A 72,089-nucleotide genomic window follows, 5' to 3' on the forward strand; every position below is an offset into this window, starting at 1 on the left:
GGAATAGAGCTAAGCACAGGCAAAATCATAGAGGAAAACCTGGTTCAGTCTGTTTTCCAACAGACACTGGGAGACAAATTCACCATTCAGCAGGACAGTAACCTGAAACACAAGACAAATATACACTGGAGTTGCTTACCAAGAAGACATTGAATGTTCCTGAGTGTCCTAGTTACAGTTTTGACATAAATCAGCTTGAAAATCTATGGCAAGACATGAAAATGGCTGTCTAGCAATGATCAACAACCAACTTGACAAAGCTTGAAGAATTGTTAAAAGAATCATGTGCAAATATTGTACAATCCATGTGTGCAAAGCTCTTAGAGACTCACCCAGAAAGACTCACAGCTGTAATTGCTGGCAAAGGTGATTTTAACATGTGTTGACTCAGGGATGTGAATTTTTATGTAAATTAGATATTTCGGGGTTTCATTTTCAATACATTTGCTAAAATGTCTAAAAACATGTTTTCACTTAGTCAATATGGGGTAATGTGTGTAGATGGGTGAGAATTGTTTTTATTTCATCCATTTTGAATTCAGGCTGTAACACAACAAATTGTGTAATAAGTCAAGGGGTATGAATACTTTCTGAGGTGCTGCATATTCTGATCATTACCCATTTCATTACACAGCACAAAATGAAACAGATTCAAATGATTCTCTTTAATGTAGACTATTTTGTCAAAGAATGCATCTTGTCCGCTGCACCCCACGCTGCACCCCACGCTGCACCCCACGGTCAGTAAGTGGGAATACAGAGCGCAGCTGATCTGCGACTACACCACCTATAGGTTTTGTAAATGAATCACACAGAGCTCTCAGCCTTGTCCAGTGTCCAGGCATATAAAGACTTTTCAGGAACAACAAGCACAACAGGCTCCTGGTACAGCAGTTGAAGGTTAGGATGTGTTTGGGGGAAGGTGTGCAAACCTAGAGAACTTCTTGTTATACAGGTTGTCATGTGCTTTCAGCTACAGCTCACCTCCTCTCCTGTCGTATCTGTTCTATCCCGTAGCATTCACTGATACAGCCAACAGAGGCATCATGGCAGTTCGTTTGTTTCTCATTTCAAACATTCAAAAATGTCCCACCGGTATTCTCTTATTGCCCTGTCCATCTATTAGGACATACTGTATATGTTCTGCTTTTGGACATTTCACAATGAGGTAAACTGAACAGCCTCTCACTGCTGATGGGGTAAAGTGGGGGTGTGTGGCTGTATGTTTATAAGGGGATTTCTAATCACATTGCACTGTGCCGGGGCTAACTCAATGCAGGGCCCAACTCAATTATAGCACATACAGATTATCTTAATTTGATCACTCTGTTGTCACTGAATGTCCCTGAGCTGCAGGGAATGCAGATGAGCTTTGGGATTTACAAATATTCACTGAAAACCTGCTGTAACGATTCTCCTCCTCTTCTGAAGAGGAGTAGGAAATATCGGACCAATGCGCAGCCTGGTAAGTGTCCATGTTGTTTATTATAACCGGAACACTGAAACAAAAACAAAAGTAGAACAAAATGCAACAGTTCTGTCAGGTACTCACACAAAACAGAAAACAATCACCCACAACTCAAAAATGGGAAAACTACCTAAGTATGGTTCTCAAGCAGAGACAACGATTGCCAGCTGCCTCTGATTGGGAACCATACCAGGCCAAACACATAGAGATAGAAAACATAGAATGCCCACCCCAACTCACGTCCTGACCAAACTAAAATAGAGACATAAAAAAGGAACTAAGGTCAGGGCGTGACAGTACCCCCCCCCCCCCAAAGGTGCGGACACCGGCCGCAAAACCTAAACCCATAGGGGAGGGTCTGGGTGGGCATCTGTCCGCGGTGGCGGCTTTGGCGTGGGACGTGGACCCCACTCCACCATAGTCTTGGCCCACTTAAGTGCCGCCTTTGGAGCGGAAAACCTCGCCGCCGTCCTCGGACTGGGGAACCTTGCAGCGGGCCCCGAATAGACGGGAGACTCCGGCAGCGCCGGAGTGAAGGGCGGCTCTGGCAGCTCCGGATAGACGGGAGAACCTGGAGGGGGAGACCTACAGGAGGCCTGGTGCGTGGAGGAGGCACCGGATGGACCGGGCTGTGGGGGAGCACTGGAGCTCTGGTGCGCAGCCTTGGCACCACTCCTCCAGGCTGGATAACCACTTTAGCCCGGACCCTCCAGAGTGCAGGCACAGGTTGAACCGGGCTGTGGGTGAGCACTGGAGATCTGGTGCATACCACTCGCACCTCTCCCTTAGGCTCAATACCAACATTCGCCCGTCACGGGCAGAGTGCAGGCATAGGACGCACTGCACCCTCCCAGCGACCCAGAGACACAGCGCCGGCGCAGGATTCCCTGGGCCGAAACGGCGTACCGGAGACCAAACACGCTGGGCTGGCACAATACGCCCTGGCTGGATGCCCACTCTCGCATGGCACTTACGGGGGGCTGGGATGTAGCGCACCGGGCTAAGAACACGCACTGGAGACACCGTGCGCTTGACCGCATAACACGGTGCCTGACCAGTACGACGCCCGTCACGGTAAGCACAGGGAGTTGGCTCAGGTCTCCAACCTGATTCTGCCACACTCCCCGTGTGCCCCCAAATTCTTTTTTGGGGGGGCTGCCTCTCGTGCCTGTTGCGCTGCCTTACCTCAAATCGCCGCCGCTTAGCTTTCGCTGCCTCCAGCTCTTCCTTGGGGCGACGATATTCCCCAGCCTGTGCCCAGGGTCCCTTGCCTTCCAGTATCTCCTCCCAAGTCCAGGAGTCCAGAACCCTCTGCTCCAGATTATCACACTGTTTGGTCCTTTTTTGGTGGTGGGTGATTCTGTAACGATTCTCCTCCTCTTCTGAGGAGGAGTAGGAAATATCGGACCAATGCGCAGCGTGGTAAGTGTCCATGTTGTTTATTATAACCGGAACACTGAAACAAAAGTAGAACAAAACGCAACAGTTCTGTCAGGTACTCATACAAAACAGAAAACAATCAACCACAACTAAAAAATGGGAAAACAGGCTACCTAAGTATGGTTCTCAATCAGAGACAACGATTGCCAGCCGCCTCTGATTGGGAACCATAACAGGCCAAACACATAGAGATAGAAAACATAGAACACTAAACATAGAATGCCCACCCCAACTCATGCCCTGACTAAACTAAAATAGAGATAATAAGGAACTAAGGTCAGGACGTGACACCTGCACTAACACATGTTTATATTGGTATTGCACATTCCATGGAGCCTAAATTTGACCAGTTTACATCCTAACCACCAATCAAGCAACATTATGGACTAAACGTTCATATCCTGTTGCTGCAGGATTATTTTGATGTGATAATACGTGTCAAATTAAGATCCTCTATCTGTAATTCTAAAGTAGTGATTTCAGCAGTATGCACCCTCCATCTACTTGTGTGTTTGGGTGTGTGTGTGTATATGTTTGTGTTTTTTCTTGGCCAGCAAGTCCAGGCTTGGATGCAGTCCTGCCTGTCCCTATTCTATGCAAACATGTCAGGCATTTCGCCACTTGTATGAGTGAGCTACGGTCCCCCATTTTGGAAGGTTTAAAAGAAGACTTAATAAATCATGTGTGCACTGTATTTCAAATACTATGAAATGAAATCTCATTTGGATTCTGCAATTGTTCAAGTGTTACTTAAGTTTAAGTGTTAAAATAAGTGTTATTCAAGAGTTATTTTCTAGAATGCAAAGAACTTTTTTAATGAGTAGTCAATTCTAAATACTCTAAACTAACTGTAAGTAAGATTCAGCTGGTTCCACATTCAATACTGATTTGAATACTCAGGGCTAGGATTACTGAACATAGTTGAGGTTCAAATTCATGTTGATTCTGCATTTATGTGACACTACACTTTGTGAATGTGGGATGTCTAGTTGATTAATCCATGTGTGTCTGGACAAACAGGTCTCCTTTGTACAGACACTGGACTTAACTTATGCAGCTTTCAACAAATCACTGAAATGACAGACGACTACCAGTATGAATACATATGCATTTCAGGAAGTCAGTGGCTCTCTTATGAGAAACGTGGAAGTGAGGCGCTGGCGGGAATACATTGAGAACACCCAAAACAAACCCACTTCTAGCCCCAACTGGCATCCACGCCATGTTAGAAATAAGGGAATGTATTTATGGGTGTCTGGCAGTGGTTCACTGAGGTCCACACAGATACAACAAGGCTGCCTGGATGCCAGTGCCTTGCCTCATGATCACCCTAGATTTCACATCCACCCACAGCAACTAAGTGCTGGATTCAATCCGTATCGCTGAAGTATCGTGAACGATCTGCGTGAAAATGTAAAGGTCATTTACGATTGAGCCGACATATGCAGCATTTAATGTGAACGCAGTCTCCACAAACGTGGGAACATTGCCTTTAAATTTAAATCCAGCTATAATGTGTATCTTCCGTGATATTGGGATTGAATCCAGCCCTGAAGCCTGTACGGGAGACGATTAGTCCTCATCTTGAGCCACCAATTTAAAGGTGACTCTCCGGGGTTCAGACCACTCTTGTGTCCATGATCACCAGATCAAAAGGGCTTGTGTTTTTCTGCTTTCTACTTGAAAATAAATCAAATCCAATGATGTGAAACTAATTACACATAAGTGAAATGCTGTTGCATTCAGTGGTATAAGTACATGATAACAATATTCAAAAATGAATCATACATAAATTATCTGGTCAGATGTAATTTACTGTAATTACTCTTCTCCTCTTCATCTCCAGAGTAAACAAGAATGATAAAGTCACCTACAGAAACTTAAACCAAACCTGAAGTTTTATGCAGCTGTTCTCATTTTGGAGTGCATGATATAACAACTCAAAGATGCTGAACCTACATTGCTAAAAATCTATATTTTTACCATCCCTACAGATATCAATCCTATTGTTAAAGTTGTTACAGACGAAGGTCAACACATGGGACAAAAGTGGTTCGCTTTTTCCATCCCTAATATAACAAAATCAAGATGGCTATACCAAACATAAGTCTTTAAAACACATACACACATGAGCACACACACAGTATAGAGACAATGTTCTGCTCTGTTGTGACATCAAAACTCACTCTGTCTTTTGGATTCCAATGTCAGGACTTCACTATTATGCTGCTGGTAACACTGACAGATTTTGAGCTTGGCTTTTGGAGGAAGACACACGGTTCTCATAAACCCATTAATCTTGAAAGGAGCAACTGTCAGAAAACATACACTACCCCTATCCCTGACATAGAAAAGGTCTGTCCAAGGCCTTGATTTCTGGTTTGCCGGAAAATGATATCACACTGCCTCTCGATAGCAGGCCTTGAATGTCCCAGAGCACACTTTTCTGGGCTGGCCCTGCCACAGCATTCTTGTATGAACAAGGACAGCACACACTAACCATAACAGAGGTGAAAAGCAACACTACATATACACATATTCTGAACTTATACCTCTGAGGGGTACAGCTCAATGGGGATTCTCCATGCTCTGAGTTGCTCTCAAAAAGCACAACCCATGGTTGTTGCAGGTTATAAAATAGGTGGGCATGACTTCAAAGCTTCTGTCCCTTCAAGCCTGTGCTGTGTAAAATTATACTAGAAATACTTGACATGAAAACATCAGAGGAAAAGTGCAATGAATTAAAAATAAAATGTTGTTACTATACAACTCTGCGGTCAATAATATTTTTCAATACTACAAATCACATTTTATTGTCAAATGCTTCATAACGAAAATATGTAGAAAAGGTGTAGAGAAACTTACCCACAATGCAGAGGAAAAAAAGTACACAATGAGTAATGATACGAGGTAAATTACTTAGATACAGTGCATTCGGAAAGTTATCAGACCCCTTCCCTTTTACACGTTTTGTTACGTTACAGCCTTATTCTTAAATTGATTAAATATGTTTTTTTCCCTCATCAATCACACAATTCCCCATACTGACGAGCGAAAACAGGTTTGTAGAAATGTTTGCAAATGTATAAAAAAAAAAAATGGAAATAAGCTTCATTACATGAGTATTCAGACCCTTTGCTATGAGACTCGAAATTAAGCTCAGGTGCATCCTGTTTCTCTTGATCATCCTTCAGATGATTCTTAAACTTGATTGGAGTCCACCTGTGGTAAAATCTTTTGATTGGACATGATTTGGAAAGGCACTCACCTGTCTATATAAGGTCAGACAGCTGACAGTGCATGTCAGAGCAAAAACCAAGCCATGGGGTCTAAGGAATTCTCTGTAAAGATCCGAGAGAGGATGGTGTCAAGGCAAGAGTACCAAAAAATGTCTGCAAAATTGAAGGTCCTCAAGAACAGAATGGCCTCCATCATTCTTAAATGGAAGAAGTTTGGAACCACCAAGACTCTTCCTAGAGCCAGCCACCCGGCCAAACTGAGCAATAGGGGGAGAAGGGCCTTGATCAGGGAGGTGACCAAGAACCCGATGGTCACTCTGACAGAGCCCTCTGTAGAGATGGGAGAACCTTCCAGAAGGACAACCATCTCTGCAGCACTCCACCAATCAGGCCATTATGGTAGATTGGCCATACTCTACAAGATTCTCTGGTCTAATGAAACCAAGGTTGAACTCTTTGGCCTGAATGCCAAGTGTCACATCTGGAGGAAACCTGGCACCATCCCTACGGTGAAGCATGGTGGTGGCAGATATATGGAGCCAAGTACAGAGAGAAACTTGATGAAAAACTGCTCCAGATCGCTCAGGACCTCAGACTGGGGTGAAAGTTCACCTTCCAACAGGACAATGACCCTAAGCACACAGTGGCTTCGGGGCAAGTCTTTGAATATTCTTGAGTGGCCCAGCCCCAGCCTGGGCTTGAACTCGATCAAACATCTCTGGAGAGACCTGAAAATAGCTGGCAGCGCCACTCCCCATCCAACCTGATAGAGCTTGAGAGGATCTGCAGAGAAGAATGGGAGAAACTCATCAAATACAGGTGTGCCAAGCTTGTAGCGTCATACTCAAGAAGATTTGAGGCTGTAATCACTGCCAAAGGTGCTTCAACTTAGTACTGAGTAAAGGTCTGAATATTTACAGTAACATTCGAAAGTTCAGACACACCTACTCATTTCAGGGTTTTCTTTATTTTATTGTTTTCTACATGATTTTCCAGGTTGACTGACCTTCATGTCTTAAAGTAATGATGGACTGTCATTTCTCTTTGCTTATTTGAGCTGTTCTTACCATAATATGTACTTGGTCTTTTACCAAATAGGGCTATCTTCTGTATGCCACCCCTATCTTGTCACAACACAACTGATTGGCTGAAACGCATTAAGATGAAAATAAATTACATAAATACATTTTTAACAAGGCACACCTGTTAATTGAAATGCATTCCATGTGATGAACTCATGAAGCTGGTTGAGAGAATGCCAAGAGTGTGCAAAGCTGTCATCAAGGCAAAGGGTTGCTACTTTGAAGAATCTAATTTGTTTAACACTTTTTTGGTTACTACATGATTCCATATGTGTTATGTCATAGTTTTGATTTCTTCACTATTTATCTACAATGTAAAAAATAAAGAAAAACTTGAATGAGGAAGTGTGTCCAAACTTTTGACTGGGACTGTATGTAAAAGTGATATTTCTAAAAACCAGTTTTTGTTTTGTATGCTGTGTAGGTTGATGATGGGAAAAAAACTATTTAATCCATTTTAGAGTAACACGGAACCCAAACTGGCTGTGCGCATGCGCCATCGTGCATACATTTATTTTGTCCCCCTACACCAAACGTGATCACGTCACGCATGTTAAAATATCAAAACAAACTCTGAACCAATGACATTAATTTGGGGACAGGTCGAAAAGCATTAAACATGTATGGCAATTTAGCTAGTTAGCTTGCACTTGCTAGCTAATTTGTCCTATTTAGCTAGCTTGCTGTTGCTAGCTAATTTGTCCTGGGATATAAACATTGAGTTGTTATTTTACCTGAAATGCACAAGCTCCTCTACTCCGCCAATTAATCCACACATAAAACTGCCGACCGAATCGTTTCTAGTCATCTCTCCTCCTTCCAGGCTTTTTCATTTTTGAACTTATATGGTGATTGGCATCTAAACTTTCACAGTATTACCACAATGACCGGCAAAACAGTTCGTCTTTCAATCACCCACGTGGGTATAACCAATGAGGAGATGGCACGTGGGTAGCTGCTTCTATAAACCAATGAGGAGATGGGAGAGGCAGGACTTTCAGCGGGATCTGCGTCAGAAATAGGAATTACTTCTATTTTAGCCCTTGGCATCGCTGACGCTAGTTGGCGCGCGCGAGCAGTGTGGGTGCAATAATTCTCAATTTATTTTGCGACGCTCGCGCATGCGACGTGTCCCGTCTGGTCAGCATTTAAGGCTATAACGTAACAAAATGTCGAAAAGGTCAAGTGGTTTGAATACTTTCTGAATGCACTGTGTCTCGGCAACAGTGTCTCGGCAACAGGATAGATAGATAATAAACACTTGCCATGCCGTAGCATAGAGAACAGTCTATAGTATACTATAAGGTGTCACATATTTATAAAGTAAAAAGAAAAGAAGTCAATGCAATAATACATCTACAGTATGTAATCCAGAATTGTTCCATATCATGGGAAGATATCCAAGTAGACCAAACATGAGTCAGTAGCCTTCTTTGGAGTTTTAAGTGTTCCAGTAAATTGATAGCAGACCGAGAGAACACCACTCAAACCCGGCCATGCCACACTGCCAAAAACCAACAATGGAATGCCAACGGCGTCACAGATTATAAAACCTGTAGTAGAAACATTACAACACAAATACCTAAGAAGGCTCTCCAACGTCATATGCAAACATTATCAAGCCAATTAAAACAATTGCATTGATCCAATTAGGATTAATATCTGGGTAACATGCCTTACAAACAATACACTGATGTAGCCAAATTACGCTTATTAGAAGACTTAATCAAGAATACAGAATAGATTTAATCACAGAATCACACAAGGCCAAAATATTATTAAAGGAATACATGAGTATGTGATCACTTCATATTGAGTGTTTCTAATGAATTCCTGAACTTTTGCAACACAAACCCATGAAACTATGTCAGTTTAGAATTTCGGAGGCCTTCATCATCTTTTGATAGCCCATGCTCTGGTCTCGTCTTGTCTATCTCATATGTAGAGGCAGTTCTAGTAGCGGTAGTATTCGAATGCATTCTGTCCAGGTAGTAATCTAATAATCAGGAGAAACACAAAAAGGGCAAACATTATGATTATCTTCATTCACATTACTAGTTTAAAAAAACACACACTACCTGATTTAACAATCTGACCATCATCCCTCAGCCATTGCATTCATACACACTGTTTCTGTGTGATCCCTTACACGTCTTTGCAGTTTTTGCATTCCGTTATTGCTAATTAGTTTCATGCTAGATGAGGTTTGAGAGAGGATGATGTATCTTTGTCTTGGTTAACCCCTACGTCAGATGTTACACACAGGCGTGTCTCATTATGATCCTCCAAGATAATATTTCCATATGGACAAATTGAATTTGTGGTCACTGATTACTGTGTTTTTATCTTTGTAGGGGACACTGTTCCATTCTCTCCAGATATGCCTCTCCTTGCGTGTATTACAGTAAGCCTTCATCTATTAAAGCAGTGAATGCATTGTGGGACTCAACTATCTGTGAGTAATGAAAATCGCTGCTTTATGGTTGTGTTTACCAGATATGCTTCGCTGATGGGTACGTGAGAGTAGTGTGTAGGGTGGTGGGAGGGGGTGGGGGGGGGCAACAAGTCTAAATAGACAGAGATCAAACTGGGAATGTTAACAATCACCCTGTTCATATTTTCTGACGACATTTTATTGGATCACAGCACAATAAATTTAAAAAAGACCTATTTTATATTTTCCTTGATATATTTCCATGCTTAATGAAAGCCAGATTTGTCCCCAATATTTAGAAACACTGTCATGGATTTCAAGTGCAGCCAACACTATAGAATATAAACAATGAAGCATTACCTCAGCTAACCTGTGCTCCCCACACATTGACACCTGTATATAGGCTCACTACTGTTCTTTTATTGTTTATCTTTAATTATTAGTTATTTTTACATTTTATTTAAATTTGTTATGTTTTTTGTTGTTGTTTTACTTCAGGTTTTTTTGTAAATACTTTCTTAACAGTTATTTTTCTTAAAACTGCGTTGTTGGCTAAGGGCTTGTAAGTAAGCATTTCACTCTAAGGTCTACACCTGTTGTATTCGGTGCATGTGACAAATAGCTGGTCTCTTATTGGTGCCATAGGACACACACTCACAAACACATGCACACACACACACACACACACACACACACACACAAACGCACAAATATCCAGCACTTACCAGCCATCTCTGCCAACAATGTCCATTAATTCCTGTAAAGGAAATACATCATGAAGTGGAGCTATTTTAGTCCACAGCCATTCATTCTTGTTTTTACACTCACAGATAATACACATTTAACAAATGAAATCCAAATGAGTTCACTTGCAAGCCCAGCTGTGCTACATTGTGAAGCATATTTATTTGGGGACAAAATATGTTTGTTTTTCTCTGTATACAAGCTTGGTTTCTGAGATGGAGGAGTACTGTACAAATCTAATGTATTTGCCCGAGTGGGTTTTTGGATTGCTGCACATACAGCCTAGAATCAAAAGGGATGCATATTCCTACACGGCTAGACAAGGCTCCTTCCCCATGTAACTATTAGACTCCCCTCTGCACACGGGACGTGTTTCGAAAAGGTCACAAGCAATTACTGAACCGGATAAAAGCTGGCATGTCTCACATGGCACTGCACACTCTCATTAGGCGTGTACTGCAGACTAGAGTGGGTCTCTGGGCCATAAAATCCCTGTGCTGCTCCCTGCCTTCCAACCCTCCTCTAATAGGCCTGCACCCACCAGCATTAGCAGCACAAGGGAAACTACACATCACCTCTGGATCAGATATGAGGAGAAAGGAGTACTGGCAAACACTGTGAGAGGATGAGGGCCTACTGTGCATCACAGTGCTTACTCAAAACCTGACAAGGGAAGGACATGGTATTTCCCCAATCATAAAGACAGGCTTAATTTGTATGGATGTATTAAAAGTTGGGATTAATAGACATAAAAGAGTATGATTATTAGGTGTATCTATGAATATAGTCATACTCATGAACCATATAGGTTCATATAGGTCCCATACAAATTCAAGCCAAAGAGGAGATAAAGGCATGGGAGGAGTCTCTAAACTGCACGAAAATGCAACAGAGATCCTTTATTGATGTGATCCATGCACAGGATACCTTGCTCTCAGGGCCGATTCCAAACAGAATACTTGTGGCCTTATTGAAATTGAATTTTAGTACACCCAGTTTTACACTCTCTGGCCCATGTCGATCCTAGTGCGCTAGATGCACTCATTGTGGACCCTGTCTAACACTTTCCATACTGAGGTATGAGATCACAAAACTCACAAACACGAAATCAAAACCGGAGGTCTTCAATAAAACACTATGGCCCATCAAGTAGAAAAGGGCCATTTGAAACCTTAACTAATAGACAGTACTGTATATCGTATACATCTGCCTTTTCAACGTCTGAAGGCCAAATGCATGGGGACGATTTTTCCGCTAGTAATTCATATAGAAAAGTTCAAAATGTGAATCATGCTATTAACAGTTCATTTAAATCGAGCATCCTATTATATGAAAAATATAATTGACATAAATATCACACACACACACACAAACAAACAAACACACACACACACTTACTCACGTACCTCCAGGCCACACACACACACACACACACACACACACACACACACACACACACACACACACACACACACACACACACACACACACACACACACACACACACACACACACACACAGAAATAATAATCACCTGCCTCCATGCCACACACACACTCGCATACAAATAAATCAAATGTAAATTTCAAAAAGGCACAATGCAATGGTGAAATTGGTATTAGGCTAATATGTAATATTGCTAACCTAAAATGCTCGATAAGCTATATTGAATTAAGTTGTGGGTAAGTGCAATTCATTATTAAACAGTCGATTTGCATATGTTTCGTCTATTCCACTGGGAATAAGGGCCAGTAATTTCACTAAAGAAGAAAGAAAAATAATTTAATTAAGGTATGGACTAGCCTCCGCTATATGAAAACTAAACATCTAAGAAGTCCTTCATTCACGGATAAGATCATGCACACTTGAAGAGAGGATTCCTCAACGTCACTTGAAACAAATATCAATCAATACTGAAGGACTGGGTCTGTGCACCTGCAAACTTCAACCGTATTCAAATTCAAGTTAAAACAAGCGACGGATATCCACCCAAATTTGTTTGCATCTCTCTATCATTGAAAACTATGAATATACATTTTAAAACAATGTATCAATTCATGGGGAGATGAGGCATGTGTTGACAGTAAACCACAGCAAGAAATTGTTGATTTCTTTTAATGGCCAAATATTATTTCGATGATCAATCGTTGAAATAGGCAACTTTTGGAAAGATTTCTAAACGAAATATAATCGAAAAGGCAACTTAACCAAATGTAAGTGGGCTAGCTGCAAAATCGAAATTTCATGCAAAATCGAAAAATAAAATAAAATAGAGGAATCAGACGGGTTTATTCAGAATTGCTGGTGCATCGTGGTGTGTTTTTCTTTAGTAGTAAACCGTGGAGGGGAGTGATCGGTAAAACAACCATGCATTATTGTTTATTACGCATAGGCTTATCTATTGAGCAGCATATGGGCTCAGAATATGGGCTGTCAGCGAGAATAGGCCTAAGTAGTTAAATACCGGACTACCGTAAGACCTAGCCTAATACAAGGCTATATGATGTCATTTAAGACGATTGTGAATACCTACAGTAACGTGTGAAATATAATTAGCCTGCAGTGTTCACAAGACGCAACTAAGGTTACAAAGGTCTCCGCTTCAGCTAAACATACTTATAACCCTGATGTGTGCACGGCGTTGAATGCATAAGGCATTGAGAACACTACCCATAGGCCCTACATTTGCCGAAAACGACAGCTTCCTTGCAACACATCCAGTGATGCGGTGGTGATGTGTGTGCCAAACTAAAGTAAGCGCATACCAGCCTCCTGCGTCATGGGTTGTAAACCACAGAGGTGACATGAGACGAGAGTTGGACACCTGTTGGGACCCAGGTCCGCGCGCATTGCTGGCCTTTCTCCAGCCGCTACCGCAACTGGAGAATGTGCTGGTTTGAGGCGCTCGAGACGAGGATATAGCCCATACAGAAACACCAACTTTTGAGAAACTATTCGATCAAACTAGTAATGGAAAAGCATAACCTTTTGGTGTCAGTTCATATTTTTGTTGGCGTGATGCCAGTCGTTAATGATTGAAATGATGCATACAGATTGAACTGAGACACATCTAACTCCTGGAAATCAAACATGAGAGACAAGAGATGTTTTGGGCTGATTCGTTATCTAAAATGTATTCTATTTCAAGTATGTTAGAAAGTGATAATATCTTTCAACCGTTACAAAAACTACATTTAATTCATGCAAATCTTAATCGATTCACAACGGGCATTTAGGGAACTTCATAACTGTTTGTTTGGTTTTGCCACGTGACTTTTGCAGAGCCACAGTTGAACACGACCTTCCTACTTTACCAGCAGGTCATTCTTCTCCCAGACATGTATTTAGGCACTTTTTTAATCAGGAACATGCACAAAAAAAGACTCCATAGACCTAGAAAGACTTCAGTCAATTCTGAGGGCCTTTATGTACATAATGCAATATTGAAAGTGTTAAAACTATTGCGTAATAGGCTAGCGAGCAGATACACAGTGTATCTGTCACTACATTTTATTGATACAACCGTACAGCCTAAAATAATATTACTCCCCAGTCCCTTTATAAAAGTCATAATTATCCTTTTCAATTGATCATTGGTGCTTATGTATCTAGTACGCAATTCAACAATGTTGAAGATTCGTTTTGCATATACATTTCTCTACAGAGATAATTAAAATATTATAAGTAATTGGCCTTTGATTGACGAAAGCACAAACTCGAAAATGTTCAGCTAGTTATAGGCTACAGAAATAATCAAATGTAAAGCATATGTTATTAAAATACCATGTAGCCTATTGCTTATAATCCCACTATACATGTTGCATTGTTTCTGAATTTTCATGAAAAAAAGGAAGATTAATAAAAACAAATGCATGTAAACCTACTTGACCAAATATCTAACGGTGCTTATAGTAATAAATAAGTAAGTATTCATTAATTTTAAAAGCTATGGATAACAGTTTAATTAGTTTGTTGACATTATATAATATTGCCTGTTAGCAACAGAAATGTTTCATATTTTCAGCATCAAAGTGCAGACGTTTAAACGATTATCTTCTCAGACATGCCTTCATAAAGACACAACGCAAAACTCGAAAGAAAATAAATATACTTTGTCATTTGGTAATTGATGAAAGTCGACCCATTGATTTGTAATTTGCTCTGTAGATTTAGTAAGCGGCTGAATCAGCTCTATACCAGATAGGCCTACCAGTTTTACCGTGCCTCCAAAGTACAAATTTACTCGCAATACATTCAAATACAGCTCGTATTTAAACGTAAACTATTTCACGTTGTAGTTCTTGTCAAAAAAGTTTCTGAAAAATATATTTGAAACATGCATTTATACCTGACACATCACGACATGTTTGTGTTCCAGTGGTCCTCTTAGCCAAATAATCTGTACAGTTGTGGCAGTATGTTGGAATCTGTTAAAACTAGATGACTGCATGCGAGGTGTAATTCCTATTCTTTCCAGATGAGGGATGAGTTTCTGTTGAGCAGTCCTATGGATTTCTAAAATAGTTTTCAACAGAATTCCACAGAATCCAAGCAAAAGTCAAGAAGATAAACAAAACAGATAGATAGACCTAATGTAGTTCTGTTGCGTATCACTTCATCAAGATAGTCAATAAATGATGCTAATTTCATTGAGAAACATTCAATTTAGCATTGAATGCATTATGTTTTGATTTCCTATTGCTAGCAGACAACCTGGAGAGCAGTGAGCATCAATATCACACTAACTGTACCATAATGAGCGATCGCCCTCTCCTCTTATTTCGCCTCCATCCAAGGTTGCTGTGGTGACCCAACCTGATGTTTTCCATGTGTCTCGATCCCTTTAAGACCTGTAGTGAACTGGCCAAGAAAGAGGGGATAGTGACACTGCACCTTGTTACGGTTGGGACGACAGTTAACTTTTACTACAGACATTTTGCAAGCTTATAAACGATACTTTTTTAACTTCCACAGGAAACACAGAGAACATGCTGTGATAATGCTAGGCTCTGGAATTCAGTCAATACCCTATAGTCTGGGAGCATTACAAGCCACAAAGGTATTGATTACATGGGTCCTATAGCATGTTTGATGCTAAGGATGGAGGTGTAAAAAAAAAGGCCTTACCAGTTAGTGAGTCCCTTGGTCTGGCTTGTAATCGAAACTTCATGTGACACTATTCTATTAGCCCATGGTCTGCTCGTTCTGGCGTCTAATGGCTCGCGGATCAAATCATGGGCTTCAGCTCAGCTCCCAGGTGTGACGCACGGGCGGTCAGTTTGTGCACTCAATGCCAAAAAAACAAACACATGTACTGGAAAATATATTAGTAATTAAAGACAATTGTAATAACATAATAACAGGCAATACAATATAAAAACATCGAGGCGGGATTTAGCCTAGTGGTTAGAGCGTTGGACTAGTAACCGAAAGGATGCAAGATCGATTCCCTGAGCTTACAAGGTAAAAAACACTAATCAGTCGTTCTGCCCCTGAATAAGGCAGTTAACCCACTCTTCCTAGGCCGTTATTGAAAACAATAATTTGTTCTTAACTTACTTGCCTGGTTAGAAAATACAAATATTTCTAATCAAATTGGCGTGGGGAAATGTATCAACGTTGATGGAGTTAAACGATTCTGAAACATGATGTTTTTATGAAAATAATAAACAAGGCTTAGTAAATGTTTTTATAAATCAAACGTCATAGAAATATATAATTTCTATCCCATACCAATATTCTTTGCAATTGCACTTTACGCACGAGCCTATACATGTGCTAATACATTTCGTCCACACATATAACAGGTTTATAACAGAATATGTGTAAGTGATCTCTGATCTTGACCTAAAGAGTTCAAGATCAGAGATTTTTTTGGGGGGTGGATGCGATTCTAATGGTGCTCTGATCAAAATATATAGGTTTCACTGCATGCTATATTGCCTAGTGTCACTCACAAACTATTATAAACACAATTAACATTAGTGGAAGTGCCGATTTGAAGTCCATCCAAAAGCACAAGCTCACCTCATTTGAAATAATCTCTTCCATGGTTTTGAATAGTCACTCCATCTTTTCTATTTAACCTGCCAATGCATCATGTTTGATAAACGTTTTCCCTCAGACACTTCCCCCTATGTAAAACACCCAGAGGTTGAATTGAGCAAACCGGATGGTGCATGTGTGTAACAGCCTTTCCACAGTCAGGACGGCCAATGAAATCATACCAGAGCTCCAACGTAACTGGTAAAATTGACGTGGAGGGACGCGTCAAATGAATCCCAGCAAACTTCAGCCTCCGGTATAACTCAAATTTGCCTTTATCGGATTAAGATCACTTCAGTGCCATTGTACCGAGTAGTTTCTCTCAAAGCACTGTGACAGAAGAGTGGAAAGAACATCGTGAGGAGACTTTTTAGAAGTCCCATTTGTTCTTTAACTTTTTGCTTCCTTCGTGCAGAAGGGAGAACCACCGCATCCAGCCATTGAGGGGCAACTATTTCAAAGCATCTCGAACCACAGGCAAATGGGTAAGCTTGCGTTAACATCTGCATGCTTCAGTGAAAGAAAGCTTATGGAAGCATAACCGTGCTTAACACGCCTGCATAACGTCAGAAAGAACCAGAAAGTTTATTTCGGGGTGTAGGTAAAGTGGACAGACACATCCCTTTCCAGAACGAATGGAAAGATATGCTAATGTCAAAATATTCATAATCTGGGAGTTCATATTCAATGGTTGATTAAATGGATAGTTAATGTAAAGGATGCAATTAATTTACATAAAACTTAAAAAGTGTCAAAAGTATCTCTCAGATCCAAGGTAAGTTAAATATAAGGTAAGTTAAATATATCTTCCTGCTGTGAATAGTAATAATAACTTGCATTAGCACGCATTGTCCATGGTTAAATTTACTGTAAGTATGGAGAGCATGAAAATAGTTTTGTCTGCTTTTCGTGACAGTTGAATATGTCCATGTATCTTCATTCCCTGCAGAGCAAACCTATGGGGAGGTGAATCAGTTGGGTGGTGTATTCGTCAATGGACGACCGCTGCCCAACGCCATACGACTACGGATAGTGGAATTGGCCCAGCTTGGAATCAGACCCTGCGATATCAGTAGGCAACTTCGTGTCTCTCATGGCTGTGTGAGCAAGATACTAGCACGATACAATGAAACGGGTTCTATTTTACCCGGTGCCATCGGGGGGAGCAAACCACGGGTTACTACACCGAATGTGGTGAAGAACATAAGGGATTACAAACTAGGTGACCCGGGGATCTTTGCCTGGGAGATCCGGGACAGGCTTCTCGCAGACGGAGTTTGTGACAAATACAACGTGCCCTCAGTAAGCTCCATCAGCAGGATTTTACGGAACAAGATTGGAAATCTTTCCCAGCCGAACCAATATGAGAGCAGCAAGCAAGCCCCCACACAGGCCGGCCTCTCTTACAACCACATATACCCCTATTCATACCCCAACGCTATGTCACCCAATGGCAAAATGGGCAGCGGTCCCGGAGTACCCGTGACGGCCGGGCATGTAAGCATATCAAGGGCCTGGCCATCAGCACACACTGTCACCAACATTCTGGGTATCAGGGCCTTCATGGATCATCAAGGTGTGTAATATTGAATTTATTTTCCAGACAAATGATTGCGTGCTGATCTGAATGGCACCATGCACACACAGTTGTAACTCATTTTCCAATAATTATCCAAGTACATTTGGGGTCACAGGTTCGAGCTATTTGACGTGCTGTTCAGTTTATTACTCATTCTATGATGAATTGATTTATACATCCTGTTTTGACGTTAGTTCATCAGGGAGGAAATGTGCCCTATACATCTTTGTAGGCCTTGGTTTGGTGCCTCACAAGGAAAACAACTTACTCTGTAGGTCTACTCACTAGTGCCTGTAGGCAAACACCTTGCTTAGGCTAGGATACTTATTAAAGCCTCTTCGTTCCCCGTGGGACCTAAGGTCAATATAAGGTCCTACTCGTCATGTTTTTAGTGATGTGTTGCCTCGAGGCCCCAGATGGATTGTTAGCCACGGCATGGCTGCAGTTCTGCCATCAAATAAACGAATTAATTTAGCAAGTAGCCTAGCATGTAGCTAATTTGTGACACATTCTTTAGAACGACGTGATATAATAATATATCATTTTATGTGACACTGACAATTCCCGCTTGATATGAACGTGCGATAGATAGCCTTGTTGCATTTATCCAATTTCCTATAGATTCCTGACCAACCCTATATACAGTTCTGGATTCAGAAACAAAAACAACAGGCGTTGCTTGGATTCGCACAATTTGGCACACTATTCTTCTTTTGAAAACATATTGTTTTGATAGCATTTTAAGAAATATTGCCGATATAACGCACAATATTTAGTAGAACATGTCATTTAGGTCCCGTTTACTATTTCAGTCACTAAGGCTAGGCTACTGTGTTTTCATTGGATCATTCGATAGGCCTGGTGATGAAAAGGCCTAACTGATCAACAATAGATCAGAGACATTTTGATCCGACATTGAAAAGTGCAATCTGCTGTTTCCTAATCAGCTATAGCTGGAGCAGAGGGATATCCACCGAAAATGGAGGACTGGAGTAGTGTCAACAGAGCGACGTTTCCCTCTGCTCATGCAGTCAACGGAATTGACAAATCAGTCATTGATGCGGACATAAAATATGCACAGGTAAAGACAACAGGGACTCCTATGAATGCAGAAGACTAGCTGCGTCCTGTATCTACAGAGAGACGGGGCTCGAAGTGTAATATAGTGTGTATTGAAAGGGATTAGTCTTTTTAATAAAATATTGTTATTCTCAAGTTGTTTCAATTCCCCCCCCCCCCCCCACACAATTTTTTTTGTAACGTTTCCTCCAGCATTTTTCAAAGCAGATTAATATAAATTGGGTTGAATGTATATATAGGCCTACACACTTAGGGTACGTCATAGATGTGAAATGTTTCGTTCTGGGAAACCTAAGTCTGACATTTTCTGCCTTTGTTTGTATTTTTTTGTTGCAGCCTTCATCAACATTATCCAGTTATGTCCCAGCTTGTTCCTACTCATCTTCGAACCAGTATGGCGTTTATAGTGGGCCAGGTAGCTATGTGACCCCTGGACACCATTGGCAGTCCCAGAACTCGAGTTTGTCCCTCCCAAGCAGCGGCATGACGATGCACGCGGGAGACATACACTCTTCAATGGCGTTCAAACATCCATCGCGAGAAGGTAGGCGATATCTTGTTTGATAGTGTTCGGTTCTGATCACAACTGCGATAACGTAGTTTTAGCGTAATTTGAAAACCACTGGCAGCTGACTCGTTTCCCTTAAATTGTCCTTAATCTACGGAAAAATGTATCGTTATTTTAAATTCAATAACAGAGTTTAAAATACAATTTAAGTTAATATTTTCTTATTTTTATTTTCTTTATATAGCCTATACCCCCCCCCCCCCCCCCCCACCCACCACCACCACCACCACACACACACACACACACACACGTTTATTAGGCTACGATTAATCTGGCAGCATGTCTAATTGTGGAAATTAAGTTATGTTACTGTCAAGCCTCTCAATATGTATCATAGAGTACGAATAATGGGAGACTCAACACTAGGGCATTAGTGTAAAAGCAGTGTAGGACTACATTTGGGTCTCGAAATTGTAGCAGCCTAAAATATTGATGTAGCTACAATAGCCTTGATGGCGCGGACCTATAGTGAATATATATCGATGTCAGATAAATACGAAATATTTTAGGCTGAGATGGGCCTAAATATGTCCTTGAAATAAGTGATCTCGGTTGAATGATCTCGGCCCTTATACAGGTATTCTAGTTATGCTTCGATTAAAACGTTTCCTTATCAGTTTTATATTTATATTTCAAATTAATTTATGAAGTTAATCAAAGTGTTATAAAAAGTTTGTTATTAGCCTATATTTACAGATGATATGACGTTGACGAAAATGATGCCTATGCATGGATAAATTCAAATGAATCGAGGTGTGAACCCGAGAAGACGGAATTTGAAGGCTATATTGCAGCTTGCGATAAATGTTGTCAGTAAATTAATGAAAAGTGGAGGCCTAAAATTTAAATGTCATGTGAAGGTTAAAAAGGAAAATAATAATTGCGTCAAATAATGTATGGATAATTAAAATATGGTGTCAAATGAATAGCCTTATAGCCTAACATTGACTATTATAAATATGATTATTATAATTATTATTTATAACCTATTTTGTATTTAAGTGTTGCATGCATGGTGTCGTCTTACTTTCAGGTAGGTAGGATATAGGCCTAAGAGAAAACGATTTCGTTTTTAATAAATATTGCCATTCTTTCTGAGTTTTGCTGAAGTAAAGAGTAATTGCTTGTGTGCTATGCAAACGTCTTCTGTTTATGTTCTGCAGGAGACAGAAAGCCCACCAGTCCACTAAGCAAGCAGCAGCAGCACGAGGCGTTGAGCAGTGTACACGGACTCAATCTCCCTACCTCATCCTCTTAAACCAGGGAGCTCGTGCCGCAAACCGAGGACTCAGAACTTACAATTGGCCTATGTAACGAGCTGCAGACCCTGCCTTACCTAATTGAATGCATTTCAAGAATTCAAACAGTAAGTGGAAGCACTATTTATGATTTGTTTGCCAAAGTGTTAAATATTGAATGTGCCCTTATAGCCTGACGCATATGCATACAAATGTAGCCAACCATAGATGACCTACAGTCGATATGTGGCTTTACGAATGTAAACTTATGAGGACTTAATGTCCTCATGTAGTTGAGGTGGCGGTTTGTGGTTTTGTCATATTTTCATTGAAATAACCTACTTCATGTATATTTCTGTAAAATACAGGATTTAAATTGAATAATGTCTGTCATTGATTTTTCATTTTGCTATAGTCTAAATAAGGGGTCGCATTGACAATTGAACTGTATCCTGTATACACAAAACATTATATTTTCTTGATAGGTTTCAAATCTGGTTTCTGCATACAAACTCAACGATGTGAACAAAGTGATGAATTGTAAATGTAAAATAACTGCAAAAGCTTTAATTATATATTTTTATAAATCCATTGTAAATATTCTAAATAAAGGCATTATAAAAAAAGAACTGCTCCTGTCATGAATGAACATGCCAAACACATACTGCAAAACATTTTCCCAAGTCACATGTGTTTGATAAGCGATTTAAGGCTTAGATATGATTTCACTGGGTGCCACAGAACAGTAAAAAGTTGTTGAACGTAGCAATTAGATTTCGATAGGCAGCAAGATGGCCAAAATCGATATGCGAAGTTATCGGTATGAGTGAAATCACTGCAGATAGCATCATGCTGGGCCAACGTGTGGGTGCTAATCCCTTTTCCTCTCATGGGCGCCTTGCTTCTGTGTTAATGGAGCTTACTGCATTCGGCGCCTCCAGTGATGGTATCTTGGCTCCTTCTGGATACTTGCCATGAGGCAAATCAAATAACCGATCAAGTGCATGTTATTTTGCAATAGAGGCTGGGGCTGGGATTACACCCCCCCCCCCCCCCCCACACACACACACACACACACACACACACACACACACACACACACACACACACACGTTAAGGGATGATGTGATAATTGAAACACCGCATTGCATTACATTACTTACAAACAATAGGAATATACTTTGCACATTGTGGAATAACAGTGAAATTATATGGCCTAGATTTGGGTAAATCGTTGCTTATATGTTGGTTGCGTGGTGTTCAGTATGACATTTTCATTAGAGATACTGTGCTTTCAGCACCTGCCATTCAAAGGTCTGTGCATGGGCCGTTGCAGATTATTGACCATGTCCACACGACTAGGACCAGCCCAACCTCACATTCAAGTCGTGCATATATGCAGCCCCAGCCAAGCACAGCCCAGCCAGCCTAGGACGGATGGCTCCGAATGATTTGCATTCTCTAATACTAACAGTCAGCATATTTATTACGTCCACAAAGGTATTTATAATTCCAGGCCCAACACCCCATCCAAAAGTCAGTGCGTCTCACCGGAGCCAAATATTGACTAACATGTTGTGCGTGCCATAGGCTACAGACATCCCATAAACTGTACATTCCAATTCACAAAGTAAAATGCACATCGCAATTACCCTACAGTCTGTATTTGTCATGCATCTCGAATTCGATTAGTTACATTTAAAACTAAATGCGAACATTTTCTAGACTATAAAGGGCGGTAATTTTAGGAGACAAGATACTTTGACCAACAATCAAAATGGGATAGGTCTATCATTTTGGAAATTGTTAATGTTAAATGTTGCAAAACAATATGCATAAACGTAACGTCGTACAGTGAAACATATATTTTATGAGGACACTAACGACTTGGTCATCCTAATCCGTCAGTTAGGCTATTTGTGTTATTATGGTTTGTGCAAAACAATGTTGGTGTAGCGCTCTGTAATAATGTACTTTAAAAACTGAATGAAGAACATACATGATAAATATAATCAAAATACATCAAAGATATAATAGTATTTCATAGAATTTATTCCGTCTATCGAATTCAAGCAACATGGGGAAAGTAGCGGTTCCATGAGAAATGCAGGTGCCCCTGCAAGCTATGCCAGTGAGTAGATTGCTTTTGGGACAATAATAAGCTCAATCTCTTTACAAATAATGCAACTTCAAAATCCTTACAAATATGGGGTATTGGGTTTACTGAGTTTTACACATTCAAAGACTTACACTGCGCTGCCACAAAGTGAAAAAGCGAGGAAAACCAGTTTAAATTAGTTTCATTTGATTTTAAATGGGTCGTCAAAATACGTCTTTCCAGAGATTAGTTGAGGAAAATTACCTCAGATAAGAGACGTTTACAGTGCCGATTTTTACATGGCCCAGACTACAGTCCAGAGATAGATAGGATCACCATTAGGCCTAATCCACCTGACCAGCGGTCTCCTGCATCTGTTGACACAGTTTCCAGTTACGCAAATCAACCCCAGAGAACTCTCGATGAGAGAGGACCAATCAATGACCAGGTGTGTTGCTGAGGTGAAAAGGAATTTCTATGTGTATTTCCATGTTTGTCTGATCAAGAACAATAGACAATTGTTAATTCTGACAACCAATGCCATCACAATTCCATGTTGAATGTGTGTGTGTGTGTGTGTGTGTGTGTGTGTGTGTGTGTGTGTGTGTGTGTGTGTGTGTGTGTGTGAGAGAGAGAGAGAGAGGGTGAAAGAGTGTGTGAGAGAGAGAAAGAGAGACAGAGACAGAGTTAGAGACAGAGAGACAAAACATTGACTTAATCAAGTACATCTAACCTTGATATTTCATTTCTGTATTCTTCAGTGTTGAACAAGTTCCATACAAACCATCTTTCTCTCTTAAAATTCTCTTAATGTTATGTGAACACTGTAAGTGACATTCAGCTGCTTTTCAGTGCCAGAAAACACATCTACCAACTTCTGCTGCTTCAATGTAAGACTTGTGTTTAGGTTTTGACCTTTTACTGTAATAGGGTTGCAGCAAATGTAAAGTGAGTGTTACCATTATTCCCCTGATTTCATGAAGAGGGATTCCATCTCAAATCTAGTCTCTTGCCCATAAGATTTAAATCAGACCATGGTTTATCTTAGTTCTAAGACTGTTCACAGGCTTCTGAAACTCAATTTCTCTATTGTACGAAAACATAGTTTAGCTGTTAAAAAAAATCTAAGAATATCACAAACTCAGACGCTCAAATTCAAAGGTGAATCATCAACTACTTATGCATTCATGTAGCAGAGGATTGATAATTCCCTATCTACAGGCTTTTGACCAAGTATCTGGAAAGACTCCCTAAGCCCTATTTTAGAAGGGTTAATTCCTTACTCCTATCCTGTGAAGCCCACAGTGACTCGGCATATCCAAACATTAAGATGCCCCCCAGTACAAATGCTCAATGACTGGAGTCACTCTTGTTTTCCTGGATACCGCTTGGGGTTCAGAAAACACTCCCTCATGGTGGCTGGGTTACTTCCTGCGGGACCTGTCGTCATCAATCAGTGGCCAGAGTGATGCCCCCCCCCCCCCCACCATGCCACTCTCTGGACATCTGTACCACCAGAGCAACAGGTGGGAGGCTTTCTGCTGGTAATTTCTCAGGTCCAAAAAATATGGCCCATGAAGATGTAGAACATGTATATTTTGACCAAGCTATATGAACGTATAACTCTTTGGGTATTTTATATCTGATTTACATTTGGTTCTACAGTTATTGTAGAAAAAATATATAGCCCCCTATTTTCAAACAAGTTATTGTACGTTTAGAGGACTTTCTAGTGCAAAGGCAGAGAGTTAAAAAAATATATATATAGAAATGTGGGCAGCAGATGCAACAAAAAGTGCCCTCTCTGTGAACCTGAAGAGCTTAAGTGTATACTATTCTGCTACTTAATGTTGTAAAGACTCTCTAGTGTGACAAGCTTTAAAATACAAAAGTCAGTACGCAGGGAAGACTCAAAATCCTTGATACTAATGGGTCTGAAATTAGGCCATGTGCATAATCCAAGCAATGGCACTCACTTCTGTGACTAGAATGATCCATCAGTGTCTTGTGTGTGTATAGGACAGATTGAGCTTGCTTTGTACAGACAAGAGCTCAATGTATGCACTTGACACTCATCTGGGTATGATTTAGGACTTCAACATTATCACAATGTTTTGAAGGGGGAATCTACCCTGGGCAGGCCAAAAGACGCTTAACGCAGTGTACAGTACCTTTGTGTGTACTACCATTCAGCAAGACAGAGAGCATCTCAGGACGAATGACAGAAAACCAGACAGAGATAGCTCCTGAAAAAGGGCAGAGGATGATACATGAGAAACCTTCTGTGGAGAGTGGGAACTTGGCAACTGTTTGCTGTCTAGATGTCCATACATCTTCTTTCCTATGTGACAGACAGGCAGCACATAATGTACAGAACTTAACGAGACTACAAAAATACAGCCATTTGTAAACTCAAACTAAACTCATGAAAAAAAAAACACAAAACCAATGGTTCCCTAATTATGAAAAACATCAATGATTTCTTTTCCACTCTCTGTCTGTGCTGTCTGTCCTGTCCACATGATTTCCACTGGAGGCTGTAGTCCAGAGAGAGGATGATAAATGTCTCCCTCCCATGTTCTGACTTGCTCTGCCAGCTCACCACATCAACCAGGCGCTCTGAAAGCAAAGGGACAGAGACATGATGATGACATTTGGCTCTTCAAATGAAAACGTATCATTTCACGTATGCTAGGACTGGCTCTCTGGGGGATTCCGGGGCTGTATTGGCCCGCAGAACGAGACAGCAGCAAAGGAAATGAAGAAATAAGAGCAATAACAACAGGATCTCTTTGAATTGCCGAGCCTCAGCTCTGATTATCACATACAGAAGATGAATGTGGCATGACATTCTGTTTGCATACACAAATAAAATAGTTCCCTTTTAGGACACTGCAGAGAATAGTTTTGCAAACCAGAATTACGCTTGCCATTCCTGTGCTGTATTAGTGTTGGGTATGCAAATATAGCAACAGACTCTTGTGTCATGTGTCCAAAGGGAGACACAGAACATCACTAAAGAATGTGCATGCCTCCTGAGGGAAAATATAGACTTCAGTGATTGTGTCAGCAGTTTTGAATGTCATAAATGTACAGTATATGTGCTGTGAGAGGAGCTCTCTGGGCAGAAGATGAGAGACACTGACAGGGCCCAGCAGGATTCTCTGTAATTTGTGAAGACTATAGAATGAATGTTCTGCCCATCTGTGACTTATTTAACTGTGCTGAAATACAGTATATACTTTGCTTAATGCTGCCACATACATGCCAAGCGTTACCAGCGAGCTGTGTGGCATCAGATTTAAAGGTTGCTGTCAACTGAATTGTTGGCTCAATTTCTTATGAGGTGATAATAGAAAGATGACTCTACTCAGAAAAATGCACGAGTGGTTAGCCACAGTACTGTTTGTCAATTTGGGCAGGAAAATGTATTTGCATGTGAACCAAGTTTGCTGCAGCTACAGAAATGAGACATTATTAATAAGTGCATCACACTGGTATTTGAAGAAGCATGATCAGAAAGGCAACTAGTGACGAGCATCAACATCAGCAAAAAGGTCTGCAACCACAATATTGATGTCATGTATTTTTTTGACTGTCAGTAAAGACAATAGAACGAAGGCATAAAACAGCATGATGAACATCATGTTCCTCTTTCGGACAATGACCCCTATGGTTCCCACAAACAACCACGATGTAATAAAACCGACAAACGTGTAGGAGGTTTATCAAGACGTCATACAGGTGTATGTTAAAGGATATAGTCACAGACATGGTCACAGACATGGTGTTGAATTGATGCTTGCGTTCCAGTCAAATGCAGCCAACAACAAAGGCATATTGCATGTACAGTCGCTTGTGAAAGTCTACACACCCCCTTCCAGTTTTCCCAATTTTCTGCCTTATAATGTTATCTCAAAAGGGAATACATTGGATTTCTTTCCTACCGATTTACACAACCTACTACATATTTCCAAAGTTGAAGAAAAATTATAGAACATTTTCCAAATTCATAATACATATACAAAAAAAACTAAGATATCTGCATGTAGTATTGTATCGTATATCTGAGATGCACTATTGACATGTGTGTGTCTGTTCCGGGAGCGCGCAGACGAACGCACCTGTCGATCGTTACCCTTAACGAGCCCACAATTAAGAAGCGCACCTTCAGAGGAGACGCTAATGACCCTGACGAAGGCCAAAACATTTGTGTATTGACCTACCCCTGAATGAAATAAATAATACAACATATTTATTGCGTATGTCTTCACACCCCAGAGATAATACTTGGTGGAAGCACCTTTGGCAGCAATTACAGCTGTGACTGGTTTTGAATACAATTCTACTAACTTTGCACAACTCTTAGGGCAACATTTATCCATTGTTTTTGTCAAAAATGGATCAAGTTCATTAAATTTGGTTGGGCGTCATTGATGGACAGCAATATAAGCATTTCACTACACCTGCCAGTGACAAGCATACCCATAACATGATGCTGCCACCACAATACAGAGGGTTTCACTCTGTGTTGTATTGGATTAGGCCAAAAGTGCATTTCTTTGCTGTGTCGTCTTTCATTATTACTTAGCGGCCTTGTTGCAAACAGAATGGATGATTTGGAGTGGATTTTTTAACACAGGCTTCATTCTTTTCACGTTGTCATACAGGACGGTAATGTGGAGTGAATGCAATGTTGTTGATCCTCTGTATTTTTTTTCTTGTGGTGGCAGCATCATGTTATGGGTATGCTTGTCACCAGCAGGGACTGAGGAGTTTGTCAGGATCAAAATAAATATGAAAGTAGCAAAGCCCAGGTAAAAAGTCCTCTGAAAACCTAACCCTAGGATATAGTTACACAAATGTTCATGCCAAAGACACACCAGAATAGCTTTCCAAGAGGTGTTGAGTGTTCCTGAGTGGTCCAGTCTCAGCACTGACGTAAATTTGCTTGAAAAATCAAAAACAAAGGTTTAAATATTGCTGTCCATTAATGACTACCAACCAAATTGAATGAGCTTGAGCAATTTTGACAAAAACAGTGGATAAATGTTGCCCTAAGAGTTGTTAATAGAATCTTTTTCAAAATGATTCAGAGTTGTAATGGCTGTCAAGGGTGCTTCCACCAAGTATTAACCCTGGAGTTTGAAGACATACGCAATAAATACATATTTATTTAAATGATTCATTTAACTTTGGAAATGTGGAGTAGGTTGCGTAGATTGGTCGAAAATAATATTTATTCCCTTTTCAGATGTAATTTCAAGGCAGCAAAAGGCAACAAAATGTACAACTGTACATGTAACTTAACAAAACCCAAGTGAAGTTTTCTAAGTTCACCCAATTGAAGATTTCACATAAACTAAAGACAGCGATGTGCCCCAGCTTAGGTTTTAAATCACTGTCTCCCACTCTTGAGTCTTATACAGAGAAAGTAACAATTGAAATACATTTAAGTTGCAAGCATGGCCATTCTCACCTTCTCTCATATAAAAGAGATGTCAATAGTCTGATTCCTTTTAAAGTTGCAGTAACTATTATTGACTGTATGTTTGTTTATTCCATGTGTAACTCTGTGTTGTTCTATGTGTCGAACTGCTTTGTTTTATCTTGGCCAGGTCGCAGTTACAAATGAGAACTTGTTCTCAACTAGCCTACCCGGTTAAATAAAGGTGTTCTCAACTAGCCTACCTGGTTAAATAAAGGTGTTCTCAACTAGCCTACCTGGTTAAATAAAGGTGTTCTCAACTAGCCTACCTGGTTAAATAAAGGTGTTCTCAACTAGCCTACCTGGTTAAATAAAGGTGTTCTCAACTAGCCTACCTGGTTAAATAAAGGTGAAATACAAATAAATGAAAGAAAACGGACGTTATATAATACTTTATAACTTATCAGCATCTATGTGTCACGAGGGACCGGGTGTGTGAGGTAAGAATCAGAGAGCAGAGAGCAGAGAGTTCCAAAGGGAAAAGTGCACTTTAATCTGGCACCAAAATAAAATGCCCAAAAACACAGGGCGCAAAAATACTGACCAACCCAAAACACAGGGTACACGGTCCGGAGCACTAACACACCCAACGACACCACACGTAAAGCAAAATTCATCCCGCACAAAACAAGGGCGGGTTTACTAGGCTTAAATGAGGAAGCACATCAGGAAAACACAATTAGACACAGGTGCAACTAATAAGACAAAACAAACAGAAAAAGGAAAAGGGATCGGTGGCGGCTAGTAGGCCGGTGACGACGACCGCCGAGCACCGCCCTGAACAGGCAGGGGAGTCGTGACACTATGAGCCTTTATGTATCATCACATACAGTGTAACTTTGGTTGCCTTGATTGTCTGGGATGCCCGGACTTTCAAGATGAGTGATACTAACTTTATAGAGCTCTGTCGTGTAACACAGCTTCCGACACAGGGATTAGGTGTTGCAATGTCAGAGAGCTTGAACCTTTGTATTATAAAGATCAATGATGCTGAGTTCTGAATAGGTATGGTAAGTTTATGTTTCAAACTGAACCAAACTGCAGTGTGTCCCAAGTTTCCAGACCTAAGAGGTGGTCTGGGTTGAGGACGAGTCAGTGATGGTTAACCCAGCGTCTGAAAGCTGGGTGGCCAGCGTTCTGCGCCTGAGGATGACGGACAAAGAGACGGGAAGTTCAGCGGTCCGGGTCTATGCTGAGTGACATGGCAGAGGCATGCAGAACCTGTCGAGCTGCGCTGGAATATCGTGTACAATAGGCCCTGGAATGAACACTGTCACCGTGGGGTCATTCGGAGAGATAGAGCAACAAAAGGTAAAAGGTAAACAACGCAGGTTGTCATTAATCAACCCTCTGACCGCACCCTGCTCCTGCCACTCCCTTGGGATTTGTGATGACAGCCAGTTAGTACAGCCAGCCAGCAACCAGCAGACATTAGCTTTGTGTTTCTAAAAAACCTCCAGGCTAGGCTGACTGTGGGTTCATAAACTCAGAAGGCTTCACAACTAAACCAACACACTCTTATGTAACCTATTGACTGACAACGTCTGGAACTTACTGTTTGTCTCTGTGTCTAGATACTGCAGGTCACATATCTCTCTGTGGCAGCAACCTCATAGCGTAAAGGTAAGGAACGCAAATCGTTTGCTCTTTCTCCCACCGGCAGTTTCATATGTCTTTTGTTGTAGGGTTTACTTTATTTTGTACGTGTTTTCATTGTCCTGTGTTACTGCCGTGTCTCTCCGAAAGTGGCAAGGCTCAAGCTGGTAGAGGCAGCAGGGCGCTCCAGCGGAACTATACAGTAGGCTGACCCACAGACAGCAGGGCCCTTTGATGAGCAATGAATGCGTCCAGCCGTGGAGAACCGTGCGTGTCGCTCTATTGGTCCTGCTCACTCAGACAAATCAGCATCTCTCATCTCACTACTCACACAGCTTGACCCAGAAGGTGGCTGTCAATTTGGCATGGAGTTAACAGGGGTTAATGTTAGGTTAGTCAGAGCAAGGCTGGGTTACAGAACGGGAGTGCAGGGCACGTGCCCCGCGGCCCTCGACCTTCAGAGGATGGGGCACCCTGGAGGTTGGGGGCCTCCAAAAAGCATATGAACACGTTCTAGGCAATGGCAAAATGTGTAGAATTGCAGGAAATGTATTTTAAACCACACAATTTTCTCTCATCCCCATGACAAAATGTGTAGAATAGCATTATAAAACTGCACATTTTTATCTCTGCCCAATGTCAAAATGTGTTGAAATGCAGGAAGTTAGCTGTTTTCCTCCCCCAAAATATTTGAGGGGTTGGGAAGTAGGTGACCCGTGGCCCCAAATGCGTTAGTCTGGCCCTGTTGTTGAATGTTGAATAACTAGCCCTGCTGCTCCATGGGGATGGGATACTACCCCGACCGAGACTCACTGAGCTCACACTGGTTAGAGGCGTTGTGATGACATGAAAAGAGGGGCCCTCGGAGAGTTTTCCTGTTAAAGAAACAAGAACACAAAAACAAAAGGGAAAGTCAATTTCATGAACGAATATGATTGGCTTGTGTTTGATGACATTCAGTTAGAATTGAAAGTTGAGTAATAGGATATGTCATTCCTTTAAGACTAGACAGGCCTCGGGACAGGCCTGCGAAAAGAGAGGAAGACAAGGAAATATGGGAGGGTTTTTTCATATCACCATCATTCTATCAAAACACACAGCAGACCAGCACTGTCTCACCCAGATTTGTTCTCAGAGAGAAAGGGAAGAAAGAAAAAAAGAAAAAAAAGTGGATGTGTGAAATGAACTATTTTCAAATGAAGAATGTGTAGAGATATAAACCATGTCTGTCCAATCAGCTCATGTGGTCTTCGTACTTGGAGTTTTGACAGATGGACATTTTTGCTTCAACTACTCATTGCTATACAGAATAAAAATGTCATTATATTGTACTGTGTATTAAAACATTAAACTTATATACTTTGTTGATGTTCGCTTTGTTATTGCCACAAAAATGTGATTTCATTTTACCGTAAGAAGAAAATCACTTGCATATACTGTATATTTTGAGGAAGGAGGTACTGAACCCTTTCATGGAATCATTTCTCTATGGAAACTAAATTCATTCTGCTGTATGAATGTCCATTGAGATTCTGTATTTGAAAAATAGTATTGCATGCTTAAGGACACATTTTCTGGAAAATACTGACAATTTTGACAATCAGTTCTCTGTTTTATGTAGTTCAATGAGGGTGATTAACCATTATGGTTTGGTGAAAGTACATTTATTCAACAAGTGAGCTGTGTTGAAGTTTTAGCCACATCATAATTGTTTTCTCCTTCAAAGTAAAATGACTAATTTTCTGAAACCAAATAGCCTCCTACAGGTAATGGGGAAGGTAACATGATCCTCAAGCATACATCTTTATTTGAGTGAATACATTTATGACGTGGGCCTATGCACAAATGAGGGGCAATATACCGACAAGGATCAGGTTAAGTAAATAGACTCAGAGATCAGTTAATAATATGGATCAAAATAGCTTTTTTTGCAGGCCTTAGAAACAGCTTTCTCTTTCCAATCAGGACAAGCCAGTTGTTAGATGGTTGTTTTAAGCTCAGACAAACATCAGTCATCACCTACCATCACCGACAGAGTCAACCATGAGTCAACACTTAGTTCCCAGTCACAATAGCTAAGGTGGGCCTCCGAAGAAATGCTTAAACTGCATTCAATTGTCTGGTGAGTCCAAGCTCGTTCAGCCCCAATGGCAAATCTGTCATGGTTTTAAAAACTAATGACATAAACAATGATCTTTTTTTGTTTTCGGTTTAGCGGTTACTTTGGAAATGTGGTTAGTGCCTTTTAATGGAAAGTGTGTGTGTGTGTGTGTTTCGGAATTATGCATAGGATGCACTTGAAGTGCATTTTTTATGGTGGATTTGTGTAGACCCAAGTTCCAACCCAACTTTAAGTTCAACGTCTGTAACCTACTTCTTCCTTCTGAAAAAACAACAACTGTATATCAAACCAAGCAGCACACGCAAGTGCATTCATTCCGACACAGTGTAAATATGAATCCTCAAAGGATCTGGTAAAACAGCTGCTGTTTTAACAAGTGGCTTCAAGGGAAATACAAAATGCTGTCATCAGTCGCCTCCCTGTACACTATCTCCTGCTAGGCAACAACTCTCCATTCACTCCCAGAGGGAGACAAAAGATGTGTGTCAGGCTGGCAGAGGACGTGCCTGTTTTCTCTTCCTGCTCTCAGTGCCAAGAAAGAGAATGTGTCTCCCTATGGGGAAGGCCTATCGATTACAAGGTGAAAAGGTTTCAGAAACTCTTGGTGAAATCCAAGGCTGTCTGCCATTTTACTTCCCCCAAGAAGAAACAGTAAAAATACCATGGGAGGAACGTTTTCATGTTTTGAATATTGATAGCAGTTCAGGTTTTCTTCCGTTTCAACAAGTGAAGAAAAAAAACTGTTGACATTTTCCCCAGTAAAAAGAAAACATGGCACTGTATGAATTTAGTAGTATGGCATTCCACCTGGCACCTGCAAAACGAAAACAGACCAATTCTTGTATTAGGGCTAACATGTCTCCCTACAGAATATGCCCTGGTATGCCCCTGCTAGAGGAACTGGCTGGCCCAACGAAAACACAAAGCTAAAACTGTCAATCTTCTCTACAGTATATAGTAACCATTTTAATTCGAAGAAGCTTGAAAATTGATGGCCGTACTATGAATGGACCACAATAATCCTGTCATTAGCATAATCAATTGTACAAAAGGGATTTTCTATTTTCTATTAATTGGCAGTCTTCCTTATTGGTTTCCTCTAAGACAGGGATCAGCAACTAGATTCACTCGCAGGCCAATTATTTGTTTTAATGGATGGTCAGGTGGCCGGAACACATTTACAAATAATTTGTAGACTGCAAATTGATATGCAAGAAGAGATATAAACAGATATAATATTTGACTAAAATATAATTATTTTATTTTGTACAAGATCACATATACAGTATCTCGCTAATAAGCATGAAAACACTTTGGAACAGATTTCCAAAATTAAAATCACTTGGAGCTGATTTTCTGGTGTTTTTACAGTGTTTAATGTCCAGCAATCATTTTTTAGAACATGGGGATCAAGTAAAATCACCCGCAGGCCAAATTCAGTCCACGGGCCACCAGTTGGGGAACCCTGCTCTAAGACATCAGAGGACAGTTTGGTCTCTTTGAGTTGTAGTTTTTAATTCCCAATGATGTCTGGTTATTAGGTCTTCTTCTTCCTTCTAGGCCTCCTCTAGTAGTCTGCCTACTTTCCTTGCATGGGAATAATAGAGAGGTCAGGAGAATGGTCTCTCTAGTTGGTGTTGATGGTGGGGATAAATGAAGATTGATGCCCCCGGTCTAATCATCACAGGTGTTTGCTTTTATGAGCAGCGTCTTCCACAAGCAGTTTCTCATTACACTGAGCAGAGCAGGAGGGCCTTCAAGCCTCCTGCATTCCTACAATGCTCTGAGGAGTGTGTAATTTAGGAGACTAAATTTAGGGGGAGGCAAATCAGTTTTTATTCGAAGCAGACCTGACTCAAACAGAGATTCACCACACTGTGGTTGGACTTCAAACCAGCTCGTTACTTGCTCTTTCTCATTTTCAGACTGCTGTAAATCTCGTTCCGTCTGAACTCAGCGAATAAAGTCATTTGACTTTTGTTTAATTTGTTTCATCATGGCTGGAGACCCTCTTAACCATTTGCACATTGATGGCAGCAGCTGATTGATAATTTGTCAACTATATTCTGGTCAATGCACATCAATTCATATGCTCAAATTTCAGAGGACACCTGACAACATCCTGTGGCAACTGTTTGTAAACACATGATTATCTGAGCAAATCCAGTTATGTGACTCAAGTTAAATAAAATAGAAAACACTGCTCTTCCGTAAGAGTGATCTTCCTAGTTAAGATAAACTGAGATGCAGAAGGGTTGGATTCCACTGTGAGTGTTCATCCATCATCATTGGTATACCAGAATAAAGGCTAGGTAAATGAGGCTGTTTGTTGTCCCTCAGAGCAAATATTGGATTGTCCAGATAATGCTGTGAGTCGCTTAGGATTTCCCACAAAGCCTAAGGTACACAGATGTCTAGCCTTTTTAAATGGAGGAATTGATTCCTACTCTTTCTTCTTCTTTCAAGCCAAACATCAGTAGCAGGCTCAAGTGGCAGAAAGTTTCCGTTGATGATCCAGACTGACACCAAAGTCTACTGGGAGATTAATGAGAAGGGAGTTCCGTCTCACTGACAGACACACGGGGCCTTGTTCAATCAAAACAGGTTACTGTGTTTCCAGAATAAGGCAAAAACTTTCAGCACACTATTATTTTTTACTGGTATATGTAAAACTCCCTGTTATTACATATTTGTTACTTAGTAATAACATAAGTCATTCCCTTATAATTAAATTCAAATGGATATGACATAGGTATTAAGGAGATGTTCTAATGTAATTTTAAAGGTAATATGAACCTTTATTTGAATAAAAAGGAAAACTATCCGTTGGTCAGCTGGTTAAAAAGCCATCCCTGTCTCCTCCACTTTTTAGTGCATTATCACCTCATTGGAACCAGTCATCTGTTAAACAAGCAGCCACAACTCAGTGAGGGAAAAGTGAGCCCTCTACTGCTGAGTTCTATCACCAGACTCTCTCTCTCTCTCTCCTCTTGTGCACACAACCTGTCAATGTCAGCTTCTGTTCCCTGCAGCCCTGGAGAGACTATGATCCGGGAGTTTCCTGCCTAGTCAAGCACCACACAGCGCTATTGTGTTGTATGTCACTATACAGTATGGTACATGATAGATCATGCTCCACATTGACAACCCAAAACATGTACATCAGTCAAAATTGTATACACAAAAAGACAGGCTAAGATGAAAAACATACAAATGTCAGAAGGAACTTTTGAATTCACTTGAATTGCACCAGGAAAATTAACTGGGAACTAACTGTGGAATTGTATGACTGCAAGATAGGCAAACAACGTAGTAATGGAAAATAAAGTGTGTAGATATGACATTCACATAGATAATAGCAGCTTTCCGCTAGACTGGCTCCAAAATGAGTTGAGCATGTCTAACTCCTTGCAGCTCAGCCTTTGATCTTGTGTTACATCTGTGAAGTATTCCGCGAATTTGTGTCCCTGTGTGTACGCCTTAATTAATTGTAGCCTCCCAGTCCTTTGTTTCTCTCGCCTGCAATGATATCACAGGAGCAAACATGGTGTCTCCCAGACTGGTGTGGCTGTTTGAAGTTCCACTAATAGTGAAGAAAAATCATAGAGAGCCAGTCCTAGATGCTTCCCATTGATCTCGCCTCGCTGGCTACCCTTGAAAACCCTCTCGCCTTCAGTCCCACCGATAATCATCTTTAATGAATAGCTGTGTGCCACGGGAGTGCTGACTAATAGGGATCATGTCAAGGTTCAGGTCTCAAAAACAATCAGGGATTTCCATCTTAACCGTCTGGATGTCTTCCATAATGCCACACACTCTGTGATTGCTCTTGTAATGGGCTTACACCGAAAATAAAACTTGGCACCGTCTAAGCATTCTTGCCCAAGCCCAATCCAAAACCCCAAGCTTGAACCCTCCCTGCCTTCTACACCTCCTCGCCGCGGATGTGAACACTGCCTGTTGGGCTGTTTCAGCAGCTCTTTGTTGCTGTGTTCTGATCTCAGGTGGAGATAGCACTGTGCGAGTGATTGCCTTATAAAAGGCGAGATTGCAAAGTTGGCGACTCCTGGCTCAAGCACAGCTCCCTCTAAGTGTGTCTGAAAGGCCCAACTTGAGCCATTTCCCCCACCTCCAGGGAGGCCCTTATCATCTGCAGGGGTCATCTGCAGGGGCCAGAGACTGTATATCACTTACAAAATACTACACTGATACTGTAAATTAAGTTTAATAGCTGTCGAGGCCAATTAAGGATTCTATGGTTTGTTCTTTTCCGATAAATCGGTAGCAGAAAAACATTTGAATGTTTCAAAAGAAACTGTATTGCTCCAAGGCTATCAATCAGACAGTGGCAGCTGCCATATTCTGCTGATGTTTGTGGTCTGGCTAATCGTGTCATGTCGAAGTGATTGCACATGCCCTTTTCACTCCCCGGGGGCAGATGAGCATCATAATTACTCAAGTCTCACTCTGACAGGCTGCCATCGCTTTGATTTAGGTTGCTGTAATGATGTGTTTGGTAGCATCTAAGGCTTAGCCTGCTAATTTCTTTGTCACAATTGGTGTAATAGATTGAGATAAATGGCTGGTAGAACATGAACACACCTCCCTCATTACTGTAATCACCGCCAATGTTGTCACTGCAGTGGTCAGTCGTTTCAAGAGAATTCAGGCAGCTCCCATTTGAAGAAACAACACAGTTAACCATTCCTAGCAACTGCACACACTTCAATTTGAATTGCAGGAATATTTTCTATAAAATAAAATAAAACATTTGTCTTACAACAGAGAAATAGTGAATGTCTAATACATAATAAACAAATATGACATCGCAAATCAGGATTTGGCCCAACTTATACTTCCACAATGTCCTCTTATTTCCACTCTGACCTCTGTTAATCGGTGGAATAGAATTTCTCAACTATCCGTAGAAGATTGCTCCTGTCTCAGTGAAGGTGAGCTGAAGAGGGAGAGCAGACACGTCTGAGGTAGAAGCTTTACCTCTGCTTTCCTGGGGCAACAGGTGTTGACCTGCCCCGAACAGCCTGAGCATAGCGAGATATCCCACTCAACCCTGCTGGGCCTGGGTCCACAATGACGTGCTACAACAGCAGAGATATAGCTCCAATCTGATCATCAGACTGACTCGCTCTGATGGCCCTGGGTTCAACAGAGGTGCCATACAGAGAACACACGATAATGACAACTGTCAGAGAATCATGGCAAATCAGTGAATTGTAAATTACTATAAAACACCATGTTAATATATGGAAATGCAGGTTGTTACTTAGGTAATTGTAGCATTACTGCAGGTATAAGAGAAACGTATTGTAGGGTTACTTATTTTCCCAGTGTATTCTGATTCAAGTGCGGAAGTAACAATTCCAGTAGATGTAGTCACATAAATCATGACAGGGTCAGAGATTGCCCTACGTAAACACTACAGATACAATCATTGCTCAGGGACTACGTGTCCGACTATTTGCGCCATCTAGTGAAAAGTGATACTCTGACCTGTCCAGCAGCACACAAAGCCAGCCTCCATCCTCAGGTGAGATATCTCTGAAAGCTTCCCTCCTGAATCCCTTAACTAAATATTGTGAGTGTCCCTCTTGACATTCTAGAGCCTGCTTATTTACCTTCAGATCCCAAGGATTAGCAGCTAAGCACTTCTCCACAGTGGGCAGGTGGTCAAAGTTCACAATCCCTGAGAGTGGTGGGAGTCCTGGCGTTTAACCTGTTTGAAAAGGTAAGGAGAATGACTATATTAGTTAAGGGATACATTGAGATTGTTCATTTATTCTTTTTCAAAAAAAATTATCTTGTGAGAAGGAAAAATATAGAAAATCGTGAAAATATAGGATATAAATTCAATGCCTCTCAAAAAATTTGTAAGCACTTAAGGCTAATTATCTGATCAGACTCATAATCCCACTAATTCAATATAGATTCCAATACAACATCACCGAGCCAGCCTCCTGAATCCAGTTAAGGGCTTTACCCAAACTGCAATTACTGTTGAGACTTGGATTTTGTTCTGTAATGACTCAACTGAATTGGACTGCATAGCAGCCCTGTGCAGTGAGCCAAATGACTGCTAACATCCTCCTCTGTGGCTAAAGAAATGGTAGACCAGCCAAAATAAAAATTTTAATAAACTTTAACATGTCAGCAAGCTCTTATATATAATTTATTTTCAACTATCTTGGATGGATCAGAGGGAGATAATTGCTGACGAATTTGCAACAACAACAAAAAATCCTTCCCCCTTCTTTCCCTAGCATAACGTCCGACTTGGGTGTGCTTATAGCGCTGGTGTTTTGGTACAGCTGTGTACTCTGACAGGACTATTAAATAATATTACTCTGTGTGATGTGGACTGTAAAGCTTTTAAGGGAATCACATGTACTTTGAATATGTCATTTAATGTTTCCATTTCCAAGCTTTTAGTGGAGGTAGAAGTACAATTTGGTGGTCTGACTTAGCGCTTGTATGGGTTTGCATATCAATGAATTAAAAACAATAACAAGATTGCAAAAATATGACAACAATGCAACACATTATTTATTGATATGGTTACACTTATCACCAGTCTTCTCTGCAGACAATGAAAAGCCCCAATGGAGCACCTGCTCTCCCTAGGCTTGACTAAAGTGAACGGGCCTTGGGCGGACTGATAGAGTGCAAGACTTGACTAAATGAGGGCACATTGACTATGTGCACTGAAGGGAGGAATCTTCATCTGGGAGGCATCCACATGGGTGGTAAAGTGGGAGCTACGACAGCTTGGCCAAGTGGAAATGTTATCGCACCATACAGGTTTCAGTGAAAGCCGCTTTCTATGAGTACCAGGTAAGAAGGGATCGACAGGAACATGTAAAGATGTTCAACGCCACAGACACTGAATACGTTTATTAAAGCATATTCTTTTCAATTCACTTTCTCAGAAGCACACCACACACAAAAAGTTCTCAATCCTTTTGGCTGGTCTAACGTCTGCATGCATCTACATATACTACCACGAAGCTGTCCAATGGAACATATCCTCTCTAGACCACTATGTAGAACCTGGATCCCTCCCTTTTTCTTGTGATGATGCAGTTCTACCTTAGCGCTGTCTCCTGCAAGAAGGACAATAGTGTGCCTATTCCCAACCACTGACCCCCTACAGCTGGCCCCATGCAAATGGAAAGTGTCTGCTTCCAACAGCTGCCCTCCAGAGGTAAACACAGACAGAGAGTGCTTGTTCACGCTTATCTCTTTACCTGACATCAGCTTCTTCACTCACGCCTAAATATTTAACTCTAGCCAAAAATCCCTGTAAAAACGGACTATTTGTATCTTATGGAATAAGTGGGGAAAAAGGCCCACAATTGGCAGTCCGATTGATGCCAATTTTCAGAAGATGCTTTTTCTGCCAAACTTGAATCAGGGTACAAAAATAGACATTTCATAATTGTAGAATAGGATTAATTTTTTAATGGTGTTGCATGCAAAAGGAGAAGACCAAGTTTGTGGGTGCATTTCCTCTGGAACACACCATACAGCCAGTGTTGTGCTGTGAATTTGTTCCTTTAGTCTTGTGGTGGGACATCTTTTCCAAGGACGTTTAGACTAATCCACTTCAGCTGCCTTCGTTCAAGGCTGGTAACAGACACCCCAAGAACTGACTCTGCTGGTGTAACTGGGCAACCTGGACTCTGAGGTAGACATAACGTAGTAAACGTAAATCTGTCCCCCTCCATTTAGTATGATATGTTACGTTTCGAATGGTATGTATTCATTTGTGGCTGTCCATCATTCATTTCGTATGATATGATGCGAATTCTAATGTGCTGTGGCTAACGTTAGATAGGCTAGGGGTTAGGGTTAAGGGTAAAGGTTAGGTATAAGGTTAGAGGTAAGGTCAAAGGTTAGGACTTAAGTTAAAGGGTTAAGGTTAGGGTTCAGGATGTGTTAGCTAACACTTAATTAGAGTTGCTAATTAGCTCAAATGCGAAAGTTGTCCATGATGAAAATTGAACACGCAACCTTTGGGTTGGTAGACGTTCACTTTATACACCTACCCATCCACCTAAAACCAACCACCCTCCTTTTGTTTTTGCCTTAAGTAACCTTCTGTCTAATGTAACAAAAACATATCATACTAATTTAACTGTCCCAGATTTACATTTACTATGTTACGTCTAGTTTGAGACCAGACTGAACTGGGAGACAGTTTTTTTAAAAGCATTCGACGAGTCTGGGTATGATCCACTTTTATGAAATGATGAGTAACATTTTCTTATTGCAGCGCACGCCCCATGCCCCTGCTGTGAGAACTTGCTGCCGCAGATATGACTCTCATTACGTGTGCACTGAAGTCCTCAGGAGAAAAGCCTACCGTATCAGCTTTCCATTTCCACTGCCTTGCCAAATGCAAACCATGTTGTACAGTTGACATGTGACAAATATTAGAGTTGTTACGAAATATTTCAAGTATAAACATAAATTATTATATGATTTCAACTACATATGAGAACCACTTCCTAAATAACACTTTATAAACCATGTTATTTTCCACATCTTGGTGAAATCTTGTGACCTTTTCATAGCCCGAGTTTCACTGAAAAATGTAGACATACAGAAATAAACCATAGATAGAAACACCCAACCAGTGTGGCTGTTGAAACACCCAACCAGAGTGGCTGTTGAAACACCCAACCAGAGTGGCTGTTGAAACACCCAACCAGAGTGGCTGTTGAAACACCCAACCAGAGTGGCTGTTGAAACACCCAACCAGTGTGGCTGTTGAAACACCCAACCAGAGTGGCTGTTGAAACACCCAACCAGAGTGGCTGTTGAAACACCCAACCAGTGTGGCTGTTGAAACACCCAACCAGTGTGGCTGTTGAAACACCCAACCAGAGTGGCTGTTGAAACACCCAACCAGTGTGGCTGTTGAAACACCCAACCAGAGTGGCTGTTGAAACACCCAACCAGTGTGGCTGTTGAAACACCCAACCAGAGTGGCTGTTGAAACACCCAACCAGAGTGGCTGTTGAAACACCCAACCAGAGTGGCTGTTGAATAATACATTTCTTAAGATAAGGTTTGCATATAAGAAATACTGTAGGTTTTGTAAGAAATACTGTAAAGAACAAACTTTAACTGCAGTATTATTGTGTTTTATTTGTTATATTTGGGAGAGTGCCAGTCTTCACACGTCGCTACTTGTGCTACCATTTTTCATTTTTGAAGGTGTTAAATATACACATCTATTATAAATGAAAGCTTCCTTTTCAAAATAAGCGAATTATGCGGCATCTTCATCATCCAGGATTTCTACATATGGACAGCTTTTCAATTCTGCTGCCTGGGATTCCGCAAACCGCCCCTGAGAGTATTTTCCTGGATTCTAAAGGCAGCGGTCGGGTATGACACTGCTGGGTATTCTAACAGATGGAGACTCAGTATGAATCAGGTCTAAGTCTTGGCCAAGGCCTGAATGTGTGTGTTGGACTACACATCACATTTCTGAAGACCACACAGGTTCCACAAGCATGTCTAAATCTCTCTGCTGCCCTCTATCTTAGTCACAACATCTCCCCGTGGGATGAAGGTCACAAGTTCAACACCAACGGGGTACCCTCATTTAGTGCTGCTAATTACCCCTAAAAAATAGATGTATTTTGATTAATACAAATATGTTTTCCTGACTTTTTATTGGAGATAGGAAAACAATCATGAGGCTAATAGTGTGTGGAGCGCTTACTCACAGACATAGTGATTTGAACCAATCAAACTATTCTACAGGGGATTTTTAACATTTTTTAATTTAAATACCAGTGAGATGGTACATAGTATTTTTCCACTTAGTGGAGTTCAAGGAGCCATTGTGTTTCCCATCACTACTGTTTAAGCCTCCTGTCCAATTTATGCAACATGTGCTCCCAACCTGCTGCCTCTCCTATATAATCTCAAGGTGTTTATCGGCTGGAGGGAGAAGAACCTCAGCAGTGTGAGAAATGACCCCCCAGCCAGTGATCCCACAGCAACAACAACATCCTCCCAGTCCATCGTATTCCTGCGCAAATATACAGATAAAAAGATGATTTCATTACTTATGGAGCGGGTGTCTGAGCAGCAAGGGAGAGGAAGGCATAAGTGATCTCATCCAATGTGCTGAAGCCTCGCAGTTATAAATGACTTTGTCATACCACCATGGTTGGCCATAAATGACCTCACCAGACTTGCTGCTGTAATAAACTAAACTAATAAGAATGTGCAGGAAGAAAAACACTGCCTGCGGTGAGCAAGACTACTAAGGACCGGGACCCGACTGTTAAAAACATAAATCTTGCCCCTGATAAATCTCAACGGACGGCTGTCACCTGACTTGGCGAGTTGGAGTGAAGGGCGGGTTGAGTGGGTGGTGGGAGGATCAACGCTAGAGACACTCACACCTTGGACATCCGCAGCCGTGGAGGAAAGCCCCCTCCACTGTGAAAAGAGATTTCCATATGTACTTGTACCTTCTGTGGCCCTTTAACCCAGAACAGATGTCCACAATAAATACCCTTGACCCACAGAGGCAATTCTAGCGTGCTATCGAGGACACTTTTTTTTTGTAGTTTGCTGAACTTGTTTGTAGGTTTCTGGCTGGTCAACACCTGACCAATCTGCAAGGTTTAATATGGAAGTGTAAAGCTTATCCCTGGACATAGGAGTATAGGAAACAGCAATATATTCTAATCTAATTGGGTAAAGTAACAGCTTAGCTTGCATATACTGCTGGCTCCCGGGGGAATCGTGTGCGAGCTGTTACAATCTGCCTCCTGTTATGAGGTGTGGTAATATCAACTTGCCATTTTACTCTTTCCACTATACAGAGATATTTGCATGTTCATTTGTAATTTATTGACACATCTCTTTGGTTTCTTCTTGGCAACAAAATATTTTTGGGGAACCCGGATTCGAGTCCTTATTGAAGGTTACCATCTGATGAAGAATGAGATATCTGAAAGTGATCACAAGTGGAGCATTTCAAAAGACACAAACAACTGATGCTGCCTGGCCCATTCTTTGTTAAGGGTGGTCACTTTGTGATCAACCATGCGAGGAGGATAAAGACTTGTTCACATGCTATTCAACAATATCCAGGTCAGATAAGTATGCTAATTGCTCACTATGTAAAATGTTTATTTTGTGGAGGAAGCTCAAACAAACTAAACCAATATTTACAGAGGTACTGCAGCCAAATATTCCCACTGTTTCCCAGGAACTACAGCTAGCTCATTTATCTTGAATTCGCTTGAGCACAAAGTTGTCCTTGACACTAAATGTCATCTGACTGTGATGCAGGAAACCAATGCTTGAGTACATATTCCTGAACCATTTTTTATTGGGGTATTAGTTTTAAAAAGCTTTATTGACTTCTTCGGGATCGGTGTCCCTCCCACGGGATGGTTAAGCTAATATAGGCTAATGGGATTAGCATGAGGTTGTATGTAACAAGAAAACTTCTCAGGACATTGACATATCTGATATTGGCAGAAAGCTTAAATTCTTGTTAATCTAACAGCACTGTCCAATTTACAATTATAGAGTACCATGCTATTGTTTGAGGAGTGCACAGTTTTGAACATGAAAAGCTATTAATAAACAAATTAGGCACATTTGGCAGTCTTGATACAACATTTTGAACAGAAATGCTATGGTTCACTGGATCATTCTAAAACGTTGCACATATACTATTGCCATCTAGTGGACAAAATATAAATTGCAGCTGTGCTGGAATAATACATTATGGCCTTTCTCTTGTGTTGCAAAGATGATGGTACAAAAGAAATACAAAAGAACGGTTGGTCTTTTCTTTGTATTATCTTTTACCAGATCTATTGTGTTATATTCTCCTACATTCCTTTCACATTTCCACAAACGTCAAAGTGTTTCCTTTCAAATGGTACCAAGTATCTGCACATCCTTGGTTCAGGGCCTGAGTTACAGGCAGTTCGAATTCGGTATGTCATTTTAGGCGAAAATTGAAAAAAAAAGGAGCGGAACCCAACTCTTTACTGGCAAACATAGGTCACACATGTTAATGTCAACTGATCAGCAGTCTGTATCACAAATTAGGACATCTAGGAGTTTTAAAGATTTGAAAATGGCTATGAGTAAGATGGAAAGATGAACTTGGGTTAGCTTTAGCTTCATTATGGAGATCTTGAAGAGGAATTGGCTGTGCATGTCAGTAGTCATAGAGATCAAGCACATGAACTTAGGAACCTACCCAATGTCACCCTGATCTTTAGGTTACGTACATCTGTGAACCCTGCATCACATGCTTGATGGCGGAAATCTTGGTGGTCTGTTGTTGGTCACTATTAAAACTGCATTATTTTTCTTCCCCTTGATCCCTGGAAATGTCTACAACACCAAGATGCCATCTCTTGGAAGATGCAGCTGTGTGTGGTTACAAAACAGGAAACAGCTGTCAGGAGTGTCCCTATGCAAGGCTCTTTAGGTCTGGGCCCAGACTCCTGTACAGGTTGTCATGTTTGTTTTCAGAACAAGCAAGGTTCGATCTGAGGCGTTCCGGAGTCAATGGGCTAGAGGAATTTTAGGGTTCACAGGCAGATACTTTGTGTCTGGGGGTAAGTGACAGTACATGGCTGAACAGATGACCCATAAGTATACTGCACTTCTGTTCATATTACGTCACTTAAAAATAATATCCACATTCCATGTATTTTATGTTGCTTGTACATGAGTAATGTTCAATAACCTTTTAACATTAATATTTGGAGACACCACGTCCAAAATGATTGGCACCCTTTGTGAAAATAAGCAAAAAAGACTGTATAAATAATAAATAATAGATATACTGGGCTATATTGTATGTTATATTATTTTATAGTAATACAATTGCTTAGAGAAAAACAATCTTACAAGTAATACAACAAAAAAAATCACAAAAAGACTAATGACACTGTGCCTTTTTATAAAATGTTTCATGAAATTGCAGAAAACATTAGGACGGATCGGAGCAGTGGTGTAAAGTACTTAAGTAAAAATAATTGAATGTACTAATTAAGTAGGTTTTTGGGGTATCTGTACTTTACTATTTATATTTTTGACTACTTTTACTTCACTACATTCCTAAAGACAATGATGTACTTTTTACTCCATACAGTTTCCCTGACACCAAAAAGTACTCTTTACATTTTGAATGCTTAGCAGGACAGGAAAAATGTCAAAATCACACACTTATCAAGAGAACATCCCTGGTCATCCCTACTGCCTCTGACCTGGCGTACTCACTAAGCACAAATGCTTAGTTTGTAAATTATGTCTGCGTGTTGGAGTGTGCCCCTGGCTATCCCTCAATGAAAAACAAGAGAATCGTGCTGTCTGGTTTGCATAATATAAGGAATTTGAAATTATTTATACTTTTCCTTTTGATACTTAAGTACATTTGAGCAATTAAATGTACTTTTGATACTTAAGTACATTTTAAACTAAATACTGTGACTTTTACTCAAGTAGTATTTTACTGGTTGCCTTTCACTTTTGCTTGAGTCATTTTCTATTAAAGTATCTTTACTTTTACTCAAATATGACAATTGGGTACTTTTCCACCCCTGGATCTGAGACCATTCATTCATACATACTGTAATCTTTCCAGATCCTTGATATTCTTCATCTGCCCTTATGGACTCAAACCAAATGGTTTTCAAGTCTGGAGACTGAGATGGCCATTACAAAATGTTGATTTGGTAGTCAATAAAATATTTCTTTGTGGATTGAATGTGTGCTTGGTGTTATTGTCTTGCTAGAAGATTCACAAAAATGTACGCTACTGTATTTCCTTGACAGGTACATAAGCATGTACAGTAGGCTAATTTGTAGCAACACTGAACCATGCATGAGAGCACCAGCTGTTCCGGTTGACCACAGGCCACAGGGCCAGATTGAATACCAGGACTCGTACTCAGAGAATGTGCTGACCAGCTGGCAAATATCTTCACTGACATTTTTAACCTGTCCCTGACCAGATCTGTATTACCAACTTGTTTCAAGCAGACCACCATAGTGCCCGTGCCCAAGAAAGCCAAGGTAACATTTGCCCCATAGCACTCACATGTATAGCCATGAAATGCTTTGAAAGGCTGGTCATGGCTAACATCAACACCATCATCCCAGACACCCTGGATCCACTCCAATTCACATACCACCCCAAATGATACACAGATGACGCAATCTCTATTGCACTCCACACTGCCCTCACCCACCTGGACAAAAGGAATGCATATATACGAATGCTGTTCATTGAACACAGCTCTGCATTCAACACCATATCCCCCTCCAAGCTCATCACCAAGCTCAGAACCTTTTGACTGAATAACTCCCTCTGCAACTGGATCCTGGACTTCCTGACAGGCTGCCCCCAAGCGGTGATGTTAGACAACAACACATCCGCCACACTGACCATCAACATGGGGGCCCCTCAGGAGTGTGTGCTTAGTCCCCTCCTGTACTCCCTATTCATGACCGTTTTGCTGTGCATGACTCCAACACCATCATCAAGTTTGCTGACGACACAACAATGGTAGGACTGACCACCAATGATGAGGCAGCCTATAGGGAGGAGACTTGTCAGTGTGGGGCGTGGACAATAATCTCTCCCTCAATTTCAGCAAGACAAAGGAGCTGACCACAGACTATAGGAAACAGAGGGGAGAGCAACCCCCCATCCACATCAATGGAACTGTAGTGGAGTGGGTTGAGAGCTTCAAATTTCTCTTTGTACACATCACTAAGGAATTAACAGGGTCCACACACACACTCACACACTTGTGAAGTGGGCACGGCAGTGCTTCTTCCTCCTCGGGAGGCTGAAAAGATTTGGCATGAGGCCCTCAGATCCTCAAAAAATTTAACAGCTGCACCATTGAGAGCATATTGCCTGGCTGCATCACCGCTTAATAGGGCAACAGCTAGGCACTCGACCGCAAGGCGCTACAGAGGGTGGTGAGTATGGCCCAGTACATCACAGGGGCCGAGCTCCCTGCCATCCAGGACCTCTATACCAGGTGGTATCAGAGGAAGGCCCAAAGGCTCCAGACACCCAACCATAGACTGTTTTCTCTGCTATCACACGGCAAGCAGTACCAATGCACCAAGTTTGGAACTAACAGGACCCTAAACAGCTTCTTCCCCCAAGCCATAAGGCTGCTAAACAAGACAGTTAAATAGCTAATGAAATGGCTACACGGACTACCTGCATTGACCCTTTTTTGCACTGGCTCTCTTGCACTGACTTTATGCACACGCACTGGACATCTGCAGTAGCGGTGCGTGGGTAAAATCACTGGGGAAGTTGTTTGCTCTATAACTTGTTAGTTCATATGGCCTGCGACCGTGATATATGCTTAAAACTAGTTAGGGATAGGTGGGACGCAAATGTCTCAACTGGCCAAATGCCAGGGAAAATGCAGTGTGCCAGATTCAAATAAAATACTATAAAATTCTAACTTTCATTAAATCACACATGTAAGATACTCAGTTAAAGCTACACTCGTTGTGAATCCAGCCAACATGTCAGATTTAAAAAATGCTTTTCGGCAAAAGCATAAGAAGCTATTATCTGATAGCCTGCACCATCTGCACCAGCAGTAAACAAAGGGGTTCGCATATTTCAACCCTGCAGGCGCTACACAAAATGCTGAAATAAAATATAAAACATGCATTACCTTTGATGAGCTTCTTTTGTAGGCACTCCAATATGTCCCATAAACATCACAATTGGTCCTTTTGTTCGATTAATTCCGTCCATATATATCCAAAATGTCCATTTATAAAGCGCGTTTGAGCCAGAAAAAAACTGCTTACAAAAAACACAACGTCACTACAAAATATTTCAAAAGTTGCCTATAAACTTTGCCAAAATATTTCAAACTACTTTTGGTATTTTTAAAGGCTATCTTCCACTTGTCTCCTTCCCGTATGGTAGTCATTCAGAATGTCCAACTTGGAGAAGATGACCGGCCCCTGGAGACGCTCGAAAGCTGAGGAGATGAGTGGTAGTGGGTAACAGTTTTTAACCGTAAGGTCATTAAGACCCCGGTAGTTGATACACAGACCCAGGGTCTTGTCCTTTTTCTCCACAAAGAAGAACCCAGCGCCGGTGGAGGAGGCAGATGGACTCAAAATCCATGCAGTGAGAGAGTCCTCAATGTACCTTTCCATCGCTTTGGTCTTCGGACCCGGCAGGGAATAAAGTCGCCCCCAAGGCATTGCAGTGCCCAGGAGAAGTTCGACAGCACAGTCGTAGGGCCAATGTGGAGGAAGAGATGTGACGTGGGCAGAGTTGAAAACCTCCTGTAAATCCTGGTACTCCGTGAGAACGGAGGAGAGTTCCGAGGTTTTACCCAAGGCCGCAAAGAGACGTCCCTGGGCAGGCTGCGCCGACATCAGACAATGTGCATGGCAAAACGGCGTCCAACCCATGATGGAACCTGTAGCCCAGTCAATTAGGGGATTGTGGCTCTAGAGCCATGAAAACCCCAAAACCATGGGTACATGAGGAGACTCCAGGAGCAGAAACTGCATAGACTCACTCTGGTTGCCTGACTCTCGCAAGTGGATAGGAACCGTACTGTGGGTGACTTGCCCATCCAGCACTCTGACGTCCATTTGGGATGGAAAGGGGTTGAGTGTAGATACCCAGCTCCGACCCCAGGGTAGTGTCCATAAAGCTCTCGTCGGCCCCAGAGTCAATGAGCACCTGGATGGATTTGGAATGGTCTCCCCACAACAGGGTAGCATAGAGAGTCTTACGAGTAGTGAGAGATTGGAAACTCCTTGTATGGCTTACCAGTACACACATACCTACTGATGAGCATGGTCTTTTAATGGGCAGGTACATAAGAGATGTCCGTAGCTCCACAATACAAACAGCTCTTGGTGTTCGGTCCGTGTAAGCGTTCAGCAGAAGACAATCTAGCCCTGCCCAGTGGCATGGGCTCCGGAGAAGGCGAGTTGACAGCCCTCTGTGATTCCGATTGATTTCGGGTGACACCGAATTCTCTCGGAAATGTAGACTTAAGGCATTTCTGTGAATCCTCGGAGGCGAGTTGGAATTTGATGACGAGCGAGGGAGACAGGGAACAGACCCCCTCTCCCTCCTACATTCCCGTAGGCGCCAATCAATCTAGATGGTCAAGGCTAGTGAGGGAGTCGAGGTCCATGTGCAGCTCCCGGGCTGCGAGCTCAGCTTTAATCACCTCCGATAATCAGTGAAGGAACATTTCGAACAGGGGTTCCAGGTACTCACAGCCGCCAACATGCAAAACAACACCACGTTGTTGGAGCAGCTTACAAGCGGATATCTCAGTAGACAGGGGTGAGCTGCGAAGAAGCGCTGCTGGTGGTGTGGTTGCTGAGAGTCTGGGGGATTACTGTTGTGGCTTGCTGCCTAGTTGGGAATCTGCGGAATTGCTCCAGCAATGTATTGAACACATGGTCATGGATTTCTGCCAGGGTATGGAGTCCCTCCATAAGGCTTTACAGTAACTCTTCTAATGATGGCTCCTTGGTAGGAGACAGCATTGCGGAGCTGGTCAGAGTGTGCTGAATCAGTCATGGGCAGTTCGTACTATCACGGCTCAGGCTAAGACCCAGATGCAGACACAGGAGGCGGATAGTACGAGTCTCAGAGTTTATTTCAGTACAAGGGACAGGCAATCGGTAGGTCAAGGCAGGCAAAGTCGTAATCCATATCAGAGTCAGGCAGGTACAGGACGGCAGGCAGGATCAGCGTCAGGACAGGCAGAAAGGTCAGAACTGGGAAAACTAGGAAAAGGAAAAACTAGAGCACAGGAATCACGGGAACATGCTGGTAGGTCTTGACTGGACAAGACAAACTGGTAACAGACAAACAGAAAACGCAGGTATAAATACACATGAGGTAATGGGAGACACTTGATGGGGGATGGAATCAATCACAAGAGAGGTGAAACAGATCAGGGTGTGACAGATTGTCTTTTATTTTATACTTTTTTATCAAGGGAGGCCAAGTGCTTGCTGGCTTACCTTGCATGCTATGCTATGGACGGCAACAGTGTCAAAATCTTTATGACCAGACCGCATCAGATAGACGGCCTACACATTCAGATAGAGGGGCGCTGTTTCGTTCGCTCGGATGCTTTCTACGGTGAGATACATTCAACCTCTTGCGCAATGATGGAAAATTATGAAAATACAGAGAGGTGAAAGATAAATTATTTTATGCATTTTCTTTTATTTATTTTGGGTGGGGAAGCATCCACACACCATTGGACAACTGCTGTTACGAAGCATGTAAATAATACAATTTTATTTTATTTTATTTAAATATTGTTACTATGTGTAATTCTACATGGTTGTACATATGCACAATTCAGAGAGCTTGGCTATTTTAAAATACTTTAATTTGGACTCACCCATCTGACAGCTCTTTTTTTTGGCAGAAATGTGACTGCGAAACAGCAGGAAACAGTAGCCTCTATACATAATGTATTATCATAAGAAGTAAGAACAGTTGGTATATCAGCATTAAGTGGATATATCAACATTTATGTAAAAAACGTGCAATGTAAATACTGTATTCTGGGACTATGGCCAGCCTAAATATTGAGGTTTGAGTCGCTACCTCAATGGCATTCTCCTTCAATACATTTTTGCATTGAATACATCTTGAGTGTTTTCTTGGGAGAGTGAATTTTGTCCCATGGTCTTTTGCTACAAATCTCCACCACATTCAGCAAGAGAGATAAACACGCTGAGGCAAACATGATGTTGATGAAGATGGATTATAAGAAGCATGTTAACCAGGTAGAACACCAGCAAGTGACCATTGATTTGACATTCTATTTATCAGCAGGGTATTCGGGGGACTTAATCATTTGTTCATCCAATGATTGTTGCTGAAGGCATTGTATCACTTATATTTTTTTGAACGGTGTGGAGAATATAGCCGAGGGTAGGTGTTAGGGCTGTCGCGGGGACCGTATTACCGCCACACAGGTGGTCACGAGTCATGAAGGCAGTCAAATTCCATATGACCGTTTAGTCATGGTAATTAGGCTTCTCCTAGCTCTGATGCTGCTGCTGGTCATTTGTAGCCTACCAAACGTACTAACTGCCTGTTACTCAGCACTCTGTTGTACCTCTTATCACTCTGACATCAATGCAAATGTGATCGAAAATCTATCACTTCAAGAGAGCCCATGAGCTCATGTTACGCAACATTTCTATAGGCTATACAATTGCTCAAGAAAACAGAGTGATGGCCTCTACTAAAAAGAGGATCCCATCAGCTTTCTATAGGCTAGGCCTACTATATTTATTTCTCAACTTTCCTAATATTAAGCACATTGCTTATATTTACAACAGGAGTATAGCCTACCTGGCTGGCATGCAAATGAACCACGGGAAGTGTCCTCAATTTGTTATTTAAGTGAATCGATCACATGTACTGTATATGTATCTTGGTGCATGATGATGGTCTATTATAGATTTGAAATAATTCACATATAATATTTTGTATTTGTAAAGACAATATTAAATCAAGGATAGTCTGATGGGTGACAATATTAGCCTATCACTTGTGAATTATATATTATCACTTGTGAATGATGCCCAGCATAATAAAAAAAAGCCTCTTTTTGCGACTTTTCCTAATAATAGTCGCACACCTAATGTAGCCTAGCCCATAAGCCTATATGTTTTGATAAGGTTTGTATCACAACTAAAGTGACCAAATAAGGTCTTAAAATTAAGCACATTAATCCGTTTTACGAGTGGTGTAGAGCCTAACTGGCATGCAGTTGAAGTCGGAAGTTTACATACAGTACACAGTACACATACAGTACAAAACTATCGTTTTGGCAAGTCGGTTAGGACATCTACTTTGTGCATGACACAAGTAATTTTCCCAACAATTGTTTACAGACAGATTATTTCACTTATAATTCACTGTATCACAATTCCAGTGGGTCAGAAGTTTACATACACTAAGTTGACTATGCCTTTAAACAGCTTGGAAAATTCCAGAAAATGATGTAATGGCTTTAGAAGCTTCTGATAGGCTAATTGACATCATTTGAGTCAATTGGAGGTGTACCTGCGGATGTATTTCAAGGCCTACCTTCAAACTCAGTGCATCTTTGCTTGACATCATGGGGAAATCAAAAGATATCAGCCAAGACCTCAGGAAAAAAATTGCAGACCTCCACAAGTCTGGTTCATCCTTGAGAGCAATTTCCAAAAGCCTGAAGGTACCACGTTCATCTGTACAAACAATAGTACGCAAGTATTAACACCATGGGACCAAGCAGCCGTAATACCACTCAGGAAGGAGATGCGTTCTGTCTCCTAGAGATGAATGTACTTTGGTGCGAAAGTGCAAATCAATCCCAGAACAACAGCAAAGGACCTTGTGAAGATGCTGGAGGAAACACGTTCAAAAGTATCTGTATCCACAGTAAAACTAGTCCTATATCGACATAACCTGAAAGACCGCTCAACAAGGAAGAAGCCACTGCTCCAAAACCGCCATTAAAAAGCCAGACTACGGATTGCAACTGCACATGGGGACAAAGGTCGTACTTTTTGGAGAAATGTCCTCTGGTCTGATGAAACAAAAATAGAACTGTTTAGCCATAATGACTGTTGTTATATTTGGAGGAAAAAGGGGGAGGCTTGCAAGCCGAAGAACACCATCCCAACCGTGAAGCACAGGGGGTGGCAGCATCATGTTGTGGGGGTGCTTTGCTGCAGGAGGGACTGTTGCGCGCAACAAAATAGATGGCATGATGAGGACGGAAAATTACGTGGATATATTGAAGCAACATCTCAAGACATCAGTCAGGAAGGTAAAGCTTGGTCGCAAATGGGTCTTCCGAATGGACAATGACCCCAAGCACACGTCCAAAGATGTGACGAAATGGCTTAAGGACAACAATGTCAAGGTATTGGAGTGGCCATCACAAAGCCCTGACCTCAATCCCATAATTTGTTTTTGGGTAGAACTGAAAAAGCGTGTGCGAGCAAGGAGGCCTACAAACCTAACTCAGTTACACCAGCTCTGTCAGGAGGAATGGGCCAAAATTCACCCAACTTATTGTAGGAAGCTTGTGGAAGGCTACCCGAAACGTTTGACCCAAGTTAAACAATTTAAAGGCAATGCTACCAAATACTAATTGAGTGTATGTAAACTTCTGAAGAACTGGGAATGTGATGAACAAAATAAAAGCTGAAATAAATCACTCTCTACTATTATTCTGACATTTCACATTCTTAAAATAAAGTGGTGATCCTAACTGACCTAAAACAGGGAATTTTTACTAGAATTAAATGTCAGGAATTGTGAAAAACTGAGTTTAAATGTATTTGGCAAGGGTGTATGCAAACTTCCGACTTTACATAAGTACATAACTGTACATAAGCAGTGCGCGAGTTTCAAGTTTGGGGAAGATCATTTTTACCCTAAAAATGCACCATTATAATAAAAGCATTACATGCATAATTGCATTTGCGGTCACTTTTGGTAATGGTGTTTTCTGCTAATGGACCATTTGCGCTTATAGCCTACTACCATTGCTGCGCTTATAATGTGAAGAAATAGTCTAATGGTTAATTTGGAGAAAATATCCTTTCTATTTTTTTCACCTTTGTTCAATTGTATACTTCATACTGTAAAATAACGCCACGGAATTCTAAGAAAATCTTGTCTGCTAAATTAACTAGTGTAGCCCACAGCCATTTGTCATAGCCAGATCCGGACCTAACATAAGGACAACACAGAGTATGTTATTCTGTTCTTCTGAAATTAACTACATTTTCTTCATATCATGTTTCTTTAGACCTGTCTAAAATAAATAATGGATTTATTGGTGTAGGCTATATTACATGGATTTAGACTTTTTAAAATGTAGATGTTCCAAAGATCAGCATCAGTCTGTGGAAACCAGGAGATGCTAAATGTGTGGCTTGTATGGAAACCAGGAAATGCTAAATGTGTTTATGTTCATTAACGGTCAATTACTGTGAGACCGTCAGTTATTTGCTTGACAATCACCGGCTGACGAAATTTCATGATCGCTGCAGCCCTAGTAGGTGTCGACACTAGGGTGATTTGAAGGACCCAGAAGCAGATATGGGAGATAGGAAAGACTTGGTTGTAGCAGACTGTTTTTTAAAAACCTTTATTTAACTAGGCAAGTCCATTTAGAACAAATTCTTATTTACAATGACGGCCTACCCCGGCCAAAACCTGAACGTAGCTAGGCCAATTGTGCGCCGCCCTATGGGACTCCCAATCACGGGCGGATGTGATTCAGCCTGGATTCAAACCGGGGACCTTAGTGACGCCTCTTGCACTGAGATGCAGTGCCTTAGAGAGCTGCGTCACTCGGTCTACATCCTGTCATCTTAGTGTCGCAGACAAACTCTGATTGTTCTTCCACCCACACCCTATCCGCTGCGGCCCCCAACACCACAATTCTCAACATGAACAAAGCGGAGAGCAAGTCTTCCCTATGACCATAGGTTGGGACTGCACTTCATCCAGCAGCCAACTTAGTAATGTCCAGTTTCTCATTGTCCAATTAGTGTGGAACCTAAACAAATTAATGTGGAAGTGATGAGAAAAAGTAAATAAATCACCATGACCAGAAGGCAATATTGCATTTTCAGAAATATACATTGTTGCTGGTATAGTGTTCAGCTACACTTTCTTTTGAGGTGAATTCAATTGATGATTGTCCCACTATAGAACTGAAGGCCAGAAAGCTGCTTTCCTTTAGTTTCCTTGCTCCCAAGTTTGAATACATCTCCCATCTTAATAACATTTGAACAATTACTTTTAAAATGTATTTTGTATAGATATTTTATGTTATAGTACCTGCTGGTCAGCCTTTGTTTTCTTGTTGGTGCACAAGTAGTGGGAGAGAGGATATTTAGACTTCTTGCAATGATGAACCAGCTAGAATGCTGTTTGTAATTCCAGATGTTTTTTCAAGAAGAGGGCTCAGTGGGCGGGATAATACGGGAAACATTGTGCAAACAATGTGCTTTTTTTCTTCCAGACAAAGTTCAGGATCAAAGGTCCATGTTCGAAAAGAACACAGCACTTGACATCAGCAGTGTTTATCGAACGTCAAATAGCCTACATTGCTTTTAACCCATTTGTTCCCACATTTTTACCCAGACATGCCACTATGCAAATCTTATGCCATTTGTAACGCTAATATATTTCATAACCTTTCCAAAATGTTATTACAAAATTGTCATGTAACATGGTAACAAGATTTTTATTTTTTTATTTTACCCTGTTTTCTCCCCAATTCCGTGGTATCCAATTGTTTAGTAGCTACTATCCTTGTCTCATCGCTACAACTCCCATACGGGCTTGGGAGAGACGAAGGTTGAAAGTCATGCGTCCTCTGATACACAACCCAACCAAGCCACACTGCTTCTTAACACAGCACTCATCCAACCCGGAAGCCAGCAATGTGTCGGAGGAGACACCGTGCACCCGGCACCCTTGGTTAGTGCGCACTGCACCCGGACCGCCACAGGAGTAACTGGTGCGCAATGAGACAAGGATTTCCCTACCGGCCAACCCCTCCATAACCCGGACGACACTAGGCCAATTGTGCGTCACCCCACGGACCTTCCGGTCGCGGCCGGTTACGACAGAGCCTGGGCGCGAACCCAGAGTCTCTGGTGGCACAGCTGGCGCTGTGCTAACCACTGCCCCACCCGGGAGGCCCGTAACAGGATTTAAGAGACAAATACTCTATATAAATCGGTTATGTTTACGCTCCAAGATTGTCCATAAACATTGTATTTCATAGACATAACTATTTAATGAGGACAATAGATATCAATTCAATTCATTAACCCAAGTTGAATTAATCCAACTGCAGTATTAAACAAAACAAACAAAAACACAACAGACATTAATAACATTGAACAGGTCATCAGAACAGGTCAACTGGTCAGAACAGGTCATCAGAACAGGTCATCTGGTCAGAACAGGTCATAAGAACAGGTCAAGAGGTCAGAACAGGTCATCAGAACAGGTCAAGAGGTCAGAACAAATCAGATAAAATGTATTTGTCACATACACATGGTTAGCAGATGTTAATGCGAGTGTAGCGAAATGCTTGTGCTTCTAGTTCCCACAATGCAGTAATAACCAACGAGTAATCTAACCTAACAATTCCAAAACTACTACCTTATACACACAAGTGTAAAGGGATAAAGAATATGTACATAAAGATATATGAATGAGTGATGGTACAGAACGGCATAGGCAAGATGCAGTAGATGGTATTGAGTACAGTATATACATATGAGATGAGTAATGTAGGGTATGTAAACAAAGTGGCATAGTTTAAAGTGGTTAGTGATACATGTATTACATAAAGATGCAGTAGATAACATAGAGTACAGTATATACATATACATATGAGATGAGTATTGTAGGGTATGTAAACATTATATTAAGTAGCATTTTTTAAAGTGGCTAGTGATATATTTTACATCAATTTCCATCAATTCCCATTATTAAAGTGGCTGGAGTTGAGTCAGTGTGTTGGTAGCAGCCACTCAATGTTAGTGGTGGCTGTTTAACAGTCTGATGGCCTTGAGACAGAAGCTGTTTTTCAGTCTCTCGGTCCCTGCTTTGATGCACCTGTACTGACCTCGCCTTCTGGATGATAGCGGGGTGAACAGGCAGTGGCTCGGGTGGTTGTTGTCCTTGATGATCTTTATGGCCTTCCTGTGACATTGGGTGGTGTAGGTGTCCTGGAGGGCAGGTAGTTTACCCCCGGTGATGCGTTGTGCAGACCTCACTACCCTCTGGAGAGCCTTACGGTTGTGGGCGGAGCAGTTGCCGTACCAGGCGGTGATACAGCCCGACAGGATGCTCTCGACTGTGCATCTGTAGAAGTTTGTGAGTGCTTTTGGTGACAAGCCGAATTTCTTCAGCTTCCTGAGGTTGAAGAGGCACTGCTGCGCCTTCTTCACGATGCTGTCTGTGTGGGTGGACCAATTCAGTTTGTCTGTGATGTGTACGCTGAGGAACTTAAAACTTACTACCCTCTCCACTACTATCCCATCGATGTGGATAGGGGGGTGCTCCCTCTGCTGTTTCCTGAAGTTCACAATCATCTCCTTAGTTTTGTTGACGTTGAGTGTGAGGTTATTTTCCTGACACCACACTCCGAGGGCCCTCACCTCCTCCCTGTAGGCCGTCTCGTCGTTGTTGGCAATCAAGCCTACCACTGTAGTGTCGTCCGCAAACTTGATGATTGAGTTGGAGGCGTGCATGGCCATGCAGGTCATCAGAACAGGTCAACTGGTCAGAACATGTTATCAGAACAGGTCAACTTGTCAGAACAGGTCAACTGGTCAGAACAGGTCATCATAACAGGTCAACTGGTCAGAACAGGTCATCAGAACAGGTCAACTGGTCAGAACAGGTCATCAGAACAGGTCAACTGGTCAGAACAGGTCATCAGAACAGGTCAACTGGTCAGAACATGTCATCAGAACAGGTCAACTTGTCAGAACAGGTCAACTGGTCAGAACAGGTCATCAGAACAGGTCAACTGGTCAGAACAGGTCATCAGAACAGGTCAACTGGTCAGAACAGGTCATCAGAACAGGTCAACTGGTCAGAACAGGTCATCAGAACAGGTCAACTTGTTATCAATCATAAATACAATGTGTGAACATTATAACAATTTTAAGGGGTATGTATAGGCTCCCAGAACCTATGTTACTACAGCGCTGTCACCACGACCATCCTCTACACTCCTCAACAGCTACTGGACGTATGGAAAGACATGGGCCTGCCTGTTGAAACACCACAGACTGGTATCCCACTGGCTACACTACCTATGTGCAGGCGGAAGCTTTTTTGGGTATATTGTGTGTGTGTGCGTGTATGTGGACATGGGAACACTCAGGGGCACCAAGGAGCATGTTCACAGTTAAGTAGATACACACATACACAGTTTCACACTCATCATATCCTGCTGCTACTCTGTTCTTTATTTGACTATTTCTATCCTGATGCCTAAACATTTTACCCTGCCTTTATGTGCTTATCTACCTCAAATACCTCATACCTCTGCGCAGTGATACGGTACTGGTACTCCCTGTATATAGCTTCGATCTTGTGTATTTTATTACTCTTGTTTCAAGTTTAATTTTTCTAATTTGTTTTACTCTGCATCATTGCGAAGGGCTCGCATGCCAGAAATTCATGCTAAAGTTTACACCTGTTGTATTCAGAGCATGTGACAAATAACATTTGATTTGATTTATTGCACGTTCAACTTCCCTATCCATATGTTATTGTACACACTATGAACCATAGTAAATATTCGGTAACATCCATGGCTAATGACCTTTTGTGGTGCTTTGAGGCCTCGTGTGAAGTCACCTCAAACCCTTACTCTGGTGGAGCTGTTGACTTGTGATGGAGAATTCCTAATGAGAGGAGAAAATCAAACCTTTCTGTAATTGGACACTGTACTGTACACAGTAAAGATTCTCCAACTCCCCTGCCCCTGAATAACTTCGCTACCTGATCAAAAGATTGCCGAGGGTAATAAAAATTCCTCAACTACAGTTAAATTTACAGCAGCACTCATTAGTTGAAATAAAACAGATTAATACAAGTGCAACAAAATGTGACCTATAGGTTTAATAATGAAGTGGAGTCTACTTAAGCATGTCCTTTCCATTCTCTCCAGCCATCCTGGACTTCACATAAAAGCCTTTAATGAAGGTGTACACTGGAAAAGGTGGCTGTGGAGAGTGTTGAGGGGGGATCTTAACTGCCCTCTGGTTCTGTTTGTAACCTCTAAATAGAAACGTGTGATTCAGCACACCTACAGTATCAAGATCTGTTGACCAGTATGTACGTTGCACATCAACTCTGTGCACTTCTACGAGCCAGTCTTAGTCTACTTTGTTAGAATAATGCAAAAAATTATAATACTTCAATGATATACTGTAAAATGCTAAATTTATGGGTTAAATGAAAAGTATTGAAATAAATTGTTGCTCCAGTTTATTTTATTTGAATCTTAAATGTGTTTACATCTCAGGGCTCTAGCACGTACCAGTCTGATGTATTTATGTTAATTAAACTTTAGTGTTAGCCCACATCATGTATTCCCACAGGGACAGGCTATTAGTTCAGAGAAAAGGAAGCCACTACCTTATTATGGGGCTAATTTTAGGCACCAGGAAAAGATATTTGGAGAGTCTTGGCGCAGGAGCCAAGTGCTGAAGTACCCTTACACTGCTCCCTATTCCCAGTGGTGAAGCAGGGGTGATTTTGGTACTTGAATGAGATCAAATAAACAATTTACAACGTATACAGTACAACTTCAAAAGTGGCTTATCGGAACAGGCATCAAACATGAATGATTCCACATGAAATAGCAACGCAGTATTTACCATAATTAGGGAAATATTTGTTCCATTAGTAAAGGACAAATAGATTAACATGGCTTTGGTTGAGAGGCTGTTGTGTAAGCGCACATTTTGAAGGATTATTGTAACATGAAATACAATGTGAAACTTTTGCAATGCAATTTAATGCAAAATGGTTTGATTTCAGATACTATTGTGTTAGAAATGCACTATTAAAGCATTCTAGCTATCAACAGTGTCATGATAAGTATTTACAAAAATAGTATCTGAACAGTCTTGAATATGAAGATTTTCAGACATCAATATCTGTAGGATTACAAGGAAATAAAAACTTGAAAGCTTGTTGAGTGTCAAAACTCTCTTAAATCTTGGAGTCGGCTCTGTGCTAACTATAAACCTGGCTGGAGCAGTAGGGAGGAAAGGGGGGAAACTTAACAAACTCACATTAAACATGATGGCTGATTCATTGCAGATGAAACAAGTGAAAAGGACACTTGGACATCAGGTTCCAAGTAAATTATTTTAAGTAGCAGAGTTGACTCGAGAGATGTGGCGCCGGGCATCTCTTAAAACTCTGTGATGTTTATTAAGTCTCGACCAGTGAAAACCTATCATCTTCAGAAGACATCCCGCAGGTTGACAAAAAAAAAAATATATATATATATATAAATAAATAAAAGAGTACGCTCCACTAATATCACTGTGAGGCAGTAATCCTGAGTATGAAAATGGTTGAAAGAAATTCAGTTGAAAGAAATAAAGGGGCACAAAAAAGTTAAAACAACAACCCCAAAAGTACACCAGTCTGAAGGATTAAACAAACTTAGTTTGAGCTTATTGTGCAACTAAGCAAAGTTCAAATAAAAAATATAACTTTCACATAATGAAAAAGTACCAAGATGCAATATCAAATATTGCTTTGAACTCCAAATATATAAGCACAAAGGGGTATCTATGGGAAATCATCTGATTAACCTCTCTATAAGAACCAGGAATTTGCACCCATTGAACATTGTGTAAATATGCTACTTGACCTCATCAGGGTAGTTCAGCAGGAGGGTGAAGTTTAAAATATTTGTTGTTCTAATGTGACATCAATTTACAGCACACATTGCACACTGTATGTACATAGGAGCCTCCACCCCTACTTCCCCAATCGGGCAGGACCACCCACCCATGCAGTGCTGAAACGGAGTCTAGAACTGGTCATTAAACTGTTTCCCCAGGTCAGTCAAATCAGACTTGTTAAAGCTGTGAAATGGGGGAAAGAGAGACCCCGCTGGAGGCTGTCCAGAAATCTCAGGCCTCAACAAACTGATCTTGATAATATTTCTGTTTGCTCCAGCTACAAAGAGATCTGCATCGGTCCACAACATTCTATCATCTGCCTGATGTCCATAAATATGCTGGAGTGTGAGTGTTTGTATGTCTGATGTTGTTATATCTTTATATATTATTGTGTATGTGTCTGTGTGTGTGTGTGTTTGTGTGAGAAAACTGTCCAGAGTGAATATTGTATGGCTGAAAATAAGACCACCATGGCGCCAGAAGTTTCTAACAAGGGTTGGGACATGTCATACTGTAGGCCTATGTGTGCTACATGTTTACCATTGTCATCTAGTCCAATTTCTACAGTCCTCACTTGAATATCAGAGGATAGTAGTGCAATGAGACAGAGTGGTCTATTTGTGCAACTCGTTTTGAAAAGGACAGCTTTACTCATTCCAAATGTGTAAAAATGTTAACCGAATGGACGTTAAAGCTTCCTCAGAAAGTTGGCCCACATGGTCCTGTGATTTCCGGCTGCACCTCGAATTGTGTTGGTGGAAGTTCTATCTACCCATTTCCTCACTAAAATACTCATATGATATTCACGTTGTCACAGCTGTGTCCAAATCTGCAGAATGTGCTGGGCTACATTATGAGAGTGGTCAGCAACGAGGCCCATAAATCTCCTCTGTGCTAATCAGTAGGATGACTTAGCACAGCTCAGGGACTTTGCTGGAAGGAAATGGCATGTAAAAAATAGTCAAAAATATCCCTCACAGAAACCCTTTCCATCCCTAGCAACAGCAAACAGGTCCCATTGGGCGATTCTCTGCTCTCATAACTAACCTATTCTCTGGAAGGGGGGAGTTAAGAGGTATCATAACAATATGGCTGCCAAAATCAGACTGTAGATATTTACATCTGCAACAATGGCCTTCAAGATTCGCTCTGTGAGACATAAATGAAGAGGTTATGGCAGAATGATGAGGGGATTGGAGGCCTTACCCTCACGCTGAAGAATTTCACCCAATGTTTTGGCTGTTAACCTGCTGAATAGAAATCATTTTGATTTTCGCACCGATAACATGGGAAGGTTTGCATACCAGGGAGAGCGGCAAGACGATTATTTGTGATCAAAGCCGGTGCAACAGTGCCACCGTGTCTTTCTATACACGGGCAGCAGTCCGCACAGGGGAAGAGTTCATGACGTCACCTCTTTAACACTTTAACCAATGAGCCGTACGGTATGCACACATGGTCGCAGAAACACACACGCACACACATAGGCCCACACTACGTTCAAGTTAATTTCATCATAAGCCTGTTACCTGGGCATGCGGTGTCACACGTCAGTCCTAATATGGACACCTTTTGGGCATCTTCCCCTTCAATAACATACAACCATGAGTAAATTCATCTATTCAAATTGTGGTTGACATTGAAAACAAAAAAGGCAGTGGGTATTTAAAGTTAGAAGGGAAATGAAGAGTGTAGGTGTTAAAGCCAACCCAAATGAGCAGTGTTTACCAAATCATTGCCCCCTTCTTTCTGTTCCCAGCCAATGAATGATGGGTGAGTCTCTGATTCAATAGGCCTTTTTCACTTTGGGAGGAATTCTCTTCTGGCAGTAGCATAACCCATAAATAGGTTCTGGTTACAGATTGTCTGCTGTCTCTTTGGTAAAGTGTGGGTGGCTTTTTGGAACTACTCTTCATTTTAAGCAGACAAAAAAGCTATGAACAAAACCTCATGGGGCTACACTTTGGGTATTTTTTTATTTATTTTTTATCCTGCATGATATTTTTCAATTCTATTTATGATTAACACATGCAGGATCCTTCACTTTATGTTTGAGCACAGTGCCCCTCAACATTGTTAACCAAAGAAGGCTGACAAAAACATGGGCAGAACATTAGTCAATGGTTTTCTAGGTTGACTCTCTCTTTGATTTTTGAATATTACATGTTAACTTGCATTCCCGAAAATAACGTCTTTGGACTGAGTCTCATTACTCTGTGGTGACCAGATCTGAAATGTAGCAGACATCCAGCAAATGTTAACATTTAAAAGTCACTTATCGAGAACATGGAGAAAATGTGCCATGACCACATTAACAAATGGCTGTTAATTGATCGTATTGATGCAACAGCATGTTCAACATGCTTTTCAAACTGCAAAATTGGTTTGAGTGTCCTACCTTTTAATGCCTGTGGAGATAAACATAGAATAAGGATACTTGAACAAAAACACAAGTCAAGGGGAAATAATAACCAGAACTCAACTAAGCAAAGATCTAAAAACTTTAGAAAATGTACTTCTAAAGTAATGCTGGCCTTTTATCAACACAACAATATGGTTATTAACAGAAACAAATAGTCCTGGCACCACACTGCAATTTTAGATACCTGTTGAATAGTGCTTTGTGAAAGTTTGAGCAGGGCCGTTTCTAGCGTTTTGTGAGCCCTAAACAAGTTTTTGGCCACTACCTTTCAGGCAAAACATTTGAGTAGCCCTGACCTTGGCAGCAGAGAGAAACAGTTGCAGATTTAAAGTTAATGTTCTGCTATTCTACACGTTTTGCCATGGGGAGCAGATTTTTTCCCCCCAGTTTTAAAGCTAATTTCCTGCAGTTCTACACATTTTGCAATGACTTATGCCATGTTCATATGATATCTGAGTGATAGTGACTAACATAAACAATGGGGGACCACTCGAGGTCAGGGCCCTAGGACACATGCCTTACCAAATTCAGAAATTGCTCGTTGTGTATTTAACTCTCCTAACTAACAGTAAGTTGGGCCCCCTACTGATTGCTGGGCCCTAAGTGACTGCTTAGGTTGCGTATGCGTAGAAGCGACACTAAGTTTGAACTAGGGGTCGATGCTACACATTGGTGGCCACAGCGGAAATCAATCCCATGACCCTTGACATTGCAAGCGCCATGTTCTACCGACTGAGCCACACAGGATCACCGGCCACACAGGACCACCATTGATAGACACAGTCACAGAGTATCATTCCCTAAGTTGGGACCTTTAATTACACTCTTAGAAAAAAGGGTTCCAAACGGGTTCTTTGGCTGTCCCCATAGGAGAACACTTTTTGGTTGCAGAGAGAACTATTTTGGGTTCCATGTAGAACCCTCTGTGTAAAGCAGTGGAGGCTACTGAGAGGAGGACGGCTCATAATCATGGCTGGAACAGAGCGAATGGAATCAAACCATAGCCGAGTTTGAATACTCTTACTAACCGCACTAACCATGCTATTTGTGATGTGAATTGAGTTTATAGCATGCTTATTGGTCATAGTATGGATATAGTTAGTATGCCAAAAGTTCCCGGATGTCGTACTAAATTTGTCAAAATACAAAGTAAACATGCAGTGGACACTATTTCCGTGCTTTTAGGGCCCATACTGCAATTCTTCAGAAAATGGGAGTGGCTTCACAACGTTTTCAGATTTGAAGAAAATGGCAGAAAATATGCAGCCGAAGTCCGATGAGAGCGGATACAAAATGTTGAGCAATTTAATAATAAAGTCATGACTTTTCAAATAAGTCACGTCACACTTTCCGTTGGCTGACAATTTGTTAGCTAGGCTATCCTAGTTACTTAACGTTAGTTGGCTACTAATACATCGAACTTACCAGGCAGTATTATTAACTATCTTCTAACTAACTACCGACGTTTCTTGACTTGATTATTCACATAATTCTTAGCTAAGTGGTATAGTTGTTGTGCGTTTCAATGGACATGGTTCATTCTGGCTATCTACTCCAATTTCAGAGCACTCTCGCTCAGAATAACTGATGAATTTACAAACGCTCAACACCCATTGAATATGGCCGGTGTAACGTTAAACATCAGCAAAATAAAAAGCGTAATTAAATTGTTGCCAGCAGCACAGTTACAGTCACCAACGCTCTGGATAACATGAAAACAGCCTAACCAGCTCAACTAGGGCGAGTAAAATGGTCAGAGTGAGGTGTTCTCTCATTTGTATCTGGAAGTAGCTAGCCAACATTAGCCAGTTAGCTTGGGTGCCGTTGAATGTTTGAATCAACCCTACTCCTTGGCCAGGGCATCCAGTGTGCGCTCTGAACGCTCCGAGAGCGAAATTAACTGAATTAAGAACAGACAATCTGGACAATCTGACAATGACCAGAGTACACTCTGGTACTCCATATTGAATTCACAAACACACCCGAAATCGTAAAATGTTTAGCTAGTCATTTCTTATGCTAACAAGCTAACAAGAGGTTGCATAGCAACAGCACCAACTTCCAGTAGACAGGCAAAGCCCTAGTATGCTCAACTGAAATGATACCATTTGTTTACAGTATACTAAAATTAAGTAATAGTATATAGACAGTGGGGCAAAAAAGTATTTAGTCAGCCACCAATTGTGCAAGTTCTCCCACTTAAAAAGATGAGAGGCCTGTAATTTTCATCATAGGTACACTTCATCTATGACAGACAAATGAGAAAAATAATCCAGAAAATCACATTGTAGGATTTTTAATGAATTTATTTGCAAATGGTGGTGGAAAATATGTATTTGGTCAATAACAAAAGTTTATCTCAATACATTGTTATATACCCTTTGTTGGCAATGACAGAGGTCAAACGTTTTCTGTAAGTCTTCACAAGGTTTTCACACACTGTTGCTGGTATTTCGGCCCATTCCTCCATGCAGATCTCCTCTAGAGCAGTAATGTTTTGGGGCTGTTGCTGGGCAACACGGACTTTCAACTCCCTCCAAAGATTTTCTATGGGGTTGAGATCTGAAGACTGGCTAGGCCACTCCAGGACCTTAAAATGCTTCTTACGAAGCCACTCCTTCGTTGCCCGGGTGGTGTGTTTGGGATCATTGTCATGCTGAAAGACCCAGCCACGTTTCATCTTCAATGCCCTTGCTGATGGAAGGAGGTTTTCACTCAAAATCTCACGATCATTCTGTCCTTTACACGGATCAGTCGTCCTGGTCCCTTTGCAGAAAAACAGCCCCAAAGCATGATGTTTCCACCCCCATGCTTCACAGTAGGTATGGTGTTCTTTGGATGCAACTCAGCATTCTTTGTCCTCCAAACACAACGAGTTGAGTTTTTACCAAAAAGTTATATTTTGGTTTCATCTGACCATATGACATTCTCCCAATCTTCTTCTGGATCATCCAAATGCTCTCTAGCAAACTTCAGACAGGCCTGGACATGTACTGGCTTAAACAGGGGGACACGTCTGGCACTGCAGGATTTGAGTCCCTGGCGGTGTAGTGTGTTACTGATGGTAGGCTTTGTTACTTTGGTCCCAGCTCTCTGCAGGTCATTCACTAGGTCCCCCCGTGTGGTTCTGGGATTTTTGCTCACCGTTCTTGTGATCACTTTGACCCCACGGGGTGAGATCCTGTGTGGAGCCCCAGATCGAGTGATATTATCAGTGGTCTTGTATGTCTTCCATTTCCTAATAATTGCTCCCACAGTTGATTTCTTCAAACCAAGCTGCTTACCTATTGCAGATTCAGTCTTCCCAGCCTGCAGGTCTACAATTTTGTTTCTGGTGTCCTTTGACAGCTCTTTGGTCTTGGCCATAGTGGAGTTTGGAGTGTGACTGTTTGAGGTTGTGGACAGGTGTCTTTTATACTGATAACAAGTTCAAACAGGCGCCATTAATACAGGTAACGAGTGGAGGACAGAGGAGCCTCTTAAAGAAGTAGTTACAGGTCTGTGAGAGCCAGAAATCTTGCTTGTTTGTAGGTGACCAAATACATATTTTCCACCATCATTTGCAAATTAATTAATTAAAAATCCTACAATGTGATTTCTGGATTTTTTTCTCATTTTGCCTGTCATAGTTGAAGTGTACCTATGATGAAAATTACAGGCCTCTCTCATCTTTTTAAGTGGGAGAACTTGCACAATTGGTGGCTGACTAAATACTTTTTTGCCCCACTGTATGTAGTATATACTCATTAAGTATTTATGCAGTGTTTAACTTTATGCAAAGTTACCATGTTAATTGTTAGGCTTTCCGTATGATTCTGTAGGGAAAGCTACCCTTATATTTCATAACTAAACAACATTAGCTTGGAGGATTGTCAGTGTCCATCATAACATTTCTTGAAGTAGCAACTATTTACAACATGAACAGTTTAATCTGACAGTTTAAATAGTTTAACAAGCTCTCATGGTTTTTCTGCCTGCTATAATGGAGGCACTGAGAGTTGCTAGGATCTGTAACTACAGTGTAATATAGGCAAGTTCCAGTATCATTACTGCAGATAGTTTAGTGCTTCAATTAGAAGGAAAACCATCCATATGGCACTGATATGCATCTGCAAGTAATAAAGTCTGTCTGGGATGTCATGAGTAATTATGTCATTCATTGCTTCTGGATTTATTTGAATCATGCAACATAAATTATGTGGTGCAATACTATGTAATCAATGTTAACTAAACATGTCATAAACTGACTACCATAGATAAAAATGATTAAGTTGGGCAAGGATTGCGAAACTTTGGAATTCTTTGAAGCCATCCTGATTCCCACTAAAGCCAGGCGGGAAAATAAGTAGATTTTATTTTACATTATGATTCATGGTGACTTCTGAATAAAGTCCTTAGCCCTTGCATCACTATGCAGGTAAATAAAATCGGAAAATTTGCTGTGCCAAGACATTCACGGCCACGGCATCTTTGCAAGAGACAACCTGCAATATGGGCTAGCAATAATGTGGGCCTTTTTTCTCCTCTTTCAGCAGAAGGTGAGAAACCCAGCTACCAGCATTTCAGTCGTATTTGTAAGCAAAGTTCTTGCGATAGATAGTGGGACCCTGGAAGCTATGGGTTGTTATAAATTACCTGGAGATGAGTGTGATAAACCTTGTCCAAACAGCTCCCTGCTGGCATGGGCGACGTCCAGATCTTCACCCATCTCTTCCCACAATGCTTTGTCACATTTGAGGAGATCTGAATCTGGATGTGGTTGACTTGGGGGCAACAACAAAAAATGTCACATACAATAGTTATTAAGCATATGCAACACCAAGCTATTGTGTGCCTCCTGAAGCTGTCCACCCACAGGGAGGGACATTGCATGATGGGAATAACAAAATGCTGTTCTTTGATGGAGTTGGTTGAGATTTGAGAAATAGTTTCAAGTCCGCATGAGACTTCCATATTCAAACATTATAAAGATTCCAACTTTAGTTCATTTGTTCAAGGTCAAAACGCTGTACTGTCCTCTTAGCCAAGGGTATTTCGGTAGTTCTCAATTTTCTGGCAGTGTTGTTTGCCTTTTATAAGGATGTACAGTACAAGTTATCTATGGACAAAGTGTGTGGTTTAAAATAAAGTACTCCTTAAGCATTTGTAAAGTCCTGTTCCCAAACACATGAAAGGCTAGGTTGTACTCCACCAAAGGTTTCCCAAATCTAAACATAGCATTTCTTCACATAGCCAGACAGTTAACCACGTAATGACCATGATAAGACTGTTCTTTATCGGGCTAGAAAAAAGGCTTTGAGGATAAGACTCAGTGGATACTAATTAAGACAATACAGTCAGTCAGAGCTTGGAAAGAACAACTTCATGTTTAATTGCTTAAATCAACATGATAAGATGCTCTTTAAATGTCTGCGCTAGCCTGGAAGCATGCTGACATTTCGAAAAGGCATTCGTTGTTTACTTATTTTCCAGTCAAGCCATCCATTTAAAAGATCCAATCGAGCACAAACATCAAGGCGGAGACAACGCAAAATACTAAACAATACCATACAAAAATGAAAAAACTAAATATTTTTTCTAAATATTGCAGATATCCAAGATAATAGATCATTTTTGGGGCTTTGCAAGGAGCTAGACAAACGTGGAGAGGAAAAGTTAATGAGTACAGTCATGAGATTTCAGTGGTGGTCTCCTCCTACTCATCGGACTAGACTGTTCAGAACCAACTCTATCTCATTATCAATACCATTACAGATGAAAGCCAAAGCCCAATTCAGAGTGGCTCCAATTGCCTCAATTAAATATGTGTGGTTGAATGATAATATCTTTTCCTGAAAAAATACAAGAAAAAGACTTCAGCATGAAATAATCCTACAATCAAAAACAATCAAGTTCAACTTTGATGTTGTTGTTCTACCAAATCTTAGGAATACATCTGGGGTAGAAATTGTGTTTTGGGCTGAGCCGGCAGGCGCCGCTGGACCGCTGTGTCGTGGGCCATGGGGTAGGCCCTTGTTACTACGGTTACCATGGGGTTACCATCAGCCTGCCAGCAGGAACCCGCCCACCGAGCGAGAGAGAGTGAGCTCTACTCCACCAGACCAGACTGCCTGAGCCCCCAATCCTCAGTCCCTTCAGAGCCGTCCAAAGGCTGTCCTGGCACTGTCTCATCCCTGCATCAAAACCAGCTGAGGAGGAGTGTCGTGTGTCCAGCAGTCGTGCTCAGACATGTTTGTAGTGCATTGCTATTCTAGAGACAAACTGAATTGTTAAGTAAACGAACAAGCCATACTATTGATGGTGGGAAGCTATCGCCGCACCTCCATCAGTTTATTCTGTATTTGGACAAATGAAGGGAAAAGGGTAAAGGGGGCCACTCTACTGTATACAACAGACAAGTAACTGAAACAGTTAACATAATATAGAGTGGGGTAAGTTGAGAATTTCTTTACATTTAGTATCACTCCGTCAAGGGAAATATAGTTTTCTTTCTAACAAAGATATCTACATATATTTCAGGATGTTGTGTATACCTGGAAATAAATCAGAATTCATGTAAACATTACAGTTTTGAAAACATAGCTTGTCCAAAAAAAGTGGTCTCTTGGCACAACTTACCCCAGGTATCGGGTAAGCTGATCCGCAGGACAGGGTATGTTAAGCCACCTATACATTTCCGCACTGAAATAAATGTTACAACTACCTTCTTAAAACCATATATCTTTATTTCCCAAACACAATTCAACACGTTTTGGTCTTTTAACACAGGCTTAACACACACTTTGTACTTGTTTAAACACTTTTAACATAGGCCAGGCCCTGTTGTTACCTGCCTTGGATTTTGCCTGGGAAGAAAACACTTCAACATGCTCAAATTGCCATTGACTCAACCATTGGCTCAACCTACCCCATGACAAACATTTTGACTATATTAGCCCACACAGCTACAGACTTTCATGCTAGGTTTAGCACCTCATATTGAAGCTCATATAGACCCCAACTGATGTACAGAACAATCTTAAAGTTATCTACTTCGGTGTAGATACAAGCATCATGAAACCTCTAACACCAAAAAATAATTCGACTTTTTTACTTACCTTGCTTATCCCTTTTTTTCATGTGCTTTCTTACTTCAAAGACTCCTTGAAATGATGACCTCTTCCTAAATATTTCTTCAAATTGTTAATTTTGTGTACGGGTTCCTGGAAACAAGGGTGGTTCAACCCCTTTGGCTTAACTTACCCCACTATTCCCTAATACTGTGGAAAGTCACTTTGGTGATGATATGATCATATACTCTCTTGGTGATGGACAGTATCTTTTGATCTTCTGACTACAATTTTATATGTAACATCACATGTCTAAAAACGGACTATTTCACAGCTGGAAGCATCTCACAAGACAGTTTTCCAGTTGGGCTGAACAACAGTGTAGTCTCCCCCTGCCCAGAGGACTACACGGCCACTGAGGCATGCCAAACAGAATACTCCCTGATTACACTAGGCTGCTGGGCAAAATATATTTCTTCAGTTGTTAGACATTACAGGAGCAAATAAACAGGGCAATGAATTTCCCATCCTAAGTCAACAAAATGCAGAGGTCAACCTATCTCACCGGTTTACCCTGGCCCAATTATCATTAGGATGTCGTGCAGCTGCAGGAAATGATACAGCAGACATATTGGAGCTAGACTGATGTAGATACAGTATTTAGACTGTTTGATCACCAAACAAAGGATCTGAATGACTCTGCCACTTAAGGTCTCAGACACCACAAATCACAAGTGGTTTTAATCTACGCCACTTTCTTGATTATGGTTTAATTTGTGCATTGCAGCAGTAAATGGTTGTTCTTGACATTTCACATTGGCACGGAAATTAACATTAGGTGAAAATCAGATATACTAGGTTTGAGACGGGTTTGGTGCCCTGTAGGCGCCAGTTGACTCCTTTCTTGTTCTGCACTCCCTGTAAGATGGGACATCTGTTTGCAGGCCTGTAATATTGTAGCAGGCATTGTGCAAAGTATTAGACAATACCCACCTATGGTACTTAGCTGTGCTGTGGAATTCCAGCTCAGGCCTAAATAAACCATAGCCTGCTACGATGCAGGCTATGGTCTTCCGCACAGACAATGCACATAATGATGCAATTATTTACATTAATTATTTCTATAAATCGTAACATTTGCTTCAGTAACAAAACCCCTTTGATTGGGAAACTAACTGTATATATATAGATATTCCACAAACAAACACCTTCATTGAAACAGAAGTAATGGTGGTCAACTACAACAGGAATCTGTGAGCCAATGAAGCATAGTTTCTGATGGCCAATGCTGACCTTTTGGGTAACTTCCTACTCACCCAGAGTCAAACGAACTCTGGTATACCATTTTTATGTCTCTGCGTGCAGTTTAAAGGATGCTGAAGGTAGCATACCAAGCTTAGCTCAATTGCTGGATGGCTAAAGGTATCTACGAGCCAGCTTCTCGCAAAAGCAGTGAAATAGACTTAACTACACAAAGGATGGGTGGTTAGGACTTTGTACTCTAAGTAATCTTTACAAGTATATATGAAATTATAATATTTTGATTATAGTTGTTTTTGGAACTATTATCTCAGAACTACTGTACACATATCATGAATCCTCTGTGACAGTGGGCACAAGGATAGGCTGTGCGCGAGTGTCAACACAGCTGGCCAGCAGAGACAGCAGGACAGTGGCAGTCTTGAGTGACTTTTCTAGCAAATGTTAGCTATATATCAAGTAAGCAAAGTGTGAGAAGAGTATATCAATGATAAATTGATTGGACATGATTTGCAAAAACAAACACCTGTATATATGAGGTCCCACAGTTGACAGTGCATGTCGGTGCAAAAACCAAGCCATGAGGTCG

General features: G+C 41.2%; 1 protein-coding gene and 2 long non-coding RNA genes across 4 annotated transcripts; 1 reads left to right on the forward strand and 2 right to left on the reverse strand.

The window, feature by feature from the left end:
* Nucleotides 1–8,652: 8,652 nt before the first annotated feature.
* Nucleotides 8,653–16,640, reverse strand: LOC109903952 (uncharacterized). Of its 2 annotated transcripts, none has more exons than XR_004202763.1 (5): nt 16,435–16,640; nt 15,535–15,693; nt 15,159–15,267; nt 10,389–10,420; nt 8,653–9,225 (listed from the first exon to the last, which is right to left on the reverse strand). It is a non-coding gene; the product is annotated as an uncharacterized LOC109903952 (long non-coding RNA). The 2 variants fall into 2 exon arrangements; XR_002257097.2 differs by having other exon boundaries at nt 15,535–15,721.
* A 48-nt stretch (nt 16,641–16,688) lies between these two features.
* Nucleotides 16,689–21,547, forward strand: pax1a (paired box 1a). Its single transcript, XM_020500977.2, has 5 exons — nt 16,689–16,937; nt 17,402–18,028; nt 18,979–19,112; nt 19,448–19,655; nt 20,843–21,547. The coding sequence occupies exons 1-5, from the start codon at nt 16,934–16,936 to the stop codon at nt 20,935–20,937; spliced, it is 1,068 nt and encodes a 355-aa protein (XP_020356566.1). The 5' UTR covers nt 16,689–16,933; the 3' UTR covers nt 20,938–21,547.
* Nucleotides 21,548–22,951: 1,404 nt separating this feature from the next.
* On the reverse strand, nt 22,952–55,305 carry LOC109903951 (uncharacterized). Its single transcript, XR_002257096.2, has 4 exons — nt 55,146–55,305; nt 37,858–37,955; nt 30,913–30,974; nt 22,952–25,634 (listed from the first exon to the last, which is right to left on the reverse strand). It is a non-coding gene; the product is annotated as an uncharacterized LOC109903951 (long non-coding RNA).
* Between the last annotated feature and the right edge of the window lie 16,784 nt (nt 55,306–72,089).

This window comes from Oncorhynchus kisutch, linkage group LG14 (assembly GCF_002021735.2).
Source record: "Oncorhynchus kisutch isolate 150728-3 linkage group LG14, Okis_V2, whole genome shotgun sequence".
Classification (NCBI taxonomy): Eukaryota; Metazoa; Chordata; class Actinopteri; order Salmoniformes; family Salmonidae; genus Oncorhynchus; species Oncorhynchus kisutch.

Bases quoted from the DNA above. Each gene is read 5' to 3' on its own strand.
- pax1a (XM_020500977.2), top strand. The intron at 19,113-19,447 runs GTAAAGACAACA...TTTTTGTTGCAG, and splicing joins CGGACATAAAATATGCACAG to CCTTCATCAACATTATCCAG. The intron at 19,656-20,842 runs GTAGGCGATATC...TATGTTCTGCAG, and splicing joins CAAACATCCATCGCGAGAAG to GAGACAGAAAGCCCACCAGT.